The following is a 72,089-nucleotide window of genomic DNA, read 5'->3' on the forward strand; positions in this document are numbered from 1 at the left end:
AGGTAGGTTGCAAGAATGACGCTGGTGGTTATATTTCTGGCTGAGCACTGCTATCCCAGCTCTGGTGAAGAACTAGATGAAGGTGGCATATGAGAGCAGAGCAACATGCACTAAAGGAGGGATGCCCTCATCACTGCAGTCAATCTCTCTATTTGACATTTACTACTGTTCAAAATAATGGGAAGTGGAGGGGATTAGAACAACTTTGCTTGTAGATTAGTCACTTTTTTAAAACGGCGTTTGAAGGACTATCATTTTTAAGGCATACTGGGCCAGATCCTGCATAGGTGTTTTTTTAAAAAAGGAGATGGATGGCTTCATGTCCCACACATTGAAAATGGAGCAAGAGGCAGTCTGTGGCCTGTGTTATGCTGGTGGTCAGAACAGATGATCGCACAGGTCCCTTCTGGCCTTGGAATCTATGAATGAAAGAATCTTTCATTCGGATCCTGGTCACTCCTTGCTGCTTCTGGCAGCATTTCTCTAGTTACGTCTCCCAACAGGAGCAATTTTTTCTTCAACAAAAGGGCTGCTTTGCTTTCCATGGTTTAGCATAAGGAATCCCACCCATGGCCACATACAATTGCCATCCATGGCATGCCTCCTTCCCCACCCCCACCCCTCCATTGCACAACACAGAGCAAACAGGTAGGATGGGGTGGATGTTTGTTCTATGGCATATAAGGGGAAAAAAGAGGTGTGGTGTGGATGGCAAGTTGGGAGGGCCAAATCCTGGATCCTGACCTCAGGTACTCAGCAGCTGTTTGGTTAAAGAAAGAGTTATTCTGGCCCACTAGGGGGAGCAAAGGGGGAAACACTGCCTGAGACGAACAGGACAGGGAGCAGGGCTGTGTGCCCTGCAGAAATTCATGCAGGCTGCAGACTGACAAATCTGCACAGTTATCGCTTAGCTCACCTTTAAACCCCTTCCTCTTCCACACTCTGCAGGGTTCGCCTCATTGCTGGTCTAGTGCCCATTGTGTGTTGCATTTTCTGACTGTTGAACTGGGGCCTTTAACTACTAAAATGCAAAATCTCCAATTCATGTCAGATCTTTAGCTTCTGCTATAACTTTTTTTTGCATCCCTGCTGCAGTATTGTCTCTTCAACAGAAACCACCTGCAGCATCTGTCACTTAATTGACTTCCTGATTTTGCAACATTTAAATAAACTGGAATTATGCAAACCAACCCAAATTTGTGGCTGCTTTCACCCCTGCCCTACCTGTTTGAGTGGAGAAATAGAAAATCTAGCTTGTCTTTAAACATGCATTTGACTTAGCAGAGGTGGTGAAAGGCTTGAAGGGATTTGATCCTGTCTATAGAGTGGAATGCTGGATGTTGCGCATTTCCTAACAGGTTCTTGCTATGGATTTTTCTGTCCATAAATCCAAAATTGTCCTTAAAAAACAGCTGTGTTCTGCCTGGAGCCAGCAGAAGAATGGCATTAGTCACATGCAGTCCGACACGTAGCACAATTGTAAAGTTCACTCTATGAGACTGACAGCAGCTATTCATATCAAATCATTCCACCATCTGCCTGAATGGCAGGCTTCTGGGTAGCAACCACCCCCCTCCTCTCTTGCTCTCTCCCCTCTGCCTCCTAACAGCCTCCGCATTTAGCAAATACTCAGTCTGCCCCTAAGTGCAGCAAACCGGGCAGCTAAATCACAGTGGTGATGCTGGTTTGAGCAACGCCGATTGTGAAATCCAGGTAGAAACGTGTAAAAGCGGCTCCCTGGGTTAGAGCCAGGTTGCTGCTGTCCTGTGTGGAGAGGTGACCACTCTGAAAGCCTGAGAATATCAGGCACTGCAAATTAACCAAACCCTCTCTCTCCCACTGTGCCCCTCTCCCAGTCCTGAATGCTGGGGATACAAAGAAATGGGATTCTGAGCCACACCTGGCTTAGGCTCTCCCCGGCTCAGTGCTCCAGCCCTTCTCCGCCAATCATTCAGGCCCAATAGTTGGGCCTCATTTGTGTGTTCTTTGCACACCTCTAGCACTTGTTGACTTAACTAGGAATTTGGAGTGTGCAAAGAACACATGATCAGGCCCTTAATGTCATGGAGCGAAATCCTTGCTGAAGCCCAAGAAAAAAGCCTGAAGACAGCAGAAATGACACAGTTCTACTACATGGCAGATGGCAGGAATAGGGCATTTGTGCGGGGTGTCCACACCCCGGTACACCTCAAAATACAACATTCTGCAGCTCCCCACAGAATCCCACCACAAAGCCAATGGATCTAAAACTGGATCCTCATTGTCTGCAGAGGCTATCTCCATCCCTAGGTAGTCATCAGGGCCAGGAAGAGGCTCTGTGGCCCAGAGAGTCTTTCCCAGCAGCTCAGGATCTCTCCAGATTGCTCAGGCTGTGAGCTAGCCCCTGTTAGCTTTGGCCCATGTGAGCGTTTAGACAAACATACACAGCTATGAAGTTCAGCTAGGGAATATTTATGAAGTTAGCAATTTCCAACTTTTGAGAGCAGAACTGAGGTGAGGCCATCAGTAAGGAAATGGCCGGGGGGGCTGTGGCTACTGAGGGAGGCAGGTTAAAATGCCAGGCCAGAGTCATACTGCTCTTTTATTAGGAGTTGGGGTGGAGTGGAGGAAAGAAAGCAAAGTAACACCTCAGTGCCTTGCGAACAGAGGTCTGGTTCTGAAAGCCTCAGCTAGACAAGGGCTGCAGACTCTGTTACTGCTTCTGGTGCATTTGACTATCAGGAAGGAAGGAGGAAATATCCTCTCCTTTAATATGCCCCAGAAAGATTTTGGGGAAGCTCATGCTTTTAGCATCCACAAGGTACTTCAGTCAGTAAAACAAATACATGGGAAACCTTTAAAGAAGGGAAGGGACAGGCTATCAGTGCTTTTGCCAGGAGTCAGAATGGACTAACCCTATAGACCAAGATCCATGATCAACAGGATTTTACTCTCCCACCTATGGCAATTTTTTCTGTATCTCACCGAAAGTGGTGAAATGAGATTCTCCCAAGTAACTTACATGAGTTCAGTATCCCTCAGCATTATTTACCTGCTGTACAATCGTATAGGGGCTGAGGGTGTCCATAGACGCTCCAAAGGGGAAAGAAGGGATCTAGCAGGAAAGAGCCAGTCACACTGATTCATATATAAAAATCCAGTGTGCAGGTGTGACCTAAGAACCCCCCAATACCAACTTGCAAAGGGTTCATTGTTCTGTCAGCAACTCCTCTCAGGCCTGACAAACTCACTACAGCTAACATATTGCTATCATAGTATTTATCTATAAAGAATGTTGTGTGAAGTATCAAATGAAAGCCAGTGACTCACTAGTGATTAATATCATTGTGAAATGTATTTATTAAATACTAGGTGAGGCATTATGTATACCTACTTATATTATGCTTTAAAGTCTATAACCAGATAAAAGAAGAAGCAGGTTTCTTCCAGACCAGGGGGAAGGTAATTATCTCTCTGCCATATGTAAATTAAGTATTGTGAGTCAAAAACAATGGGAGATACATTGGCCTATAAAGCCAACAGGAAAAACAGGTTGATGTGGGAATGAGACCTCAGTATGACACCAGCACATTGGAGAACAAAAAGGAATGTATTTCAAAGGCCTATTGGACTATAACAGAGTATAAGGACAACACCCCATTATCTACTTCACTGAGGAACACACGTGGTGGAGAGTGGTGAACAAATGGATCCTAGATTGAGTGACAACCAGTATACGCTCCAGGAAGTCTCTGAGGGTGAGAAACTGCTGCGTGTTAAGCTTGTGTCTCTAGAGAGCATGTTATACTTTTGATTTATTTGTAACCATTTCTGTTTCTATTATTCCTACTCAATACCCACTAGAATCTGTAAATAAGGGTTCTTTGTTAACAAACTTACATTTGATTTACATTTAGCACCATAAATACAGTGCTGTGTTGTTATAAAGGACCTGCTCCTGAGCTGTAACCTTCCAGGTGTATGTACACTGACTCTCTGGGGACAGCTTACCTGGTATTTACTGGGGGTGTCTAGTGATAGAGGTGGATGCTCCAGGGGGATGTTTCTGGGGAGTTCAGGGGTGAGACTGCCAGGGAACTGAAACACAGCTTAGCACCAACAATTGTCTCTTGCTGAGCTGGGGGCGCAGGGGGTAACACAGTGACCTATGGTCCGAACACCCTGAAAAAGTGTCTCAACAGGTTAAAGCAGGGACTGCATTATACTTCAAATGCTGACTTTGGCTCCTCTTGTAGGATAGTAGTTTACTCTGAGACTGTATAATACATGATATACATGTCAGGTAGGTAAGGATTCATAATACCCATTTTATAGATAGGTAAGTTAAGTGATTTACTCAAGGCCACAGAACAAATCAACGTCAAATCCAACACCAAAACTGACACCCATCCTGTGCTTGAGTCACCAGATCCCACTTACTCTCTTTCCACAAGGGCACTTTGTTCATTAACGGATATGCCAATGCAGAGTACACTGTTAGGCTTTCCACACAACACGCTGGGCATGCTGTTACATGCTTAGATTAGGTTTAACGCTGAGCCCAGGCCAACCCTTCCCCCAGAGCCTGACCTCCACAGGCCCCTGGGGACGGGTTGCTAAAGGACTAAGGGGAGGAGGTACTTCTGTGTCCCACACTTCTTCCCCTGGGTTTTCATGCTCCCCATTTATGGAGGGAGAGGGAACGATCTGGGCCTGAGAATATTTAGCAAAGCTAATGAACTTAGCAGCTCTGTGGCCACCTGTTACTTGTAAACTCAAAGGCACCTTCTTCAAGAGACATGGACATCCATGTGTACTGAAACTTTTTTTAAATTTTCCATCTGTAGTTAATAGAGACACAAATGTGATGTTAAGCAGGCAGCCCATAGGGGATCTTTCCTGTTTGTTATGCTCTTGTTATCCTGATTGCAAAAAAACAGACCTTCAGTGTGGCTAAATTAAAGCTGTCAATGTGATGCAGAATGGAATTTTGACCCAAAAGAAAAGAAAATAATGTTGAGATTTTCTATGAAAATGGCCTCCCGTCTTTCAGTCAGCGATAGAATTAGTCAAAAAAGTTACAAATTTTAATATTAACTAAAATTTTTGATTGAAAAACAGGATAAAGTTTCCAGGAAATTTTTAGCCAAAAAAGTCGTTTTTTTGTACAGGGGTATTTAACTAACTGTAGTCATGGCTAATATCTGAAGGAAGCATTTTGATTTTCTTATAGACGTATTGGAGCATAAGCTTTCGTGGGTGAATACCCACTTCGTCGGGTGCAAGTGATGAAGTGGGTATTCACCCACGAAAGCTTATGCTCCAATATGTCTGTTAGTCTATAAGGTGCCACAGGACTATTTGCCACTTTCACAGATCCAGACTAACACGGCTACCCCTCTGATATTTGATTTTCTTGTATCACAACAGCTATGATGTTGCATTACCTTTCAGGTAAAAATCTGTAAGCTCTTTATAAACATTAAATAGCTCACCTTTGTACTACCCACATGACAGGAGGTGATAACAATAGTCATTTTACAGATCGTAACACTCCTGTATATATGCATAGTGCTGCGGCCCAAAGCAGGATCTTGTTTTACAGGATGAAAATGAATGGTGGTTAAAGACAGCTCTGGGCTTCACAACACTGGTTTCCATTCTGTAAATAGGTTACTGGAAGGGAACCAGCAGATTTAGCTCCTGTTCCTACCCACCAAGCCACACCTCACCCTTCAAGCCATGGTGGTGGGGTGGGGGAGACACATCTGAATAAAGTGACTTGCACATCCAGGGAAACTGCTTTTATTGGCACTGAGCCGTTTAAATGACTCAAGGTCCCCATCAGTAAGAAATGTGGTACGACGATTTCAACGGGATACTCACATGGTTAAAGTTAGGCTGGTGTTGAAGAACCATTGCAGTCAAGGCCTCTGTATGTATAGAAGTAGTGGGAGGATTTGCTGTGGACACAGCTAAAGTCTTACATGGTTTAAAATAAATGACACTTTAGAAACGCTTCTCCCGTATTTCCACCTAAGAAAACCCTCTCTTCCCTTCTCTCATTGCTTCAGTTTTGAAGCAAAGGCTGCATGGCTGAGAGCCTGGCTGTAATTTTAAATCTAATGCGTGTATTCTCATGAATAACTTAACCTTGCATCCCGAAAATTCCCAGGAAGAGAGCTGTCGAGGGTGACATGTCAGATATGAAGTGGCTCTCCAGCTGGTCCCTGTCTGCATGCTGGGCAGGCATGTGGAGGCATTTTTTCAGTTGCTGTACTAGTGTGACACTTTCACAGTGGAAAATGATGTATCATTCTTAAGCCGTTGCTGGGTGGACACTTCAAAGTGCATTGGAAACTCAGAGAGAAGTGCCCTATTGTTAATTGTTCCTTTCACACGTACATTGGGATGAACATGGCTGGAGCAGAGAGGAACAAAAGGGCTCCCGAGGCCTCTTAGAGAAAACCCTATGCGGCTCAACCTGAGTCTGACCTTGAAAGGGTTTTCAAAATAAAAATCCTGCTCTCCAGTCTATCCCCCTTAGGATTCCTATTGTTACCCAGCTGCAGGGGAACAGGGGTACCAGAGCAGCGGACAAAGCCTCGTCATCGTGAATTACCTTCTGCAGCAGCACAGTAGCTGCAGAGGAAAGTGTTAGTGGACAGAGATCTTTGATTCTAAAACCAGCTGCATTAGGAAGGGCCAGACACAATGGAGCAAATAAAGGGCTAGAATGGAACGTGGGCCCTGTCTACACTACAAAGTTAAGTCGACTTAAGTTACGTTGATGATGATCCATCACTGCAATTAAATTGCTTTTGCATGTCCACACAACGCTTCTTGTGACAGTGGAGCACGTCCACTGTTGCTACTCTTGCATCGACAGAGAGAGCAGTGCTCCCAGAGTAGCTATCCCAATGTGCAACTCACCACCCGCCGGTGGCACTGGAATGCTTTTTATAGTGGGGGTGCTGAAAGCCAGCAAAACTATCCCCAAATCTTTTACCTCGTGCTCCCCACCCACCAACTGAGGCTGGGAGCAGGGCTGTGTCTCCAAGGAGGGGGGGCACGGACAGGGGTAAGGGGGCTGAGACTGGGGGCAGGTGTGGGACCAGTAGCGGAGCCCCACATGTGGGGCCAGCAGCCCAGACCCTGCGTGTGCGGCCAGACCCAGGGCTGGCAACCGGGACCCTGCATGTGTGGCCGGGCACGGGGCTGGCAGCTGGGACCCCACAGAAAACCTGGGGTTGCTGCAGCATCCCCCCCACACACATACTTCTCATGCCTATGGCGCCACCTGCTGTTGGGTATTCTAGGAAGGGTTCACAGTGCTTCATGGTGGCGGGCTCTCCGTCCCATCATTCCATGGGCTTCTGATTACGTTTTCTTCCTCTTTTCAACAGCCCCTGTAAACTGTGTGCCCACCATCTCTGTCTCAAAGCATGGATCCTACACTTCTCTCTAGTATTGTGATAAGTATGAATACAACACGGCTGATCCTGCAGTATTTCAGGAGCCGTGAATCTGCTAATGACTCCGTGGTGTCTGCTCTTCTGGCTGCTGTGGAAAGAAACAATTCTAGATTGCCTTTGGCATTCATGGAATAGCTGCACACAGTGGACTGTCAGTTCGGGGCATGAGAAACAAGCCCTGAGCGGTGGAATCGCATCGTGATGCCGGTATGGGATGATAAACAGTGGCTGCAGAACTTTTGGATGTGAAAAGCCAACTTCCTGGAACTGTCTGCGGAGTTCGCCCCAGCCCTCAAGCACAGGGACACCAGAATGAGAGCTGCCCTAATGGTGGAGAAGTGAGTAGAGATCGCTTTGTGGAAGCTGGCAACTCCAGACTACTACTGATCAGTCATGTTGGATTTGGGAAGTCCACCATGGGGGTTGTAGTGATGCAAGTGTGCATCACCTCCTGCTACAAAGGACTGTGACTCTGGGCAATGTGCAGGTACTAGTGGATGGCTTTGTGGCAATGGGATTCCTGAACCGCAGTGGGGCGACAGATGACATGCATATCCCCATTTTGGCCCTAGATCACCTTGCAACAGCACATCAACAGAAAGGGCTACTTGTCTATGATTTTGCAAGCTCTGGTGGATCACTGGGGTCATTTCACCAACATCAACGCGGGGTGGTTAGGGAAAGTGCAGGATGCATTCATCTTCAAGTAACACTGGCCTGTACAGAAAGCTGCAAGCAGAGACTTTTTTTCCAGATCAAAAGATTCCAGTGGGGATGTGGAAATGCCCATGGTGATCGTTGGAGACCCAACCTACCCCTTGCTTCTGTGGCTCATGAAGCCTTACACCAGAAACCTTGACTGCAGCAAGGGGCACTTCAACAGTAAGCTCAGCAGGTGCAGACCGACCTTTGAATGTGCCTTTGGACAATTAAAGGCTCGCTGGTGCTGCCTTTTTGTCAGGTTAGACCTCAGTGAGGAAAATACTCCCATGGTCATAGCAGCCTGCTGTGTTCTGCATAACATTTGTGAAGCTAAGGGGGAACATTTTCTGCAGGGGTGGAGCATTGAGGTGGATTGGCTGGCTGCCGATTTTGAGCAGCCAAATACCAGGGCTGTTAGAGGGCCTCAATGGGGGACTACTCAAATCAGGGAGGCTTTGAAGGAGCGTTTGACAATGAGCCCCAGTAATGTTTCTGTCTATAATGCGTTTAGCCGGACACTGTTTTCTTGCACTGTAGTATGAACCTTGTTATGATTGCTGTGTGTGCATTAATTTTATAATGCAAATGCACCAATTGCCACTGTGTATGAATTTCAGCAGCAGCAACCACCATTTGTAGGACACAAGCAAAGATTCCTTATCTTTCTATAAATACATTTTTATTCAACAGTGGTACAAACATTATTATGTTGTGCCAGGGACTTGAAAACAAAGGACATATTTTCAAATGAGGCTCTCACAGTTGGGTATATGTCCAGCTGTAATTATGATACATGTCCCCCTAGGTGGAGTGTATGGGGTACTGAAATGGCCTGGGAATAAGCGACGAATGTGGGGGTGGAGAGTGGGGAGGGCATGGAAGGCAGTTCTGTATGGGCTGCAGGGGGAGGTGAGAATGGATGTGTTCTGTCTGCAGTTCAGTCAGGGTCCTCAGCATGTCTGTTTGGCCCTGTAGCAGCTGTGTCATCTGCTCCTGCTCTTGTTTCTTCTCCCGGCTACCCATACATAGTTTCTCATTGATAGCCTCTCTCCGTGCTCTCTGCTCACAATCTGAAGCATCAGAGGATTGCAGCACCTCCCAGAACATGTATTCCTTACTCCTGATTCATCCTCCTTATCTGGAGCCACTCAGCCAGTGTGCAGGAGGAGACAGTCAAGGGCAGAACTGCAGAAGCTAAAGAAACGACAGAGGCACTATTGTGAGTGCACTCACAACCTTGATGCAGACAAGTTAGAAACACAACTTGTTTCAGAGGGGAGTTTCAGAGGGGTATCACTATGAGCGCCTACGGCCACTATTCTGAATATTGGCACCATTTTCCACAGGTGCAGGTGATAGCAGCTGATATCTCATTCCTGCGGGTAACCAAAGATTCTAGTGTGCAGTTCCTGCTTGCATGTGGCTGCCAGTCAGGTCCATATGCTGCTCACATGTATGCTGCTTTGTTGCCTGCAGAAGTAATTGCCAATTGGTGTGGTAAAGTTTCCTACAGCAGGGGAAGAAGCAAGACAGCCTCCCAAGAAAGCTTCAGCAGAGGACTGCAGAGTACCTTCAAGGGAGTTTCCTAGAAATCTCAATGGAGGATTCCTATGACATCCTGTGGTGCATCAACAAACTTTTCCGCAGGGCCCCCATGCCTAGCTACGTAGGGGAATGAAACCAGATACAAATGGTGCTTGTGTTGGTTATGTCAATCCCTCTTCTATCCTGATTAAAAAAAGGAGACCTCTACATCATGCCTCCCTGCAGTATCAAAGCACAATGAATACTTACCAGAGCTCCCCTCTTCTGCATCAGGCTTGCCAGAGCCAGAATGCTGGGACTGGCTAGACCCTTCCAGAGTTAAGAAGAGGTCCTGGCTCACCAGGCCACCAGACATTCCTGATGCCCGTCCTCCAACTCTTTCCTCGTCTACCATGTCATCCTCAGGCTTCACTCTGCTGGCCACTGTCTCCAGCACCCCCCCCATCCCACACCCCGAATTATCCACAGGGCTCTTAGCAGTGGTGGTGGGGTTGCTGCAGAGGATGGTGCGCAGCTCTTTGTAGAAGTGGCATGTCTTTGATGATGCACCAGACCGACGATTGGCCTCCCTTGCCTTCTGGTATGCCTGCCTCAGCTCCTTGATCTTAGCACAGCACTGCTGCATGTCTCTATCATGCCCCTTCTCCTCCATGCCATGAGCAATCTGCCCAGAGGTATCAAAGTTCCTGCAGCTGGAGCAGAGCTGTAATTGCACAGCTTCCTCTCCCCACAGACCCAGCAGATCCAACCGCTCCAGTGTACTTCAGGCAGGAGTGAGTTTGCTGCAGGGAGCCGGCATGGTCAGCTGGGCAGATGCAATGTGAGCTCTCCAGGCTGAGCAAACAGGAAGAGGCATTTCAAAAATTCCTGGGTCTTTAAAAAGGGAGGGGCCCATGCCTGAGTACCTGGCTGCAGGGCAGCGGAGTTCAAACTGGTGATCAGAGCGGTCACAATGGGCATTGTGGGACACCTCCTGGAGGCCACTTAGGGTCACATAAGCAACTCAGTGTCTACAGTGACACTGTATTGCTCTACGTACGTCACCATAAGCGCTATGCCTCTCTTCAAGGTGGTTTTATTATGTCGACTTAGCAGGAGAGTTAAATTGGCGGGAGGAGCATTGCAGTGCGTCTACCTCCACAGTTAGGTTGACTTATGTCAACTTAACAGTGTAGTGTAGACATGGCCTTAGACTCCACACCTGCCCAAGGGAATAGCAAGGGGTAAAAAGCCCACGAAAGGGTTACAGGGGGTAACTGGCCCTTGGGCCCAGGCCTGTGGGAGTAAGCTGGGCTAGGCACCTCACTGGAGCCAGTGGGTGAGGAGTAGGCAGGGAATGCATAGCCTTAGCTCCACAAACTCACCCCACTTGCTGGCCAGAGTAGCTAAGGTTGAGGGAAGCAGTAAATTAGAAGGAAGTGGGGGAGGAACTGATACTCAGAGGGGTGTCTTTGACCCTCCCAGGTGTTGCATCTCTCCTTGCTCAGAGCTCATATAACGAATGAGCTGACACCATCCTAGGGTAACTCCATCCACATCATTAGAGTGAGGCCAGGGTGAACTTGGTGCACTTAGCCCCAGCAATCATTTCACAGAGGAGACTTGAGGGGGCTCACACGCTGCCCAGGTAGAGGTGGCTCTGTTCCATGTGCCAGTGGAGGCTCTGTGTAGTACCTTTCACTATGTTACATGAGTTTCCCAAGCCTCGGCAGATACAGCTCATTAACATTCTGTGACAGCCCAGAGCAGTCCAAAACCTTCTTCCATCTGTTTGTTACACTCTCTTCCCAAAATCTGGGGCAGCCATTAAGCTCTTTAGGAGGGGATTACATTACTCAAGGGTTTACACAGTTTATCCAGCCTGGTTCATATGTTAAGTACACACAAGATATAATTTTGTTACCTGGAAATAAGCAAAGAGATGAGCCCTTGGAAGGGTACCTGTTTACATTGGGTGGACGAAAACACTGTTCATCTAACCTGTGCAGAATAAAAAATTTATCCTGGACCTGGCAAGCAAAATGATCACTGTGTGAACTGGGACTGGAAGACTAGTCTCTGATTAATATATCAAGAGACGGTTGCTTGTCATTCCCAAGCAGTGTGTGTGTGTAGGGGACTGAAATTATAAGAGTGCAGAGAGATTTCTAGCATGGAATAACACAGGACTAAGGTCTCAAGAGAGTTTCTTTCAAGGCTCCTGAGGCAGGGTTGTCTACACTAGCGCTCCCACTGGTGGAACGCCCCTGTAATTGGAATGGTGGGAAAGGTTACGCAAGGCAGCCTACTGTAGTTACAGCCCCATCTGGACGATCATGCTGTGCTTATATAGCACTTTGCATCAGTAGATCTCAACTTCTTGTCTGCTGAAATTTTATATTGGCTCTTCAAGCATGTTTACCCTCTTCTGCCTCAGTTAGTTGGAAACAGAGGGACAGATGCTTGGGTGCCGTTGGGAGGCTAGTGCAATGGAAACTGTTGCAGATCACCCGTGCTGGGGATGGATCTGTGCCAGCCCAGATTCCAGTATAGTTTGGAGCAGCCACTGCAGTGGTGTAACCAACAGCTGGGGCCATTTTGGCAGCTGGTGATTGCCAGAGGACAGGAGTGTTCCAACCATGCCTCTTACCACTGGCCTCACCTGCCCCACCAGAAGCAGGGTAGCCTAGGGATTGTGCCTCTGCTGGCTGGACGTACCAGCTTCAGTGATCCTTTGTGCTGATGAGACCGGTACAAAGGGGCTGTAGTACATCGGGGATCTGGCCCAGCATGTAAATCCAGTCTTTAAGAAAAAGCCTTAAGGCTTGATTTCAATCTCACACTGTGTTAAACCAGGGGTAAAACAATGCATTTAGTGCAGTCAATGGCGCTATGCTGATTTACACCTTCTGAGGATCTGGCCCTGAGTTTTTACATAGCCCTTACAGGTGCAGAACTCCTGATGACATCACAAGTGGCTGGGGAAAGGATGAGCAAAAAAGGGAATAAGGTCTTCAAGCTCTTGTGCCAAGTGAGACATTTAATTTAAAGTGCGTCATCAACCCCACATGGCATAAACAAGCACTTTTCTTTCCTGTACGGAAAGTAAAATTAATAGAAATGGGCACAAGCTGTAAAATATGGATGTTGGCTGGATTTTAAAGTTCAGGTCTTTGCAACTGACCCTTGAAAGAGTGATTTTTGTTTGCAAAAGTTGGATCTGGGTTTGGATTTTCAGACAGCCCCAAAGCATGGATGTGTTTGGAGCCAGAGATTATATTTGGGCCCTCTTAATAATAATAAGTAATAATGTTTAGCCTTTATATTGCATTTCCATCTCAAAGGCATGATAATCTTTATTAGTCTTCCAACTGAACACTGCAGTTCAGCTGATGGCTGCTCAAGCCTGAGGCGATGGCTGTTTGGATGGGAGTGCAAACTGCCTTGAGTTCTGAATGGCTGGCATTTCTGAAATTCACCAGAGGCAGGTTTTTCTGCTCTCCTATTCTCACAGATCTCCAAGGGGATAATGTGCATCATGGGACTCCGGGTTTTACTGTGCTATTAAGTTATTGTGCCACCCCTTGGGACAGTCCTGCAAGGAGGAGGAGGACTCGCATAACTCTGGATCAGTAAAGGAAGCAGCTCAATTAGCATTTCACACGCTTTTCTTCGCTCTCTTCTTCCCTTCCCTGCAGTGGGCATGCTTTCCCCTTAAAGGATTGTCCTGTTTCTGCTCCTTGCCAGCGTTGGCAGGGTGACAGTAGTCGAGTGTGCAAACTTGTGCTATTGTCCCCAGGCCAGGGGGAGTCATGGAGACCCATTAATATGACACAGGAAAATGTTTGCTGATGGCAATTCTATGGGCTTTGTCTAACTCTTTCTCCATCATGACGACTCGATTTAAGTCTCTAACTGTTTGACTACAGATGCAAGAGTACTATCCAACTCCATCCTTTTGTCCGGGCAGTTTGAATGGGTAATTCAGCTTTTGTGTGGCTCAATTGAGGGGGCAAACATAAAGACAAGATTCTTGAGCGCTCAAGCTCCCTTTCCATGGATATCTGCACATCTCTTTAGAGATTTGTTCCTTTCCTACCTTTTTTCCTGACATCATCCTCCCTTAAAAAAAAAAAAAAGCCCTGATCAAGAACAGTTAAAAGCAGGCTAGCCTGGTCTCCCAAACTAGCATTGTCCTGTGTCATTGAAGCATGGTTACTGCCAGCCTCCAGACAGCTTTGGGGTAGTTTAGAGAAAAGGGTGTCTAAACTTTCTTTACTCATCAGCAGCATATCATGTTGGATTGTGTTGTTGTTGGGTGGGGGGAAGCAAAGGGAAGGCCCTCACAGGGGTGGAGGAGGAAAAAAGGGGTGGAGGAAAGAGTGGAGAATGGTAGAAATCACAGGGAAATGGTCGTATTTATTAGCTGTCTTTCTGTGGCTGTCCCCATGGTGACAATTTGTGATGACAAAGAATGTGAGAATGGGGGAGCCTAATGCCTGATTGGGATGCTTTGTATTTGGCAAAGTGGCTTCTGATTGGTCTGAGAAAGCCCCCTAACTAGAAGGAGTTGATATTCATTCAGCTTACTCAAGTGCTGCTAAACTGCTTCTAAACACTCAGAGGCTCCGGTTGCTTCTTTAAAGGTTGGTAGTGTATAACCTGTATAACAAGATTAGCCGGGGAACTGGGTTCTTCTCAGCAGTGATACAGTAACAATCAATATTAGAGAGACAATCTACTCAGTGTGTGTGTTTTGGTTACAGAGGCATGGAAGTGCTGCTGAGCTTTCTGCTTACGCTTTAAACGTTACCTGTCTAACAAGATTAACCATTTGGTTCTCAGCAGTAACAAGCTGTCCTGGGTGTGTGTGTGTGTGCATGCAGAGGTTTTGTGATTGCAAGGATGTGGATGTGCGGCAGATGTTTCAAACTTGGCTAGCATGACAAGCTGACACCTTGCTTGGTCAGCTGAGAAGTTTGATTTGTTCTTGTTTTTCTCATCTACTTGATGCTTTCAATTTTTGTCCTGCTGCAGGGGAGCATTTGGGTTTGAAGTCATGAATATGTCCCTCCTGCTTTCACAGGTTTGCCCAGGTGTGTGGAGTGGGATTATAAACTTTTGATGGAAATCTCCAGGAAGGTCCCTCTTTGAAATGGCATCAGACAGTGAGGTGAAAACGTTACTGAATTTTGTGAACCTGGCCTCTAGTGACATCAAAGCCGCTCTGGACAAGTCTGCTCCCTGCCGCCGCTCAGTTGACCACAGAAAATACTTGCAGAAGCAGCTCAAACGTTTTTCTCAAAAATATTCCAGGATCCCAAGATGCCACCCCAGCAAATCCATGGAATCCAGCTCCAAAAAGGGGGCAGAGGATAGAAATCGCAGTTCAGACCCAGATGGCACGGATCCAAATCACTGCACAGTTTCCAGTGAAAAGGCCCTGAGGCTATCAGAGGTGGAGGAGAACTTCAGTGGGGAACAGGTTTTGCAGGAGCAAAGCCCAGAGTCTGTAAGGCCAGATCAGGTGCCCATGAGGAAAAGACAGCTGCCTGCTTCCTTCTGGGAAGAGCCCAGACCAACTCAGAGTCTGCTGGTCGGGAGCTTTCCTGCCGGATTGGATGGGCTCCCAAACTCCAGGGACCTTCCTCCTTACGAGGGCAAGAAAAGCAAAAAGGGTCCCGATACCACAGAGCCAGGCAGCCCCCCTCTGCCTGCCCAACCCAGTGGGGAGAAGGAGCCTATCAAAGTGCCCGGGACATCCTTATCTGGCCGGATGAATGCCTGGAGCTGCTGTCCATTTCAGTACCATGGACAACCTGTTTACCAAACCCATGGAGCCCTACCTCAGTCACCGTTTCCAGGCCTCGGGCTATGGAGAAAAAGCACAGCACCCACAGGGGAGATCCAACACTTCTGCAAGGAGGTGGGCAGTATGGGGCAGAAACTATACAGACCAGTGGTTTTGAAACCCATCCCTACCAAGCCGGCTGGGCCACCTCCTATTTTCAATGTGTTTGGATACATTTAGCCTGAGGGAGGGGAGGGGATTTTGTGCTGTGTACGGTAGCTCTTTCAAATGAAATTCAAATGTAACTTCAGACATTGGCCCATCAGCTAGTCACACTGTGGAGCAATTCTTCGGGGAAGAATATGCTGTCGTTTCCTTCTGTCTATAGATGGGCAGCCATTACCGGCTGCTCCTTTAATCGGAAAGGCACAAGCTGGCTGACTTAAATAGTGGTTGTGAATACATTTGGGTGTCAGTCTCCCCTCACTGCACTGGTATAATTCAGGAATAACTCTTACGGAAGCCAGTGCAGTTAAATGACAGGCGAACTGGGCCTCTTGTATTTAAGATAATTGTTTGAGCCAGGATGTGTCAGGCTAAGAACCATTTGGAATCTGCACTTGTAACACCTACGAGACCTTTTCCATATGGGACTGTCTTTAGGGGGACACTTTGTACCACCAGCACCAATGCCGTGATTAAACTGATAACGTCTCTTGTACTTTAAAGTCATTCTAAAGAAATCAGTTAAGGTTTTCAGGTCACTTTCTTTTACCAATAGGGCAGTATTTCATGCAGAAGATAAGTTTGTAAATCGATTTCAGCTCTTCTCTTGTGTAAATATCAAGAGAGTTTTTAAAAGAATAAAGCAGGTAATTTTATTTGTCTCCACATCTCAAGTATGTTCAGACTGCATGTTTATTTTCCTCCCAAGGAGTAGGTTCAGGTTCAGTTTGTAAAGGCGTTGTCATTCAGAAACGGGGGCCTGATTCTCCCATCATTCACAGTGGTGTAAGTCAGGAGTAGCTCCACGGGAGGCTATGAAATTAGCCAGTTTAAAACTGGTGTGAATGAGAGCAGACCTCCCCTGTGACAACTAGGCGAATAGACTGGAAATGGTTTAGCATTTGAACACGTAAGTGCAAAACTAGTGAGATAAGAGAGAAGATCGGCGCGTGAACACATTGGCACTAAAGCCTCCGGGTCTGTCTGCTACAGTGACACAGCTGCTCTGCTGCAGCACTGTAGGGCAGACACTTCACTACAGGCTCTGAAGGGCTTCTCCCAGGGCTGTCATAAATCCCCCTCCCCAAGAAGCAGCAGCCAGGTTGACAGAAGAATTCTTCCGTTGACCTAAAGGTGTCTACAAAGGGGGCTTAGTTTGGCTTAACTATGTATCTCGGGGGGAGGGTTAATTTTTCACACTCCTTAGCGACATAACTAGGTCAACCTATGTTTTAGGTGTAAACCAAGCCTCAGTTGATCAGGGCAATGAGCTTCCCAGGGACAATTCTCTACTCTGCCTGAGGACTGGTCTACACTAGGAGCTTACATTGGCATGACTACACTGCTCGGGGGTGATCCACAGTCCCGAGTGATGTAGCCATGCTGACCTAACCCCCGGTGTAACCAGCACAAGGTGGACAGAAGAATTCCACTGCAGCTGTCCCTTTGTAGCGGTTTAAGTGTAGCCATGCCCTGACTCTAAGATGGAAAGCTGCAGATAAATAAGTACTCTAGTAGTTTGCAAGTTATTCACTTGCAAAGCTGGTCATGTGTGATGAAATCACTTCTGAAAGGTTAAAAGGAGTGTTTTGTTAAACTTCTCTAAAGCCTACAAAGAAGTGATGTTAAATAGGACAGGAGACCTACGATTAAATATTATGGACCTGATTCTCCAGTCACTTAGTGGTGTAAATCACTGAGGTCAATAGAGATACACTAGTATAAAAGGGACAGGAGAATCAGGCCATGTGCATCCGGGGCCTAATCCAGCTCCCACTGGAGACAATGGGAACCTTTCCATAATTTTAGTGGTAGATGGGCTAGGTCCCTTTACTGTTACTGTGGTGCTTTACACTGGTGTAGTGCCATTGACTTTAGTGGAGTTACTCCTGATTCTCACCTGTGTGAGAGGAGAATCAGGTTCAACACCTTTTGAGGGCCTAACTATCGTAAAGAAAACGATCAGCTAAACAACCCTGAGGAATGGATCCTCAGCTCTTCAGCTGGTATAAACGGGCATGGCACTTCATGCATTCACACCAGCTGAGGATCTGGTCTTGTATACTGCCTGAAACTTTTATTAAGGGCATGCAGATAATTCTCTGGCCTGTGGGCCCATTTTTTCGCAGCCATCCCAATGATAACCCTGAGAGTAGCTTATGCAGAAGTGAAGCCAGAGTGGATTAGTCCTGCAGTCTAAAAGTAACAGCATGAAAGATGAACCAGGCTTGAGTCCTAACTTCCTTCTCCTTGTAAGTCATTTACACCTGTGCAAAGAAGGCATTATACAACACAATTCTCTGATTTGGTAGCATTTTACCAGCTTTGCATGGTTGTAAATAATAGCATAAGGTCCAGAAGAATCAGGTTCATAAAGTCTTGGGGGCCAGCATGGAAGTGTGGGTCTGGCTCCTCTCTCACACTTCAATACCTCCTCCTTGCTTCAGAAAAGACTCCATGAAGAGGCAGTGTCCTTGATCCTGCATCCATTGAAGTGAAATTCAAAATTCCCTCTTAGAAGGAGAAATGGGCCCAAGAGAGGCAAGCTGCAGAGCTACAGACAAGGGGTTCCTGTAGCTCTTTCTCACATCAGTGACCCTTTCTCACACTTGTAGTCGGACTGAAACCAATGGGCCAGATGCTGAACAGTCAACAACTGTGTGAACCCAGCGTAGCTTCACTGGTGTTATGCCAGGCTGCCAGCAGGCAGGATGACTGGGATCAGCACCTGGCTCTCTGGAACCACTTCAGAAGGTATGGTTCCATCAAAATGGAAACACTTCATGAAACTGGGTCAATGTCATTTCAGAGGAAGGTGGGGAGGGGAAGGGAGAGTTCTGACGTCAAACCACTTCTGTTTTTTTTTTTATTTTAAGTGACTTTCCATTTAGAACTTTTTATTTTGTAGGATCATGGCTAACACTATAATACGATAACTCTGGAACATCAGAATTGGAACAAAATGTCAAAATGAAACTTATCACCCTAAAACTATTTTTTTTTAATTTTCCTTTGCAAGTTTGAACAACGCCAAATTTCAAAATCCGTCACGAAACGGAAAGCCCAACCTCTGGATGGTTCTAGTTCCAGGGCTGGGACCTTTCATGGAGTTCTGGTGTATCCTAAGAAGTGAAGCAGCAGTGCTCCAGAACGCGAATGACATCATTATATGTAGCTGAAGTAACTGACGAGGTTTCATAGAATCATAGAATATCAGGGTTGGAAGGGACCTCAGGAGGTCATCAAAGCAGGACGAATCCCCAGCGAAATCAAATGTTTGTGTGAGACATTCTTCTTAAGCCTTCTGGGAAGCTACAGTCTCTCCTCCAGCAATACAAGTCTCCTCTTCCTGTGATTACTGTTTATAGATTATAACTTATTACTGCTTTGATTAGTTCAAACTTTCCCCAGATACCTCTTTGTCTAGGTCCTCAGAGCAGCAGGTAACATTTTAGAATGTTAGTTTATTTGCCTTTTGTTTAGAAGCTGAAAAACATAACATTGGAAAGCCACCATTTGCTCAAATGTAATGCAAATGTAAAATATTAAACCCACACTATATTTTATAAATAATGGCAAAAAATAATAAAACAATTGAAAAAGCTTTTATACAAAAAAGTGCACAAGAACATAAAGTGAATTGCACATGTTGCAATAAAAAAGTACAGTAATCTGGCCATTTAATATTCCTGGAACAGCTGAAACAATTCTCATCACTGAAGATGTCTGTCCTGATGTATAAAAATATACCATTTTATTGCATATTGGAACTACTGAACTGGTTCCAAAGCCTTGGCTCCAAAGTATTTTTTCCGTTTCACAGCTGTATTCATTTTTATAAATGAAAGGAGAATTTGTACAGATTCAGGACATCGGGTATGAGAGAGGTAGCCTACCCTGTTTTAGTGCAAATAAATGTAAACCAACTGTGGAAAGACTGGCAGTGAGGGTCAAGCAGAAAGGATAAAGTAATATTGTGATTGCCAGGTCAAATCTTCAATGGAGTGATCTCTCCTCAGTTTATGTGCACAGTACGGGCCTGATTCTGCTCTCGCTTGCACTAATTTTACACCAGGGTAGCTCTATTGATTTCAGTGGCGGTATTATCCTGACCGATACAAATATGATAGAGGAATCAGGCCTGTAGGTATCCAGTTAAGGAGTAATACGTCTTTTGCTCAACCCATACCCAGTTTCAGTTTTTCCAGGTTCAACAAAACAGAACAATCCTGCATCCCATGATCATTTTGCATATGTAAAGGTTTCCTCTCCATAGTATTCCACAGCTTTGGATTGCTTATGAAATCCCAGCACTACTGCATGTACACGGTTTGTGATTGCAGATAATTCTACCAAAAAGGTGGCCTCGGATAATCTGATTATACAACAAATAGGTATTTAGGTAAACCATCTCCACCATGCCAGGTTTCAGTATCAATATCTGTTTGCAACTCAGTCTGATTCTAGCCTGTGACACTGGTTTAATTTCAGGGGAGTTGCTCCTGATTTATAGTAGTGGAAGTAAGCAAGAACCAGGCCCTCCAGGCTCAACCCACACAGGTGTGAGCTATGCCAGCTAAACAGGTGATTTTTTATATATCAAAAGCTACTTAGTTCACACAGTACTGTTAGGACTACTTGAGCTGGCCTGTGGAATCCTTTCACATGTGGGTGTGCACTTTACTCGCAGGCATAAGTCTCTTCAATGAAGTAAGTGTTCACCAGCATAAGTAAGGGCTGTATGGCCAGGCCATGCATCTGTTCACCTAGGATGTTCATGCTAAATATTCAAAAGCAAGGTTGTGTCTGAGCAGCTCTACGGCTTCCTTTCAGGAAGGCGGTAATGTGCCTGGCCTCACAAGTAGGGCTCCCAGGGTGAGTCTTTTTCTGATTCTTTATTGTATGTTTCTTGGCAAATTATGGTTCATTATTGACAGGGGGAAATGTGGTGAGTTTTAAGTGGTGTCAAAAATTGTTTTCTTAGAATTATGTAAAAATTCTCTGAAGCGCCATGCTGCTGGGATGAGTTACCAGGCAGCAGGGGTGATTTTCAGAGCTCCCTGCAGCAGACTGTTTGCAAACACCAAAGGCTGGATCCTTGCTGGTATAAATGGGTGTTACGCCACTGGAGTAACGGGTGCTGTGCCCATTTACACTAACTGCGGAGCGGGCGCCTATTCTGAATTATTTTCTCTCTGAGGTTTCTATATCGAGCTGCTCAGCATCTTGCAGGATCTGGCCCATCATTGTTTTTGGAGTGGGAAATAGCCTGGTGTTTGGCATCTCTTCTGTCCTTCATCTCCCTTTCTACCCTGACAGTGTGTCTGGAGTGCAGGAGATACCCACCGGAGGAGGGAAAATGGTCAGCATCATTGTTAGACCTGAGAATGAGGGGCCAGCACATCAGCGGGAGTAAAGGAAGACAACGGGTGGAGCTGTCTCCATTTTCACTAGCTGCGGAGCTGGCCAGGCACTAATCACTTTCTTCAAAGCTCTGCTAGAGGAGCACAGCTCCATCTGAATGGAAAGGGCATTGGGTTCTCAACTGCCACTGCATTTTGGAAGGGGACAGTCAACACACCCAGGTGCAATTAGCTGCAGTTGTTGCTACTGTTGCGTACATTCCCTTCCGCAAGTGCTGGAAGGTATTTCACCCCAAACGTTGGGCAAAAACAGACATGCATGTGTGCAATACACTTAATAGTTTTGTGTTAAGGTGTACAAGTCTACAAAAAGAAACCTTTGTGCAATGCAGCCCTGTTTGTCAGGAATAACTGTAATTCCCCTGCTTTGCTTAGATTTCTATCTGAATCAGTATCTGGTGGGCAAGTCAACACACAAAATCATACCTAATGTATGTATGGTTGGACGTGCAGATAATCTCTGGTATGAATCCAAATCAGATTGGAGCCCAAAACTCCTTTTGTGTTTACAATAAGAGGATGAAGAGCCTATGTATTTCTAGGCCAAGTTTTGCAAAGGTAGGGGTCTAATGTAAATCCTTATATAGGTGCCAAATAAGTTATCTGATTTTCAAAGGGGCTGAAATCTAGCAGCTTCCATTGATGTCAGTGGGAGCTTCTGGGTACTCAGCACTTTGAAATTCAGGCCATTTAGGGCCAATTTATGATAATGTAATGTTCCTTGAGTAGCACCTTACTGCACAAGTCCCCCACTGACTTCAGTGGAATTACTTGTGGCATAAGTAAATGTTTAATGTAAGTGTATCATAATCTGGCACTATTTTAAATGCATAAATAAGGACATAGGAGCCTAATTTTGAGCACCCATTTTTGAAAATCTTAGTGCCAGTGTTTATAATTTTGAAATAATCTCACTCTTCTACAAGTAACAGTAGCTCAGTGTCTTGGCTTCACTTAAATCTGTCACCTGAACTTCAGGGCCTGATTCTGCTCTCACAGCAATTTTATGGTGGAGAAAATCCATTGATTTCTGTGGTGCTATTTCGGATTTATACCAGTTAAAAGGAGTTCAGAATTGCTTTTGGATCTTCACTGTAGAAATTCACTTACACCAGAACCCTGTCTACTTCTTATACACTTTTAATATACCACAAGCAGTATTTACTGTGAGCTAAATCCTTCAGTCCTTAGATTTTTACTCAAATAAAATGTCCACTGACTTAAACAGGAGTTTAGGATGAGTCAAGTCTTCTTGGTTTGCACCAATATTTACAAAATGTCTTTGCTGGGGGGGGGGGGGGGGATCTCAAAAGTTCTGAGTTTTTAACGCTTGGAAATCAAGTGAACTGTTCATAAAGAAAGGCCAAAAGAAACAAAAAATAAATAGGTGAGAGAGACAATGTCAAGGTACCAGAGAATTAGCAACCAGCAAACAGCTCAGTCTAACATGACAGAAAACAAAATAACACTCAGGGAAATGTGATTGTTTCCCCACATATGCAGATTCTTGACAATTACTGACTCCTGAGCATTGAAGAACTCTAACCTTGGAAAGACCCTCAGGTCTTTTTTGAATCCCACAATGTCACTTGGCTTTGGCTCTGCTAGTTTTTCAGTGCCGGCTTTCCTGTCCCCTTCCCTACAGAGCTTTCAGGTGTGTAACATTGCAAAGCACTTGTTTTCTTTTGGGAAAAAAAAATCAAAGGGTAGTCTGTCCTGTTTGTGTCACCCTGTGTCTTTCACCCTCCCTTTCTTCTCTCTCCCTTTCCAGCATTGTAATGCACATAGATTAGCTATGGGGTGATCCTTCCCATCATGCAGTCCATTCAACATGATCATGTGAATACTCTCCTCTCTAATGAATTGGGTTGTTGCACCAGGAAGCTGCTGATCACCAGGTTTGCACGAGGTCACTGTGAATAATCATACTGTAGGTATCGAATCAGTCTGCCCGGCAGAGGCAAAGTGTCAATCAGTTTAATGCGGTTTCTCCCAATCACGTTTCGAACCTTGATCCGGCAAAGGTGAGCGAGAGGCCTGGGGGGCTCTGGAAAAGAGACAGGACCTAAATGTTAGTCGGGCATTTTCAGATCAGTTGAGTTATTAAGCTAGGTCAGTGCCTCACATGCTGAGCCATGACATTTATTAGGGGCTGTGGAGGAAGGACCCCCAGCAGTGGAGTCAGTGCAGTCAAAGGGGATGAACTGTGAGGTGAGCCACTTATGGTGTGTACATCCTCTGCACAGCACTCAGCTCAGCTCCCTGACAGGTCCAGGTGTGCTGCAAGTGGGGGTGGGGCAGATCAGATAGCGGGGGCATGGGGGAGCAGCTGTGGCTGTGGAGTGTCTCTGCTGTCTGGGATGGGGGGTGAGATTCCTTCCCTCTCTTCTCCCTCATCCCAGCTCATCTTCTCAGTGCCTGACACACCTGCTGAAGTATGCTACTGGTGGATGAGCATTTGCACCTTAATACATGCCCCGCACTAACCACAGCCTGCTTCCAGTCTGTCCGACATTGCAGCCCGGCCAAGTTCTAGATTCAGACCTGCCGGGGGAGGACAGCTGGCTCCATGTGCTAACACATCACACTGCCACATGGGGCTGGGAGCTATGCCCCTGGTTCGCAGGCTGGCGGGAACTGAGACACAATGTGAGGAAGAAGAGAGGAAATACTTCAGATAGCTCTGTGGCAACCCCTCTGGCTCAGCCAGGAACCATGCTCAGCCCTCCTTGGCCAGAACAATGGTAGGCACAATATGAGGCCTTGAAAGTAGCTGGGGAAATGGTTTAGGGATCCCCAGGATTCTGAAGAGGGCCGAAAGAATCCCCTGGAAAAAAGGAGATTTGTAAGTGTGGAGGGGGAATAGGGTGAACCCTTGTGCCAATGAGCCAGGTCACCAAGTAATCCCCTGCATTACAAAATGCGAGCCATGAGGATCTGCCAGCTCAGCTGTCATTAGAATCATAGAATATCAGGGTTGGAAGGGACCTCAGGAGGTCATCTAGCCCAACCCCCTGTTCAAAGCAGGATCAGTCCCCAACTGAGCTGAACCCTAATGCAAACACTGTTTAGCAAAAAGGTGGAGATGCAAATATAAACCAGATAAAAGCTAGAGGGATTAACACAAAAGAGTCTCTAGAACAGCGAAGTCTCACTGAGATCAGTGGCTGCCCAGGCACTTAGGTGTAGTGCTGAAAGAGGGGACTAGAGTTTAGGACTCCTGAAGTCCATCTCAGAGTCTGCTACTGTCTTGCTGAGCGGCTTTTGGGACAGAACAGGAATGGAGTCTTAGAACTTTTAGTAAGTAATCTAGCTAGGTATGTGTTAGATTATGATTTCTTTAAATGGCTGAGAAAAGAACTGTGCTGAATAGAATGACTATCCCTGTCTTAACTATACTCAGTCTCCCACTATTAAACCCTCCCACTAATAACCTGACAGAATTTAATAAGCATGACACCAAATACAGTTCAGTAGAAATTGCACTAAAGAGCTACCCTACCTTTCCACAAGGGATCCAATGATAGAGCGTCCTACCTGTGAAGGAAGGTGGTTTCTGACTGCTGAAGCTTTTTATGACCATCAGGCTGTCCCCCCGCAATGTGACTTCCCTGGTACCGATTCTGGCCTGTGTAATGTAATTCAGCCCAGTGTCATACCTGCTTTCTCTTTCACGACTGCCCAGTCCTCGTAGCTGTCTATGTGCTCCTTTAGCCGGGCACAGAGCTGCACATTGCCCACATAATCCAGGAGAACATCGATAATAGGCCCAGCCCAGCGATTCATCTCCGGAGCAGACACCATATCACAAAACTGAAACAAAAACCATAGCTACTGCAGTAAGTGTGAGATTGATAAGTTCCTCAGGGGGAGACACTGTCAGGACATCATGTTGGTTATGCCTTCATACCATGGATAAAGACAGTTCTTAATTTTCCCTCTGAAAACTTCTACGAAAAACCCCTTATTGCTGCTGAGGGCAAAATCATCCCCTCTCCCACTGTGCGTGAAAGAAACAAAATCCCAGTGGATTCCTGGCTCTGGAGCATGGAAGAGGTATCAACCACCTATAGGGCACAGTATCCTCTGTCACCCAAAAAGGCGTCCTCAGGGTAGTCAAGGATCCATGAGTGGCTGGGTGCTTGGATGAGAGCCCACAGCTTTCCATGGATACCAGCAGAGCATCTGCTTTAAAGTCAGAACAACCTTAGGCTCTATCACCCTTAGCATGTTCCCTTTCTTTTCTTTGGGATCCTAGTCTGGGGAAAGTCTGAGGTAGCAGTTGGCAGGGTAGGCAGTGCAGGGGCACAGGACTTCAACGAGGAAAGATGACGCCTCCAGTAGATTCCCTGACATCTTCAGGTTTGTGGGGCAGCTGAACTCCTGGCTAAGGAACAGTCTGGTGGAGATGCTACAAGATAAACCACATGGAGCTTTTGCTTCACTATGTAGGTTATTCTGTGTCAAAAAACAAACTGGGCCTAATATGGGGCCTAAAGCCTGCCGTCCCCCTTACTTTCTCCTGAAGCAGGAAAAACTCATTGTCAATGGAAGCTGGTGGGCGCTCAGCACCTTTGAATATCAGGCCACTCATTTAGGTGTCTAAATACAATCTTAGAAGCCTGACTTTCAGCACCCATTTAAAAAATATGGCCTATCTTTCTACATAAATCCAACCCCATCCTTCTGTTTCTTTTAGGGGGCCATGTCATGATCATCACCAAAGTATCTGACTGTTTTCCAAGTGTCATAAATATAAAGGGAAGGGTAAACCCCTTTTAAAATCCCTTCTGGCCAGAGGAAAAATCCTCTCACCTGTAAAGAGTTAAGAAGCTAAAGGTAACCTCGCTGGCACCTGACCAAAATGACCAACGAGGAGACAAGATACTTTCAAAAGCTGGGAGGAGGGAGAGAAACAAAGGGTCTGGGTCTGTCTGGATGCTGCTTTTGCCAGGGACAGAACAGGAATGGAGTCTTAGAACTTTTAGTAAGTAATCTAGCTAGGTATGTGTTAGATTATGATTTCTTTAAATGGCTGAGAAAAGAACTGTGATGAATAGAATGACTATCCCTGTCTGTGTGTCTTTTTTGTAACTTAAGGTTTTGCCTAGAGGGATTCTCTATGTTTTGAATCTAATTACCCTGTAAGGTATCTACCATCCTGATTTTACAGAGGTGATTCCTTTACTTCTATTAAAAGTTTTCTTGTAAGAAAACTGAATGCTTTTTCATTGCCCTAAGATCCAAGGGTTTGGGTCTGTGGTCACCTATGCAAATTGGTGAGGATTTTTACCAAACCTTCCCCAGGAAGTGGGGTGCAAGGGTTGAGAGGATTTTGGGGGGAAAGACATGTCCAAACTACATTTCCCAGTAAACCCAGTTAAAGTTTGGTGGTGGCAGTGGAAATTCCAAGGGCAAAGGGTAAAATTAATTTGTACCTTGGGGAAGTTTTAACCTAAGCTGGTAAAAGTAAGCTTAGGAGGTTTTAATGCAGGTCCCCACATCTGTACCCTAGAGTTCAGAGTGGGGAAGGAACCTTGACAAGTAAATTAGATCTGTGTTGCAAGGTCCCCAGTAGACTTCAGTGGGTCTCCTGCTCTTCCGGTTATAAGAAGTTCTGTTTGGGCTATATGGGCCTGATTTTCCTACTCCTTACCCGTGGTATTGGCATTCACACCTGCCTAAAGGGAGCACAAAGTGAGTGTAAAGTGCTACCACATCCAAATGGCAGCACTTTATACCCACTTTGTCCAGGTTTAAATGATGACACACAGTGCAAGACAATGCAGAAGCAGATCCTGTGTCTAATGGTATTCTTCTTCTTTTCTCTGGCAGCCACCCTCTCTGCATATACACAGACTACATTCAAACACTCATCAAATAAACTAACAGAAAATGTTCGGGGGGGGAACCACAGAGTGCAACCCTAGGAAATGTGAGTGTTACAGAAACAAAATTACACTGGGGCTGGTATAGCTCTGGACTTTTCTACTCCATTCTTGTCACTCAGGTTCCTTAATTTGGCAGAGAGCAAAGCTACACTGAGTTGATTAAACTCAAACCTAATTTGATGGTGTCCAGTTTGCAAATTAATCCTAGTTCTGCAGTTTCTTGTTGGAGTCTGTTTTTGAAGGTTTTTTGTTCAAGAATTACCACTTTTAAGTCTGTTATTGAGTGTCCAGAGAGACTGAAGTGTTCACCTACTGGTTTTTGAATGTTACAATTCTTGATGTCTGATTTGTGTCCATGTACATTGGTCAAACCGGACAGTCTCTATGCAAAAGAATAAATGAATAATTTGCAAACTGGACACCATCAAAATAGGCCTGAATAAAGACTGGGGGTGGATGGGTCACTACAAAAAGTAATTTTCCCTCCGTTGATACTTACACCTTCTTGTCAACTGTTGGAAATGGGCGACGTCCACCACGATTGTATTGGCCTCGTTAGCACTTCAAAAGTAATTTTCCCTCCCTTGGTATTCACCCCTTCTCATCAACTGTTGAGAATAGGCCACTTCCATCTTAATTAAATTGGCTCGTTAGCTGACCCCCCCACTTGGTAAGGCAACTCCCATCTTTTCATGTGCTATAATATATATTCTGCTTGACTGTTTTTTTCACTCCATGCATCTGATGAAGTTGGTTGTAGCCCACGAAAGCTTATGCCCAAATAAATTTGTTAGTCTCTAAGGTGCCACAAGGACTCCTCGTTGTTTCTCCCTAATCCAGTCTCCCAAGAGATGAGGCCTTGCCATGTCCAATTATGCATGTCAAGCCAGGCCTACAAAAGGTCCTCTTGTGGCATTACAGTAAATTACTCTTCATCTTCATATTTCCAACATTCTAATTCTCAATACGTGAATTGAGAAGAAACCAATTGTTTCCTTTTTACATAGGTAAATGGAAGATTTTATGGAATCATGAGCTAATATATTTGTAGACTGATCTCCCTATCCTAATGTTCATAGAAGTCTTAAGTACTGTAGACTGGAACAATAAACTTTAGCAACAATAGTAATAGTATGAAGTGATAAGAAAAGGAGTACTTGTGGCACCTTAGAGACTAACCAATTTATTTGAGCATGAGCTTTCGTGAGCTACAGCTCACTTCAAGTGATGTACTTTTCAATTCATCTTCCGATATCTAGTTATCTTTTCTGGCTAAAGATTAATAATTCAGATCTATTATCAGCTGTTGGTCTGTAAACAGTTATTGGTGAAAAGTCTGGGATGTCTGTAATTTCAGGTAATCTCATATGATTGAAATAATGAGTCCATATATTTTATGAGGAGAAGTTTAATGGTGAAGGTCCCAAATGATCTCCTGGACTTTATTTCAAAGTATAAAGGTATTCAAAAATATTAACAAGCTAAACCATATATACCCATCTTCTATTAAGCAATCCCCTAGTGCCAAGAAGCAAATTTTATAACAAAAAGAGGAAAATGCCTCCTATGCTCAGTTAGAATTAGTTTGACAATGATTTCTCTTTTACTTTAGGCACAGATAGGATTTTACATGACTTTAACTAGCTTTGTCATGTCAAGTTTAAACTGAACAATCTTCAGGGCAGAGGCTTAGTTTTGTGGGACACTATGCACAATTTTAGGCACTATAATAATTATAATATTAGTTGAGACCCAGAATGGGAAATGAGCTATTTACATGGGAACAGTGTCAGCTGGTTCTGAGTGGCTTGGAAATCGTAGATGGGTATAAACGAAAACCTTCTTCTGTCCTTAGAATTCTAACCACTACACTTTATGTTGAGTTTCATCCGTGTCTTCTGTACTTGATGGGCCCTGTTTTGTTATTTTCTTGAAGAAAACCATGACACACAAGTGATGCCTGCCTCAGTACATCCACTGACAGGCACATGCTTAGTTTGGGACCAGTGTATTGCTATTATGGGTGTACCTTTCCTACATTCTTCAGCAAGGTTTTTCACTCTAGATTTGTCTTGAAGAAAAGATCTTTTTCCAGGAGGAGCTGTGGGGTCCTGCAAGTGCCTTTTGACTCCTGGGGATCCCCTACATGCTTTCCTTTACTATTTTCATCCTCAAAGGCCATTGTTCAGTGACCATACTTCTGGGCACAGAGGGCTGGATGGATTCTCTTCTGACCCCCCTATAAGCTGATACTAAACCAGACAGAATGTGCCCTACAGATCAAGGGGAGCCACTTCTCCCTTGTGACTTTGTGGGGGAAGGGCTGTCACGGGATATCTTATAGGGATGCATGTTGCATTGCAAATTTGGGTGGGGACATTAGCAGATGGCTGAGTGCAAGATAAGAGGATCCTCCCCAACTTCCTTGCCACATATGCACACATTGTGATGCATGGAAATACTGGGGGAGGGGGTTCCCCAGTTGTTCCTACAACAATAGCAACATCTCTCACACTCTCAGAAACTTCACTATCCCTAAAACCCCATTCTTTCTTCAAATGCAATTTACCATTAAAAATAAAAATAATAAAAAATGAATCTGTGCAGGGGAGAAGAAAAAGGAAAGGGATAAAAATCCCTGATTTCAGAATCCTTTGTGGCATTTCTGCCCCAAAGAAGCAAGCAAATAAACAACCCCCCAAACTCCAAAATACATAATTGCTAACTGCTTGACACTGCTTGTTCCATATATGGCCAAAAAAAGCTTTCCATTCAGTGCATATCATTTTGATCATTTTACTTATTAAAATATATTAAAATGTATAATCAGACTTCTCAAAGCAGTCTAGGGGAATCTTTCATTAATGATAGTGGAAGATATGGCTATATCAGAAATATGGCTAATTTACACAACTGGGCATCTAAATCCCTTCAGTGGATTTGCAAATATCAGCCTATGTGTCTAACTCCCCTACACGGCTTTGAGAACCTCAACTATAATTTACATATATGTGTTGCAAATATTGTGACTCGCACTTTCTCTAATGCTATACATTCAGTAAACCAGATTACTGCAGTTATGAACATTCACTAGGTTACTCTCCCAGCTAGAAGGGCTAGAAACCAAATTTGATTTTAATCAAAAGGGTAGAGTCAAAACATCCACCCTGCTCCAGAAAAGAGCAGCATGGCCCCTCTTGACATAGGCTGGCCTGAGAACCACTGGCACAGACCACTAAAAGAGCACACTCTTTTGGCACACAGTGGAACATTAGAACAATAGACCACACATCATCCAATGGACTATTGGGGGATGAGCCCAATAGAGCACGCAATGGATCTTCAAAGTTTACCAGTAAATTTTTAATTGAAAAAGTCTAAAATAGAAAATGTTTCAAGGCAGATCTCTTCTGCCCAAATCCCAGACGAAACAGGGAGTGCTACCTAGCAAGGTAATTTAATTCATGATGGCTCAAATACCAAGGCAAAGAGAGTGGTATCAATGCCTACGTAGGAAGGCTGGTTCTGTGGTTAGAGCACTAGCTGATGATCTGGTTTCAATTCCCAGCTCCACCACAGACTTCCTGTGTGACCTTCAGCAAGTCACTTAGCTTCTCTGTGACACAGTTCTCCATCTGTCAAATGGGGAGAAGAGCCCTGCCCCACTTCATAGGGGTGTTGGGAGGATAATTACATTAAAGAGTGTGAGGGGCTCAGAGACTATGTTAATGGTGGCCATATAAATATCATAGATCAATTAGATTCGTTGGACTTACCTGTACTATGTTTGGCTGTTTGTTCACTGGGGTATCATCCAATCTGTCCCTTCTATGATCCAGCACAGGATGTGGGCCATTTCCATACTGACACTTAAAACAGGAGTCGGCGTCACACCCCATATCCATTAGAAATTTGAGCAGACTGAGGTACTTCATTGAAAACATGATGGTGGCTGGGAAACTAGTGGGATGGCTAGAAATGTACGCATCAATATTTGCCCCGTGGTCTAGAAGCAGCTTCATGGTTTTCAGGCAGCCGTGGCGAATGGAGATTAGCAGGGGGTTGATAAGATCGACGTTGGGGTTGGCGCCAGCTTGCAACAGCAGCTCTGTGGCGTAGATATTATTGTTAATGACGGCGAAGTAGAGGACAGTGCTGCGCCTGTCCTCGTAGAGCCGGGCTCTCTCATAGGAGAGGGTGGTGTTCACATCATAGCCGGCCTCAATTAGCTCTTCCAAGATGTCGTTGTTGTTGCGCTCTGCCGCAAGATGGAGCGGGCTGATGCCACTGCGCTTGACCCGAGTGCGGCTGGTCACGGGGAGCAGCATTTTGACTATCCTGCAAGTAGGGGATTCAGTGGATAGCTGTTAGCCTTAGACAATCTACAGCAAATAATAGTGAGACACAGGAGTGAGCCAGCTGCTCATGAAAGTGAAGGATTGATAACACAGGCATGAGCCGTGTTATCCTCCACAACTCAGCCAGTGCATTTTCATCCTGACAGGGTGGGGTTAGGAGCAGAGGAACTGCCAGACTGGGTCAGACACAATGTCCATGTGGTCCAAGGGGCCTCTGACAATGGCCAACATCAGATGCTTCAGAGGAAGGAGTAAGAACCCAGCAGATGTAGGATAATCTGCCCCCACATTAGGTCTCACCCTAGTCCTTAAAAATTAGGATTAGTTTTGGCCCTGAAGCATTTCTATGCATTGAGTTTTCACAATGCTTCAAACGAGAGGGAGAGAGCAAAGCCAGAAGCTCAGTTCTGAGCTCATCTCGGGAGTATATTCAGGTCCAGGATCGAAGCCAGCGTTACACTTCAGGTACCAAATCCAACTCCTTGCACTGGGCACCACTCTGGAGCCCTTCACTCTGTGGGTATGGGGAGGGGCAACTCCATGGGGCTATCGGAGTCAACCCAAGCTGGTCTGGTTGTGATGAGCCAAAAGGACAATTAGGAATTAAAATAAAACAAAGAACCAAAGCCGTTTTCCAGGCAGATTGCCAAGCATTAGCCCAGAGGAAAAAAAATGTACAGCAAAATTATAAACCTCAGTAAACAGGAATTTCTATTGGAAACAACGGTGCTTCCTTAACAACTCAAATAGAGCTGCCATCATCCTACAGCCTTAACAATAAAAGTGTGATGAGTATTAAACATATAATAACAAATCCATGGTTGCTTTTAGGTCTTCATAGTTGTTACTATGGGCACGCAATTTGCAATGAACATTTTATTCAGTGAGTTTAGCCCTTCTTCCTGCTTATAAATCATCTGCAAACAGACAGGAAGGTGGGATTTTTGGTCATGGCGCTAGGCTGAGGCCTCAAGAAATCTGTGCAAGCCACTTAATCTCAGTGCCTCAGTATTGTCCTCTCTAAAATGAGGATAATTAATACTTTCCTCCCACCTCACAGAGTCTGGGTGCGAGCCTGAGCCCGGATTTCTACACAGCAATGAAACAGGCCCACAGCCTGAGCCCTGAGAGCCCGAGCTGGCTTGCATGGGCCAGTCGCGGGTGTCTAGTTGCTGCGTACACTTACCCTGTGAGTCTAAATTCATTGAAGTCTGTGAGGCATTTGGTTACTAATAGTGATGAGCACCACAGAAGAGAAAATCAATAGCAGACTGGGTTTTTTATTAATGTATTCACGCTTCAAACCTGACGTACGTTTTCTGTGAGCATTCTTCAACCTATGGGTTGCTGGACGCAGCAAGTATTCCCTTGTGCGTTCACTATTTCTAACTCCTTACCTGAGCTCAATCACAGGACACAGTTTCTCTTCTCTGAACTAGACAACCCAACTGTTATAACTTACTGTTGTCCAACAAAGATTTAGTTCATTTGTGAAACAAATTTTGGGATTAAAGTAATCTCCTCATGGGCCTCAAATGTATCTTCCACAAACAGGTCTATGAATACATGAAGGTTTGTAAAGAGTGAATGAAAAGACATTGAATATGATGCAAAAGTCTCCTTAGAAGGGGGTCTAAAGGTGCAAATAATTTTTCACCCAGCTCTAGCAGTCCCCATGCTGCATTGTAGCTATCTGGAATTTTCCAATGGGGGAGGGGAGCAGAATTTAGATTATCCTGTGCCAAAAGCAAAAGCATAAGCCTGTGCCACTTGAGCTAATGAAAAATCTCTGTTAAGTGATAGCAGCATGTGGTCTTTGACACACAGATAAGCAGTGTTGATTCCAGTTCATAGAAGGCACTGCTATATGTACCCGAGAAGCTAGCTAGTTCTTCAGAATGTCTCTGAAAAGTGTGCAAGCTTGTTCGGAGATATGGACAACTAACACACTATATCAGATGGCATTAAACTTTAGTTCATTTAATCTTTTTTCTCTTATTTGAACTAGGATAGTTAGGGATGTAAACACTGATTTGGATAAAAACAAGTAATAATAAATAATGGTCATACTGTGGGCAGGATAATTAATAATACTTAGCACTAGAGAAGTTCCTGAGCTAAAGCCGTACGTCAGAACACCCCAGCTTTTGTGTGGTTCAGAATCTGAACCTGCTTCAAATTTCCTATCTGGCCCCCTTCTCTAACAAATCAAGCCAAAATTCCTGATCAAAACACATCTAGCTCTAAACAGATCTAAAACACTGGTCAAAACTTTTTATTTGAGAAACAAATTTTTTTAATTGAAAAAATGCTTTTTTCTGTCAAAATGGTCATCTTCATGGGAAATGTCTGTTTGTGATGACAAAAAAAAAAGATAGTGAGGGTCTGCTGAAAACTCCCAAAATGAAAATTTTTAGCAACACAACCAGAGAAAAATCAGCAAATCAATTGAAAGTCTTCAGTAAAACTGAATTTTTTTTGCCTGACTGGCCAAAATTTTTCTGGTCTCAACAACCAAATGCCAACATTAAAAAAAAAACAAAAACAAAAAACAAAAAAACCCCCACCACTTTTGGGTCTGGGGCTTTTGACAAAAACCTGAAAAATTTCAGTATAACCATGTATAGTGAAATTTTTTGCTGGGAAATAAAGATTTCCTGACTAGCTCTGCTAAATACCCCCAGAATTTGTGTGTGTTTTGAGAAAATCTAGATCTGAATCTTGTTGCCTGGGTCCATCCCTGCGCAGCAATTATACAGCAGGTGGTGAATAAGTACTAATTAACAACTAACCCATTCCTTCACTCAGCTCTTGAGCCTCCTAAGCCATCATAACTAACAAATAAACAACAAACATTTAAACCCCCTTAGGGTCCATTTAAACCCATTTAGGGCCCAATCCTGCAAGACGTTGGGTGCCTTCTACAAGGTACTGGCCATCTTTAGCTTGACTGCAATGGCAGCTGCTCAGCATATCCCATGATCAGAATATTTACAGGATAAATCCAACTTAATAGTAATTATTATAACTTTTAAAGCATCTGATGATGCCATGTGCTTAGCTGCTCCTGAATGGTGCTAAGCTTCCTCTACTCGGACTAAAATGAGAGTTGGAGACATGCAGAACCTTATATGCCTATTTACATGTTGGACTATGATGTCTCCCATGGCAAGTTTATAGCTACACCATTATTTATATACCTGAAGAAGTTTTGTCTTTATTTAAGGAAAAGATCCAAAGCCTACAGAGGAAATTTCCACCCAGAGCCTTTCTCAAAGCAGAGACTGACCTCATGTAACAAAGATGCTCACCAGAATCCAGGCGATTTGGGTGCTGCTTAGATGGCTATCATCCATCACCAACAAATGCTTCATAATAGCCATAAAAGCAAAAAAAGCACATGCAGCACTGCGATTACACCATGCCAAGTGCCAGCATTAGTCATCCCGTGATTTACTGGGTCTTGTTAAGATTTAAGGGTTGCTTTTGTTCTCTTGCTCAAGAAGTGAATGTGCTCAGCCCAGCTCTCTGTATCTGATTGAGAGGGGCCTGAAGAATCCTGAACTCCGAGGGTATTTGAAATCTGTACTTGGCTCTGGATCTGAATTTTGCAAATGTCCCCTCTCTTGCTAAAGTGACAAACCCAAAGCCCAGATCCAAAGCCCCCTGCATGTATTTTAGGATTGGGGATGGGGAACACTAAAATGGGTATCAGGAACCTAATTTTGCAGCTGGAGCCCATCTCTCTTTCTGACCCCAAGGGCTCTGTTCAGCATGACCGTGCCTCCAAGGCTGCAGACTGTACTTCCTATTCAAAGGTGGGGGGTTCTTCCCAGTGAGAGACATCCAAGCAAAGCCAATTACTGCTTTACATGGCCACCCAAGGCCACCTCCTTCACAGGGCCACCCAAGTGCCATACTCACACTGGAAGTGATGCTAGATTCCCCATGGTCCCTACCACCTGACCCTTTCTGCCACCTGAGACCAGGGATGCCTGAACTAGGGACACAGGGAGTGCAGCAGCGCCCCCGGCTTGAAATGGTTTTCATCATATACAGGGTTTTCAGTTTTGTTCAATGGCTTCCAGCACCCCACTATACAAATTGTTCCAATGCCACTGCTGGCTGCATTGCCTCCCAGCTGCTGTAGATAATAGGATACCAATAAAAATGCACCTAGTGATTGACTGCCATCTTTAAAAAATCAAAATAAATCACAAACAAATTCTGCCCTTCTCCACCACCACTCCTGAGCACTGGGAAGAAAGGGGTTAAGTGACCTCTTGCTATGATCATGACACCGATGATACACAATTATGAATTCCATGCCAACAAAATTCATTTTACATTAATATTGACAAGGCATCATTTAAAATAAACAAACACCAAGCAATAAGAGTTGAATGTTGAGCCCTGGGACCACATTCTTGGCTTTTTGACGTTATGAAGCCTCCGTGTTCTGGCAGCAAGTCTGAATGTGGAATTCCTGGAGAATTACATATTAAATCCGCAGGAATATAAAGAGAGGTCACCATGAAGGGTGTTATTATACTGAATACCAAAGGAATTAAGAACGACTGGCCACTTGGGGTAAAGCTTTGTCATCTGGATAAATATTTGATTTTGGCCGCTAAAGAAAGGATACTTTTGTTTCACTTCAGTTCACAGCAGTTATAAACCAAAAAATGTGTTCAACCTTTTAAGTGTGAAGGAACTAAGACTTCTGACTTAATTCTGAACTCATTTGCACTGATGGGAATCAGCAATGACTGGTGAGAGATTTGGATCAGGCCCCTTATTTTGAAAGTGGGGTTGGACTCAAGTTGGAGAGCTTTGGAACTGAAGTTAAACTTGTCCAGGTTTTGGGGGTGTTCAAACTGAGAGGTCTTGTTCAGGTTTAGTATAGGCATTCAGATTCAGAGCCACTTTTCCAGAGTTTAGGAAAGGAGGACTGGAACGGGTTTTTGCTCTGACCCTTTTCTAGTTTAAAATACGTTTGTTTTTAAGAAAATCTCTTTTTAACTTAAACCCCAGAGAGAATTCTGAGTCATGCCAGCAAAAGGCTGTAATAGCTACTCCTACTCACATGATAGCAATATATACATCAGTTACATAAATTCACTCCGGGATGCCTCCTAGCACATACAGCCTCCACAACGGTACAGTTACAGAAAATAATAATCCTTATATACATCACAGTAATATGGAGAAGTTTAGTTAATGTCTGCAAAGTGCACGGAGATCTTTGGATAAAAGGCATGGTGTTGTCAAAAAGGTTTGGTTCTTCATGCACTATGAAATGGGAAAAATCCATACACACATTTTGCAGCTGTATTTAGTTTCTGATTCTACTATTTATTTGGGGATTTTCTGGAAAAATTAATAGATCCATAGAATTTAAGGCCAGAGGGAATGATTAGGATCACCTAGTCTGATCTCCTGCATAACTGCATAGATTTCACCAAGTGGTTTCTACAACAAGAGCATATTTTTTAGAATGATATCCAACCTTGATTTAAACACTTCAAGTGCATTGGTTTTTGGCATTATTTGACTAGCTCTAGTCATTACATGGTTTAATGTGCACATCAGCAAGAATAAACCATGCTAAAATATTGTTGGGCCACACACATCCATCACATCCTATGGTAAGTTGTTCCAATAGTTAATTACTCTCATTATTAAAAATGTGTTTTGTCGAGCTTCAGCTTTCAGCCACTGGAACTTGTTATGCCTGTCTGCTAAATTAAAGAGCCATCTATCAGAAGTCTTTTCCCCACTTACAGAAGGTGATCAAATCAATTCTTAACCTTCTCTTGTTTAAACAAAACAGATTGATCTTATTTAGACTGTTACTATAATTTATAGCATATTCTGCAGACCTCAGATCATTCTTGTAGCTCTTTTCTGAACTCTTTCCAACTTCTGAACATCCGTTTCGAAGTGCGGACACCAGAACTGGACACAGTATTCCAGCTGTGGTCTCTCTAATGCCATAGAGATTCATTTATCCACTCCTCGCCTGTCATTTATCCACTCCTCGCCTGTCAGCCTTTGAGTTATTGTTCTCTAAAAATGGTGATAAAATCTGAACACACTGAAGAGTTGGGCAGCATGTTCTGCTTCTGAAGGCCCACCACTAATAAGTAATATCTCAGCTGAGGTAGCAGGATCCATCCCTGGTGTGGAAGGGAAGGCCCTATGACTGGCTTATACCATCCCAGCAAACACACCCTTGAGTTTAGTATTTGAAACCCAAACTCTGTGAATATAGGGCCAGATTCCTAGGTGGTATAAATAAGTGTTGTTCTATTGACTTTAATGGAGATATACTGACATAAATATGTGAGTATCTGGGCCATTAATTTAATAAAATATCTGAATTCCTTTCTACAGGGTGAAATGATACAATAAAGTGATTAAAAACACACCAAAAACTTACTCATAGTTGCCTTTTTTGGATGCTATATGAAGAGGTAATAACCCATCCTTATTGGCTTTGTTAGCATCGGCACCTTGGGACAAGAGAAACTCCACCACCTTTTCATGTCCATTTTTACAGGCTTCATAAAGAGCAGAGGCACTATCGCTGGCTTGGGTGTTGATATCAGCTCCTAAGAGCACAAAAAACATTGAAGAGCTAAATGGCTAGAATCAGATGTAACATATTTTGGATCAACAGCCCAAGTCTCCATGACTTACCTAAGGTTTCAACTACAAAACTGTCAGTAAGGTCAAGTGATTGCTCATATTTTCCTAGCACTATTTGCTGGGGTGGGGTGAGAATGTGGTCAAGGCAATAAAAGAACAGCTTATGTCTTCTTCACTGTGTTTCTGCTATGAGGTAAATGTTTTCCCCAGTGCTGAGGGACTGAGTGTAACAGGGTATTCCCTGGGGCCAGCCAATCCACCAAGGACAAACCATTGCATATAAGTGGTAATACACTACACAGGAAGAGAGATTAAACAGCAGTACCCACAGGATAATACCCACAAAGGGTGTCTACAGTTAGATTCTGGTCATGAGCCCAGCCCCACCCTCCCCAGCTTCTTTACTATGGTTAAATATGGTTGAGGAGAAATCATGTTATAACATGGCCTTTTCTTGCCTGCATGGACAGAGAAAGTCCCATGTTATATAACCCTGTGTTGAAGAACCATGTTTTAATCCTTGTGCATATATCCAGGCTAAAAGATGATTCTGTAACATGGTAGGGATTTTGCATTTTATTTTATTTTTTGTATTGACTAGCTCTAGTCATTACATGGTTTAATATGCACACCAGCAAGAATAAACCCTGATAAAATATTGTTGGGCCACAACCACGTTGAAATGTAGCTATTTTTGTGGCACAGTTTTAGGACCTGAAAACCTGTGTCAATTTCCAAACTGGGGCTTCGATTGTAATACACAGTGCCACTCTGCCTTCAGGCTGCCTGATCTATGGGTATCTTAAAAGAGAATTACAATCCATTGTTTTTCTGCTTCCCAAACTCTGATAAGAAACAAACAAAAAAAAAGTACAGCCAATCAGTCTTTTGTTTGGCCGTGAAAACTCCCCGCCAAAGAGAACATTTCCCCCCTAGCTGAAACATCTGTGTTTTGTTTGGCAATTTAAAGATACTGTAGCTTGAAACACCAGGAGAATTTCAATGACAAAACACAAAACAGAGCTACTTTCTTAATGAGAAATAAATGAAATCTTTCTTTTTTATTTATGGCAAACATTGCTTATTGTAAAAATACAATTATATTATTACTGAGATTCTCAGCGGGTCTTTTATGGCTGGGAAATATTGGGCACTTTTATTGGACTTTCCTCAAAACTGAACTTTAAGGGAATACTAACATGTAATTGAGTTGAACCACAAATTATATTCAAATCAGTGTTTTAAATCACGATGGAATAACTGGTTAGTTTTCAATGTCGCATAAAGCTGACTTGTGAAAAAAGTGAACTGGAAAGCCAGCAATATCTTTTGTTCTCTATCAGCCATAACTGCAATCTGTATTTTTACAGCCACATATCTTTCTTTAGAGATTTTTCTTATCTTCATTGCAGTTTAGTTCTTATTTCATCAATATATTTCATAGAATCATAGAATATCAGGGTTGGAAGGGACCCCAGAAGGTCATCTAGTCCAACCCCCTGCTCGAAGCAGGACCAATTCCCAGTTAAATCATCCCAGCCAGGGCTTTGTCAAGCCTGACCTTAAAAACCTCTAAGGAAGGAGATTCTACCACCTCCCTAGGTAACGCATTCCAGTGTTTCACCACCCTCTTAGTGAAAAAGTTTTTCCTAATATCCAATCTAAACCTCCCCCACTGCAACTTGAGACCATTACTCCTCGTTCCGTCATCTGCTACCATTGAGAACAGTCTAGAGCCATCCTCTTTGGAACCCCTTTTCAGGTAGTTGAAAGCAGCTATCAAATCCCCCCTCATTCTTCTCTTCTGCAGGCTAAACAATCCCAGCTCCCTCAGCCTCTCCTCATAAGTCATGTGTTCCAGACCCCTAATCATTTTTGTTGCCCTTCGCTGGACTCTATATGCAACATTTCTATATGCTGGGTCTGATTCTCCTTTACTCTAAGGAGGCTGCGCTGCTCTGGCAGTGTAAAGGAGACAGATTAAATTATATTCAGTATAATTATATTTGCATCCACTTTTAAGGTCCTTTTACATGACTAGAGTGGTGTAAGTGGCCTTAGTGTAAATGAGAATCAGGCCCACTCTATCTATCTATACAAACACACTGACACACCACATATTGGCTGATTCCCAGCTGGTGTAAATCAGTGTAGCTCCATTAACTTAAATGCTGCCTCACCAATTTATACCAGCTGAGAATCTTTATTATTTGATAAACTACATAAAATTTGTTGTTTGCACTGGACATTAACGACAGGCTTAAGCATGGTCTCCTTGTATTTGCTGGCCTGTTCACAGCTGAAAGGGGCCGATGTATCATTTCTTTGTAAGGGATGGTGAAGCCAAAGGGTTGGTTTTACATGCATCATGAAGTGCCAGGAATCTGCTCTGGTGCATGTGTAAGAGAGATTTTAAGGTTATGAACCCACCTGAGAAGAAGTGAGCACAAAGACTCATGGGACTACAGGAGAGAGCTGGATTCTAAAAGGCCTTTCTGGGGGGGAAGTAATATGAGATGTGACTTCTTGACTCATTATGAGAATCAAAATATTCTTATTCTTCCTCCGACTGACTAAGAAATATATTCTTCCTGGGCCATATCTTGCTTGTCTTACTCACAACAATAGACATGGTAACTTCAAAGGGACTAACTCCTCACATGAGTAATGAGAGCAGGATTTGGCCTTACCTAGGGACTTTAAAATCCTCCCCCCTCCCTAACACTAATAAATGTATTTAGTGCTTTTCAACTGCAAAGTGATTTGCAAACACCTCCTCATTAATCCTCCTGGCACCCCTATGAGGTGGGAATGGTGAGTATGGTATCGCCTTCTGTAAAATGGGGATAACGAGGTGACCAGCCCCAGCGCAGGTGTACAAGTGTGGAAGGTACCAGAAGTCTTCTCCCCTCTTGCCCCTTGCTAAAGGGTCGGACAAAAATCACATAGATTTCAAAGACTGATCCTTGCCTTCTGGAGCACAAGCCACTTGAAAAGGGATAGGGAGGGAAGGAACCAAGCTAAGGTCCCTCCTACCACCTTGTCAGCCAACAGAGCTGGCTGTCCAAGAAAGGGAGTGTACGCTGCACCCTCCTACAGATGAACAATGCTGCACTTTCTCTGCATGATGTGGAGCTCTAGGAGGCTTTGTGCCCCTCATTGCTCCCACTGGAGACCTGTGGCTCCAAAACTCCTACTCAGGGCTATGGCTGAAAGCTACAATAGAGCCTCAGTGAACTACCCTATGCCACAAGAGGGAGTCCCTTGACCATGGGAAAAAAATATCTTCCCTGTGACCTTCTGAGAGACAAGGTGGATGAGGTAATATCTATTTATTTCACTTCAGAAGTTGGTCCAATAAAAGATATTCCCTCACTGACATTGTCTCTGTAATATCCTGACATAGGTACAACAGCATTGCATACTGTGAACCTTCAACATTATGGAAAACAGGACAAAGTGATATAATATTTGAGGAGAACTAGCTTTGCTCAAGTCATATCTTACCGAATGTTCATGAGCAGACCGTGCTTGGCTAACATTTAACTCTGATCTTATTCTTATCTTTCCCTGTCTGTGACCTATTCTTCTGTCCCTGAATTTTTATGATACACATGTACAGTGAGAGTCACAAAAATTTTTGTGTTATCATTGCCGCACAAAGTAAGGGCACCAAATTGCTTCTAAACCGAGTGTCCATTGATACTGAAGAAACACAATCATTGTGCACCTGTATTCTAACCAGCAGCACCCCCTTCTCACCCATGTGGACTGTTCTTGCTAGAAGCTTCCATGGGAGCAACAGGTGTTCACCACCTCTGAAAACTAGGTCTCATCTCCAGTTGGCTACTGAAAAACTGAGCCAACCAAAATTAGTGGATACTTTTGAATATTTAGGCCATAATATATAAAGCAAATGAACAGCACCACTGTACTCACCACACTTGGCAAGGTATCTCAAAGCATCTAACTGCCCACCCTCGGCAGCCACAAATAAAGAGGTGATCCCATAGGTGTTCTTGCTTTCAATCTTGGCTCCCCCTTTGATCAGGATATCAATTATTTCTATGTCATTCCGGGAGACAGCCTCATGGAGAGCAGTCCATCCCCGATTGCATCGGTGGTTTGCATCAGCATTGTACTGCACCAGCATCCTTACAGCTTCGACGTTTTTGCGTTCACAGGCTGTTTCAACAAAAAGCAGGTCATTTAGGCCAAACTTTTCAAGAGGCCACTAACTCTGGGTGCCACAGTTCTGGGTGCCCCATTACAACATGCTAGAACCTGAGGTACCTAGAATCACAGGCACAGGTGCCGGCTTCTTCTTTGCCCCGGGAATACTCAACCCCTGCTCTGTCCCTGATCCCACTCCCACCCCTGATCCCACCCCTTCCCTCAAGCCCCCATCCCCACCCTGCCTCTTCCTGCCCCTGCTCCACCCCTGCCCTGCTTCTTCCCACTCAGTTCCACCCCCAACTTTCCTTTTGTAAAAAGCTTTAATCAAGCGTGTCCCATTCCCGCTCTTCCCCCTCCCTCCCAGCACCTCCTGCATGCTGTGGAACAGCTGATCCATGGTGGGTAGAGGCACTGGGAGGGAGGGGGAGGAGTTGATCGGTGGGGCTGCCGGCAGCCAGGAGGTGCTGGGGGGGAGGAGGAGCTGGCTGGGGGGAGGGGGAGAGGTCTTGGGGTAAGACTGAGTCTTGCTGAGAAGATATGACTGTCTCTTTAAGGCACCAGGAGCCTTGTAATGAAGGGTGGGGCAATGCTCCTTTCTCTCCCAATCAAGCCTCCAACCAGTCAAAATAAAACCCTTGGAGAAGGGCATCACATAAGGCATCACATAAGGAAAGATTGTTCTGCTAGTAAGCCTTCAACCCTTACTCACAGAAGGAGCAGGAGTGACCTGGGTTCTCCTTGTGAGGCCTTGGAAGAGAAGTGAGAAATGCCTCCAGCCAGGAGGAGCACTGGGAAGAAATCTGTTGGTTATCAAAGTTTGAGTTTAAGATCATTTTGACTTTGAAAGACTTTGGCAGCCATGCCCAGTGGAGCTGGTGATAAGAAAGTTAAAGGGACCCACCAAGAAATAGGTAATATGCTGCCTGGGTAATACACTGCCACCTGTGAGCAAGCAGATTTTGTGCTGAGACTAGTAAATTTTCGTAACAGTTTTCTAAGGCTGGGTGTGCTTCCATATGCTATGTTTTGTCCCATCTTTTATATTTACTGAAAAGTGAAACAGTCCCTTAAATCTGGTAGCCTATTTTGGGCCAGATTTTCAAAATCCAGTGTCAAGCTGGGTCTCCATAAATCCAGGCACTCAAAGAGAGTGGCCACTTTGTAAAATCTGGGCCTATACGTTTAAGACTAGGCTAGTCAGAGCACTAGAGTGAGTCCCATGGGCACTAGACAGAGCACTACAAAATGTACCATGGGGAACCATCCATTCACAAGGAGATGGACCTGATGACCTAAGAGAACTTCTCCTTCTCCAAACTCTGATTCCATGGATTTTGTGTGGCTTTGCTGAATAAAGTGTGCTCAACACAAAGCAACAATGTAGCGTACCCAGGATACCTTATAGCATTTTTTCATATTAGCATACATCTGTTGTAGTAAATACTGTACATTTGTGCCTGTGCCCACACTATAAGTGAACGACTGACGTGTTCTCAATTATTTTTGTTCTGATATCTAATAGGTGCTTTGAATTTTGAATTTAAAAAACACATACATACTCATATAGAAACAACATGGGCTTGATCTTTGGAGGTGCTGAACACCTGCCACTTCAGCTGAAATCTAGGGGGCTCAGCACCTCTGAAAATCAGGCCATTTACCTTTATAGAGTGGAGTCTCCCTGGACTTGTTTGTAATATCAGGTTCAGCCCCGGCTTGCAGCAAAGAAAGTAGACAGTCCAGGTTTCCCCTGCTTGTTGCTATGTACAGCGGTGTCTCTTCCTGAAGCGTACGCTGATCAATGGTTCCAGGGTATGCTAATGAGATGTCATTGTTCCATAGTTAGTAAGGCATATAGCATATGTTGTCTAACTGAAACGAAGAACTCTGTTGCTAAACATTTTGGGGCAGGGATGAGCTAAGTATACTTGGTCCTGTCTCAGTGTGGGGAGGATGGACTAGGTGACTTGAGGCCCTTCCAGCTCTACATTCCTATGATGATTTCAAACATGACACACCAAATGCTAAGAAATTACCCAAGAGATGGCTTTGCCATGCCATCCAGACCAGATTCCACTATTCTCTGCAACACCACCCAAAACTCTCTGATAAGAAAGATTCTTTAAAAGAGGAAAATAAAATCACGACATTACATATCACTCCATATATTAACGCTGCAGTAAATATGGCATTAGAAATCAATGCTGCGCTAAAAAAATGCATGAATGAGTTTGCTGACACATTAAAGTGCTTTCATCTATACAGCTGGCCTGGATTTAGACAGTCATAACAATACATGCTGGCTAACACTCAGCCTTAGAGGTGATGCATTTTCTGGTTATCAGTAAGAGGCACCTTATCTCACTGATGGAGAAATTAACCAGCATGTTAGCAACGGATCTGAAGCAGAACACAACAGCCAAGCCCCTCGAAGTGCAGATCAAGTACAGATGAGGATTCAAAGTTGAGGACTCGGGGCTGGGCCTGCCTGTATCATGGGATAAAGTGAAACACCAAATCTGAACAATCCTGAGCTTTGGGGGAAGTTTGGCTATGAAGCCAAATCTGGATGTAAATTCAGGCCCCTCTCTAGACCATCATCTCTGGTGGGGTAATCCAGGACCCAAAGGGGTGGAAAATTTACCATGTTACTGCACAGAGTGTCTGCAGTCCAGCTTCTCTCACTGAGGGGCTCATAACCAATCAGCACAAGCGGCAAAGGTGACTGGCACGGGATAGGAGCAAGATGTGGCCAACGTATTCCCTGAGAACAGGATGACTCAGTGCGGCCCTTGGGCATACTCTGCTGGTGAGGCTCCAGTGAAGTCCGAGCCACAATGTAAAGCTGCCATGCCCCAGTGGAAAGCCTGGGGAAGGGTGATGATGCTGTCTTCAGCGGGAGGGGAGGCAGAGGATGGGAGTCTGCATGAGGATCAGAAAGGTGCAACTTGTATCTGCCAGTGCTGGCGGTGCCATTTATTGGATGAAATAGAAATAAACCGGAAGGGTTAGAGCATAAGCCAGTGCACCCCAGAGCAGTGCTCCTACTGACCATCGGTATGTAGCATGCCCTTTGACTTGACATCTTGGAGCATAGTGTTTAGATCCATGTGTTGTGATACCCAAAATCTGTGCTCTGCATTTTCTTTTTCGAGGCACTTTAACCCTTCAAAATCCTTCAGGGTCCCTCCCCTCACCCCAAATAAACAAAGTCAAAGTAGGTTGAGAACATCCTGTAGATTGACTATAAAATAGGTTAGAGAATAATAGGTCGGACACTAAATTAGGTTAAAATGTTAGAAATGTAGGTTGACTATAGCAACTGGTGATTCAAAAAGCAATTGAGCAACTGTTCTCCAATGGGAACTTGAAACCAAAAGTAAACCAGTAGCCCCATTATTAACTATTAGCAAACAGAGGCCAGGCCAGATCTTGAGCTGGAGTATATTGGTGTAGTTCCTCTGACTTCTCTGGAATTACATTGATTTACACCAGCTCAGGATCTAGACCACTATTTTATACCCTAAGAAACCAGATAATATGGGGCAAGCCTACATCAACCCAGAATAGCGACAGATATCAATCAGCACTTAAGATCTTAACTGTTGTTTATTATGTACAGACTGCAAGCTGCTTATTCAAATAGGTGAAATTCATACACATGTACAAAGCTTGAGTAAAGGGTCTTTTAGCTAGGAACTGAACAAAGGTTGGTGCGATGTATTAAAACTCTGTTAAAATTGTAGCTTGTCACTTTAAATTTCAGGATTTTTCCTGATCCTGCTTGCAGTCTGTAGGAAAGTGTGTGATCTGGGCCTAGCAGCACTCAGTCTGCAGCCAGCTAGCCTACAGTCAGGTGGAGTGAGCTGTGCCTCTCTGTTTCAGGGAGCAGCCTGCTTTGTCCCCCTGTGGTTTTAGGTTCTTGTGTGTTATCTAAGAAATAAAGTAGTGTTACAAGTACAACCTTTCAGCAAGAGTATTAATCTGTCTCTGTGTGTATGCCGTGAACAGAACATGGGAGTGGTTATATTTTCTTCTTTTTGGCTGATATTTTTAGTTTTTCTTCCATTTGTAATCAGCTGTTTTTATTTTACTAACCTCTTTGCAACACTTTCAGGCAGCCTGCTTGGCCATAGTAGGCAGCTTCGTGCAGTGGTAGCCAACCATCCTTGTTAGGTTCGGAAAGGTTCTTCCCTGATTTCATCATATTGAGCAAGGCACTTTCATCTCCTTCCTTGATTGCTTCCACTACAGGATCCAGCTCTCTTTAAAACAATGTTGAAAACCAATGACATTTTGCAGCATTACAGTAAAGCTTTTTTTTTTTTTTTTAAACCAAGACGGTTTAAAGCCTAGAGCCCACATATGCAAACTAAAATGGCAAGATTTTGGTGGCTCTGGGGTGCACTGGCTGCAATGGACACTAGCTCTATAGTACTATGTGATTGTACTCCCATGTACTGCTTTCCTCTAAAAGGTAACTCGGGATGGTCAAACCTGTCCAGAAACCTCTTCCCAATGCTTTGCTCCAAACTCACACCTAACCTGCACCAAACTTTCTGAGGTTTGCACAAGTTTGCTTAATTGTGTAAAAGAAATGAGCCCAGAAGTAGAAACGCTGAAATACCATGAGGGATTGTTCTTGTGGAAAGCAGAAAGTGCTGGGAACCTCACAAGAGAGCCTCTTCTGAGAAGACAGCTGGTCCAGTTTCTAAGAAGTCAGCAATGTAGTTCAGATCAATACCTGAACCTTTGTGTAAAGATCTGAAATCACGTCCATTGAGTTAAGGAGGGGAAGAGAAAAGCTGTCCACCCCAATGAAACTCCAAACACAACACAGTAAGGACTAGGTATTAAAAAATGCTCAGTTTCCACTTAGGCACCAAAATAAGTGGCCAGATTTTCCGAATGTTGAGTTCCTTTGAAAATCTGTCTGTAGGAATCACAATGGGAGCTGCTGAATGCAGAACAGTTGTGAAAAACCGGTCCTTTTTAAAATATTTATATGGTATCTGAGCTCTTGAAAATCTGCCCCTTAGCTCTTTAGAAAATCCCTAAAGGCACCTTCCTGAAAACCCCTCACCCAGGTGAGTAGTCTTCATTCCCATGAGTTGTTCTTTGAATAAAAACTACTGGTGTCAGTAAGGGGTTTGCTGGACCAGGCCCTAGATGCACTAGCCAAGCAGACTCCACTGCAGCACAGAAAGTTTAATGAGTGTCTCATTGGAGCCCTTGTGTGATTGCCTGCAGCACAGCTGGTCAGTATAAAAGAATAGGTTTCAGAGTAGCAGCCATGTTAGTCTGTATTCGCAAAAAGAAAAGGAGTACTTGTGGCACCTTAGAGACTAACCAATTTATTTGAGCATAAGCTTTCGTGAGCTACAGCTCACTTCATCGGATGCATACTGTGGAAAGTACAGAAGATGTTTTTATAGACCATGAAAAAATGGGTGTTTATCACTACAAAAGGTTTTCTCTTCCTCCCACCCCCAGACATTCTTGTTAAACCCTGGATTTGTGCTGGAAATGGCCCACCTTGATTATCATACACATTGTAAGGAGAGTGATCACTTTTGATAAGCTATTACCAGCAGGAGAGTGGGGTGTGGGGGGAAAGAAAACCTTTTGTAGTGATAAACACCCATTTTTTCATGGTCTGTGTGTATAAAAACATCTTCTGTACTTTCCACAGTATGCATCCGAAGAAGTGAGCTGTAGCTCACGAAAGCTTATGCTCAGATAAATTGCTTAGTCTCTAAGGTGCCACAAGTACTCCTTTTCTTTTTATAAAAGAATAAACACTCTGCTGCTTGGTTTCTGTCAGAAACAGGACAACTTCTGCAGCAGGAGCAGGAAGGAAGCGGGCAGTTTTAAAAAAAACCCTGAATCTTGTGAACTGCTCAGACTAGTTACTGCATCTCTAAGGCAGGTAGCAGGCGGCTGAATTCCAACTGCAAGAGCGATTCGGGATGGGGTCTATTCTGAGTAGTCCAGAGCAGGTGGGCTGGAGCACAAATGGTACAGGAACCATCTTCTCTTCCCAGCACCCCATTCAGGCCCCAGGCAGAATGATGCTACTGGCTCTCCCTGAGCATATGGGGGTTCGTAAGGGCATGGCCAGATTAACTGGGGGTGTGATCAAGGCTCCCACACATACACATACCCAGTCACATTCCTGCTAGCACCCACAAGCAGGTAGGCAGGGTAATTTAGGTTGCCTCTTTCTGCAGTGAGTGCTCAGTGCACTCTCCTCAACACATCCTCACAGGCATTGTGACATGCAAACACCATGCAGGTGGTCTCACTCCCCCCAGCACTTTCACGGGAGTATGGGCACAGTTTGGTCCCCTCCCCCTGCTACATCTTCCCTGTCTGATCTCTCTATCTAACCTATCCAGCAGTTTTCCCCAACAGTACCTGTACTCAGCCAAGCACGATTACTCTCTTTCACAAGGAAGAAGTCCAGCCTGCAATGGCAGCTTCCCCCTTAGGGTCAGAGCCACAGCCCGCGAGGAGGAACACCACGGCCCCTCTTGAGAGCATGGGAGAGGACATGTACCCTTGCACATAGGAGCCCTGTACAGTGAACAGATGAGGCTCAAGCTGTCCTGAACACATTGACCAAGCGCATTGATAAGGATCAGGCTTCTTCACTCAGATTTGATGCCCTTTGACATGTTTATGTTCCTGTTTCCCAGGCTCGAACTCTGAACTTCATGATGCAGTTAAAAATAACACCCGCCTGATTCCGTTGTGATTGCGACATGGAAGCCAGTGTGTATAAATAAACCACAACACACACATCCCTTTTCCTCTCTCCCCTGTCATCTCACAGATGTCTAGGGACCCACAGAAGCCTGCACAGTAGAGTGCGGGGAGCCGTAGGGCTGAATAGCCCAGGAGTGACTGAGTGTGTGTAGAGGGCTCGGGAGCGGGCAGGAGAGGGCAGGTAGGGTGGACAAGGGAGGAAATGAATACGATTCCCTCAGGCAGTACTATGCATTCCTCCCAACACACATAACGCCACAACCCCCGCCACCCAAAAGCCTCCAGCTGGCGAGTGAGGGCAGACAGACAACAAGGCTAATTTGGAGCAAGACACAGCGAGACGGAGACACTTACACAGGCTGGGGGGTGATGAACAGGCTGCCGTTGTACCTTCGTCTGACCCCCCAAGATGACCCTGGAGCTTGGCCTCCGGACTGGGCTGCCAACCTGGAGTAGCGATGGCACGAATGAAATAAAGAGAAATACTCTGCATATGAGAAGCAGGTCATTTTCAGGCCCCTTAATAAAGGCAGGAGCCAAAAGAGACACACAGAGAGAAGGAGCCTGCCGCCGGGGCTTTGAATGAAAGCAGATGGCCACGGCTTGCTCTGTGCAGAACTCAGCTGCTCTCTCAGCTCTGAATTATTTTTGGCCCACTGAGGAAGTGTCAGGGGATTTGAATGACCATATAAGACAACAATGAGGTTAACCCCCCCACACTACACAGGAGGAAGATACAGAGCTAGATGACATTCTTCACCTCAAGGAAAGGAGGATCTGAGAGCACAGTCAGATGAGGAAGCCTGGTGAGGGGCTGAAATAGGGTCATTAGCACTGTGCATTCAGCAACGGGCCTCATGCTGGACCTTACCCTACCAAGGTCCAAGGCCAGCTAAAGACCTGGGGCCACAAACCTTCATGCAGGCTCCCATACCTGCCTAGTAATAGGGTGGGCAGGCTGTGCCCTTGCAGAGCATAGGAGCTCTAAACTGCTGAGCTCAGGCAGAGGTGGGAGAGCATCAGTCAGTGTGCAAAGCAGCAGATGGTGTCCTGTGCTAAAATCAGCAGGAGGCAAGGGACCCTTCGGAGTGCAGGGCCAAAGCTGACAGATCTGCCCTGAAGCTGCCCCATATCAGATCCCCACTTCAGACACTAAGCAACATGACCAAGCCACACAACAGGTCTTATATCAGGCGCCGTACAGAAGTACCTCCACCAGATCGTGTAACACTACAACAATCACAGTGGGTACAATCCTGGCCCCATTTAAATGAATGGAAATTTTGCCAGGATTTCACTCTGTGTATATAAAACACCCATGACACCCATCACATTGTTTGGGGGCCTGTAATAAATGTGGCGTCATAAGATTACAATTACAGCTGTCAAAAATACACAAAATATATACAAATTGTTGTTCTTTTGCAGGGTTTGAAACACACCTTTTATTTTTTGATTATTTGGATTTTTTTAATGACCTTTTCCATCTTTTTTGAGAATTTTTCATTTTTAAAAATGAAAATCACAAATGTTTGCTTTTTAAAACAGCAGGTTCCTGTAACCCAGTGGGCTGCTTAGGCATTGGCCCCGAGTGCGACATTGTGTGGTAAGAGGGGTCTGCCTAGACGTGGAGTTACTCGGGTGCACCTGGGGGTACATGAGCTCAGAATTTGTGCCGAAGTAAACAAAAGCAATACGTTTGTGACATCTCAGTCGTGTTTACAGCCGTGTGTTTTATATACGTAGTTTGGTTCTTTTGTGTGTGTGTGGGGGGGGAAATCAGAACCATTCCACATTTTTTCATAAAAATTTTGCAAGCCTCACCTGACTAGAACTAACTCAGGAAAGCACTCTGCTCCCTGCGGCGTGATGAGGCTGCCACCTGAGTGAGGTCTCTTTAGGTAAGAAAAGGTTGCAGGACTGGTCCAGTGTTTTGCAAAGATCCACAACTTTTAGCCGACATTCGGGCCCGAGTTCTAATCTAATTGACAATGGTGTCAGGCCAGAGTAATGCCACTGACTCCAGTGGACCTACCCCAGTGGCAATGAGATCAGAAGTTGACCACTGTAAATTAATTACAAACTGGTCTGTTAAACGCGTTTCCGTGCTGGTCTATAAACCTGTTTAGAAAGCCATTTTCCACTGTGGGCTTTGTGACAGCTCCAGCCACTCACACACTCACCTGTGCCAAGGATAAATCTGGTTTGGTGGGTTATGAGAGCAAGGACGAGTCAACGTAGGTGGCTCTCCGGGGGCTGTCATGACCGATTTCTGATGACTCTGGGCAGCTGACTGACCTGAGGGATCTTCTGTCAAGCTCTGTTCTATGGCCAGCTGAATAAGCTCGTCTTCACTCATGCTACTGTACAGACTGTACTCTTCATGACCTATTGTTTTTCTCTGGGTGTTTGTTGTGGCCGTGATCTTTGTAGCCATCCTCTGCTTGCCTAGTACCAGGGGATAAGAAGAAACTGTAAAAATCAAAATCTTGAAAATGTGCAAGTGACGTTCAACCATTTTGTGTCCAGGGTCAGATCTGCCCCTTGACTTATACTGACCAGAGTCCTTAGCATATTTTCAGTCGAGGAGAAAACACATTTTAATGAATCCACTAGAAGCAACATTTAAATTTAATGGGCTTGATTTCTTTTTTTCTCTTTTAGCCCTCTTATAATAATTGCACCTCGCGGACCCAGCTAATTTATCTCTTGCTAAATGGGAGAAGTTACAAATGAGTAAAGCAGACTTTCTTCTGCTTCCTTCAGGTGAGGGCACCTCTGGGCAATAAGATGTAGTGGAAATGCCCCAAGGGATTAAGAAAACACTGTCAGTTTAAAAATGAATCAAAGAAAACATTCACATGTCCCCCCTCTGTGTTACTCTTACTTGTCTTTGATTATTGAAGATGAAAGTTGCTGGGCCAGATCCCCAGATGGTGTAAAGCAAGATAACTGTTGATTTCCATGGAGTTAATCCCATTTACACTAGCTGAGGAGCTGGCCTGCCATGCCCTTTTCACCCTTTAGGCTATTAGGTTACTTTCTGTAGTGCACTCAGCTTGAACAACAAAAAAAGATACTGGTCAGTTTCACTTCTGCACATCTGCTCCCTCTCCTGACAGCAGCACTTCTGCAGGCCCATGTTCCCATTGATCATCCACCCCTAGCCTGTGCTAAATCCCTGGCTTTTCAGGGCCGTGCAGACACAAGGGCTGATTCTCTGCTGCCCCCACACTTTGTGCACTCATTTACACGTGTGCAAAGAGGGTGTAAAATGCTACCCAATTTGAATGGCAGTGATTGATGCCTGCTTTGCATTCACTCTCTGCAGGTACGGTATATGAGACTATACAAGGCGCTGACTGGTGGACAATTGGGCTCAAAGAGCTCCAGTTCATTTCACATATCCACTTGGATGGGAGCATGCTGTACAGTGTGTCTTCCACCCTGTCTCCTTCCTTCCTCAAATGTACACTAAGCCCCAACATTAAAACCACCCGTGTGTCTCCCATAGGATTTGGGGGAGGGGGAAGAAAGGAGCATGCAGCGGGGACAGCATTCCTCCTTCTGGCACTAGCAGAGGAGTGAATATGACTCCTAGATAATCACCTGTTTGGGAGAAATAAGGAGAGGTTGCATTTAAAGAAAGAAAAAAATCTGATGGGCTTGCAGAAGTGCCCTGTTGGTTAATCCTTAAAGGCAGGTCGCTACCCTCCCAAGATGCTTAAAAGCAGCTTACTGGGAGTGGGAGAGACCCAGGAAGGGGCTCCTTAGAGGAAGTAATGCACAAGGCTGAAAAAGCAAACAGCTGGTTAATGCTGCTACTCTAGTGGAAATGACTTCGCTAGCAATGGGGTTTCTAATAGCGAAACAAGAGCCAGGTGCAACTGTGCCAAAAGAGAACTTCTGATATGGGGTGACCAGACAGCAAGTGTGAAAAATCGGGACAGCAATGGGGGGTAATAGGCGCCTATATAAGAAAAAGCCCTAATATCAGGACTGTCCCTATAAAATAGGGACATCTGGTCACCCTGTTCTGATATCTGAAAGCTGGTGAGTCCCTTTTCCTTGCACTGAGTCTCATTGGTGCAGATCTCCATCAGCTCTGCAGGATCCATGAGGGCCTCTCATTAGGGCTATTACGTTGCATCCCTTTTTAGGTGCTCTCCTGACTGTTCGATTGCAACCGACTTTTCCCAAGTATTTTGTAGGCCGCCATAAGCAAAATAACGGGCTCGCTCAAAATTGGGGTGAGGAGTCACATTTGTAAAGCTAAGGAGGACTTGAGGCACCTTAGAGACTAACAAATTTATCTGCGCATAAGCTTTCGTGAGCTACAGCTCACTTCATCGGATGCATTCCACTGAACGGAATGTCCCTATTCCACTGAATGCATCCGATGAAGTGAGCTGTAGCTCACGAAAGCTTATGCTCAAATAAATTGGTTAGTCTCTAAGGTGCCACAAGTCCTCCTTTTCTTTTTGCGTATACAGACTAACACGGCTGCTACTTTGTAAAGCTGTGTGCAAGGTCTAACAGAAGAGAAAAGCCTGGGTTCTTGGGAGAGATGTCAGGCACTGACAGGCCTGTAGCATTTGTACTGCTCTAAGCACACTGGTAAATGCCCACCCCTCTTGCCCCAGAGTCTCTCTCTCACGCACATACTGTAGGGAGCCATATAACCTTTTGTTGCTCTAGACCACCATTCATTCCCAATCACTCTAGGTGTCTGTACCAGTTTACTAGGCCAAGAACTCTGCTCTGCCAGCCCCCTGTGTAACTGTGCACTCTCCATTTCGATCTCTGGATCACTAGACTGCAGCTAGAGGAGAACATAACCCTCTGGTAGGGGTTATGGCAAGTACAGATGCATAGAATGTGAGCAGCAGTGGTGCATCAGAGCCAGGCACACAGGCATATCACTATGGTCCCATGAACTTAAAGTATTTCATGTTCCAGCTACAATATGTTACCACTGCTCTAAGCAACCTTTATAGACTTTGTCTGTAGGGCAGAGGAGACAGCCCTGATGCTCGATTTTACAGTGGCGGAGGGATATGTCAAAATCGGTGAAGACGGTCTCTATTCATATTTCCATTGAGACGTGGGATGTTTTCTCTGATTACCATTAAATTTAAGAGCCTGAGTAAAACCTACAAAAGCAAGGAAATGTGGATTTAAGGACTCACCTTTATTCTCATTTATAATGGCTGTGCAAAGTGCCACAGGGTATATAACACATGTGATTACTGCCTGCATTGATCTCAGCCTCCAAGCACCACAAAAGCAAAAGAGGGAAAGTTAAGGGCGGAGAGTTACCCTTGATTTTGTACGTATTCAATCATGCTGGGAGTGGTAATCTGACTATTAAGGAGTACAATATGCAAACTGTACCCCACAACAGTTGTCTAAGTAAAAGGTTGGAGGCTTGAAGTTCTTCAACCCTGTTTTATGCCAGATCTCACAAGGCTGATATTTGATTATTGTCTTCAGTGATAGCTGGCACACAGGCAGTGACAGCCTCAGGCCAGTGCTATGACCCCTGTGCATCCAAGGGATCTGTGCCAAGCCACCAAACAGCTGACAGCTGCAGGAACAGAGCCACAGTGGCCCTACCTCCCTTCTCAGCCACTCTGTTACCTATCCATGCTTTGACATTAGTGCCACAGACAAGTCAAGTACCATGACACAGACCTTCCCCCAATGGCTCTCTTTGCCCCGGGCTAGTTGAACTCCTGACATGTTGCTCTGCTGTTTTACACTCCATCATCCACTGTACTTGCTTGGCGGCTGGTGTCTGTGTGCTGTGGATGTATGGAGACCGCATTGTCTGACTGTACATGGCAAAGTAGCTGGATGGCATTTTGTATGATAGAAAGCCTCATACAACCTAGACATGAAGGTAATTTCTTAGTGTCCTTCTCCCCCTTTTTCTTTTGGTTCATCACCTGCAGAGTGTGTAATGGGGGGTATATGGGATCATGAATTTTGGGACGGCTCTTATTTTCTCTCTTGCGTCTTCTGTATGGGTTAAGCAATCCCACCCACTTGCAAAAAAATCCATATTGATGCTCTCCGCTTATCTAAATATTATGACAAGAGTCCCAGCGAGTGCAGAAACAACAGCGTTGGCAGCGGCTCCAACCACTGACTCATCCTGCAGAGAGAAATGGTATGGGGCCCAAAATAGAGAAAGTTTTTTTACTAGTAAGTCATGTTTCTCTCATCGAACTCGCAGGACCAAGGATGAGGGAGCCAAAGCCAAATTCCTGACTTCTAGGAATTTTCAGACAGGCTCGAAGTAACAGAAAGCTGAGGACATTCTGATTCCTTACTGACGAGAGTCCAGATTTGATTCTCACTCATTCTCTGCTAATAGGTCTCTCTTTTCATGCACATCCAGGGCTCTGACAGCAAGGTCACATTTTTACCGGACAACTGTACTCTAAAGCAGAGGTGTCATCATAACCAAACAAATAGGCGCTTTCGATCCTGCATCACAAGTTATATTGTCCTTGCTAAACAAATAAATAACAATAAATAATCCCAAATCACCATGGCCCAGAGCTAAGTAACGTGACTAGATGCTGGGGCCCTTCAGAGCGGGAGGTGGAAGGAATCCTTTTTTTCCATTCAACTTCAGCAAAAGGGTTGGAATAGGCTCCATATCATGCCTCTTTTGCGAGAATCATCATAGCATTGGATGTTCCAACCCCAGCCAGCCCCAAATGCTGCCTGTCACCATCCTGCCCCCAGAGAGTTAGCTCTGGCACAAACAGTGTGCATGATCTGCTGTGTAGACATGCTGCTCTACTCATGTAGAGGAATCATGCCAATTCAGCTGTGTCAGGGGCCCTCTGCACCCACAGCATATGGGTAGTATATGGGTAGGGTTTGGGCCCAGAAGGCTCTGCATAACTCCACTCCACATAACTCCATTCCTTCTCTCTTTTGCTCTCTTATCTTCTTCCTCCCCCTCTGACTCCCATTGCTCAGACAGACCCACCCCTTCCATCTGCTGCCCCCTCTGCATCTTTCTCAAGCTCCTGCCTGTGGCCAAGGATTTCAGGCATGGGTGCCTCAAGTTAGGCTACTATTGTCCTTATGTAGGCACCTCAGTGAGTGTCTGGAATTACAAAAGGCATCCCTAGTTTTGAAAATCTTGGCCCACATGCCTGTCCTCATGACGTGCCTTATGTTTAGAACAGTCTCCCTGTTTTGTGCACCAGCAAATGACCACCTTCATCCACATCCTGCCTGGACACACACTTCTCCTGAGGACTAGTTAAGCAAGAATCCACCAAAGATAGAAAACAAAACTGCTCCATTTTAAGACTGGGCAACAGGTGTATCAGAACTAAGTCTGCTGAGGCAAGAAGCAGGCCTTCCTCTCTCTTTCTACAGACTGGAGCCAACCTGCAGTCTACTGCCGCACAAGAGCTGGTAAGTTACTGTTCCCTCTCACAATGCTTTTCTGATATGTAGCTGAGCTGCCTTAATTTAGTGGTGAGCTACCAAAATGACCTTATGAATGCCCCCTATAAACTGAATATTCCACATCCACTGCAAGGGAAATTAGTGCCATCAAAACTTTTTGTGGCTAGGAATGGTTGAACCAGTTTAGTTAAAGTAAGAATCAATTCAAGCCATCTCTTCATATTGAAAATGAATCTTGCTTGTAGGTTTCAAACTACTGGTTTAACTGTTAAAATGACTACATTTTATTTGGATTTGAACTTCTGAATGTCCCCTGAATTCTCAAGCAATACTGAGAATCTCACAAGAGCCTGTGCTCACACAATTATGATGAACCTATTGTGCCTGATAGGAACAGAATCTGAATGTTGAGGCGTTTTGCCCATCACTATTCATTACCAAAACCCTTTGCCTCTATTCTGAATTGCTGCATTACTGATCTCTTCTTTCATTGTACCATTTTGCTGACTGTGCTATAATTTAATATCTCAGTCTAACAAGATCCTCCTGGGTTTTAATTCACAGCCATCTCCACGTAGGGTCTGCTCCTGCACTTTCAGCACAGGCAGAGTTCCCCCTTGCTAAGTATTCTTCTTCTTTTTATTGGATTGATTTCAATGAAAGTTTGTCTAAGTAAGGCATAGAAGATCAGACCCATAATGTACATGGATATGTTACGCGTAAACAGAGACAAAAGTACATGGTAAGGAATGAAGTGCTAACATTGTAGGCCAGGTCATGACTTCCTTCTTTGCATGAATGAGCAGTTATGTATGAGTAGTCCCACTGAAATCAAGGTTGCTACTCATGTGAGTAACTGCTCACCAATGTGAGTAAAGACTCACCATCTGCCTCTGTGGAAAAAACCATGGACATCTGTAGTTATCATTATTATAGGACTGTATGCTCTTTGGAGCAGAGACCTCCTTTTTGTTGTATGTGTGTGTGTGTGTAGTGGCTGGCAAAATGGGGCCCTGATCCCTGAGTGGGTCCTCTAGCCACTACCCAATGCAAATAAATAATATTAGTATAGGGAATAAAAAGTTGGTCATTAACTTCTTGAACCACCGTTCAGTACAATTAGTGACTAAGTATGACAATTTATATGAAACGACAAGTCGCCTCTGAACGCACCTCCCATAAAACATAATGTATCAAGACAGCCAGTCCCTGTTCAAAAGACTCAAGAAAGCAGCATTGCAGCTTACTGTTAGAAAAGGTGATAGTAGGTCAAGGATAATGAAGAGGTCATTAAAGGAGCAGTGGAGGGGATCTTGCCTTAGCACTGATTTCACTCTGCTCAACTTGTAGGTAGATACAGAACTTCAGTTTCTTTGGTTTATGCTTCATTAAATGGCATTGATCATGCTGACAACAACAACAAGATTAAGAGACTCCAAATGAAAGAGTTAAGGAGGATTTCTTGGCTTACTGTTTCTTTTTCTCTTAGTTTTTAAGGCCCCAATTCAGCAAACACTTCCACACATACTTAACTTTACATATGAAGTTAACAGGATTGCTCATATGTGCAAAGTTATGTATGTCCTTCAGTCTTTGCGGGGTCGAGGCCATTACTTGTGCCTTTAGGTCTTCATGCTTTAGGGCCAGATCCTCAGATGGGGTTGAAGTCTATGGAGCTACGCTGATTTACACCAGTTGGGAATCTGGCTTTTTTTTTTTTTTTTTGGGTAAATTGCCAGTCAAACCTCTGCAATTTTCCGAGTAAATTATGGCAGTTTACTGCTAAGGATATCATGGGCTTTTTAAACAATGAAAAGATTTTCCATTTGAAACCATGCAGAATTACCGTGTTTAGAGGGAAAACAAATAATGTAGGGCAGCAGCAGCAGCAGCAGCAGCCAAGTATACTTTTGCAATAACGGTTGATGCAAGCCGGTCAAGTTATAGCACGATGCAGAATAAAGCAACTATAGGCTTCCAGATGGAACTTTCCAGGTAAACAAATCCATTTCAGCCCCAGCTGTCAGAACATGTCTAACTGTTTATGAAGTAAGCTTGGCATATCTCACAATGCCGTCAAACCATGAGTCTGCACAAACTCTTTGATGCAAAGGGTTTATTTCTTACCAAACTGGATCCCAGTACAGAGTTAAGTGCAATAACAACTTCAGAGATATAAGTGAAGGGAACCATTTGCTAATATCATTTTGCTAGTTTACTCTATACCTGGTACACTGCATTCACTTTACAGTACCTTAAATATGTCACAACAACATCAGCAACTATCTTTCCATGTGCCTTAGAAACAAGACATGCAAACATTCCAAGTGCACATTCTGTGTAAAGGAAAAGTAAATAAACTATGCAGCTATGATTCTTTCCAACCATTTCCAAATTAAATTTAACTGATGAGCGTTTTAAAAAAAGTCTTGGTTAGTTTACAAAATATTATAGGAGGAAGTTTTTTCACAACCCATAACACGTCAATAGATTCTGCATAAGATAAGTAAATTTAAAGCATGCACAGTTGCATTACCTGATGGTTTCTGAAACAAAACAATAATGCTGCAAAGAGTTCTCTCCTTGAGTAAGTCTCAGTACAGAAAATCCCCTTTAGTATTCATCTCTTGCCTTTCCCTGGGTGCGCTGATCTACTGCAGGGCAGCTTTGAAATGCTCTCACTGTGAAGCCTGTAGTTTATTTCTGGATCACCCCATGATCAAGGATTACCAGCCAAAATATAAGTTGTTCTGAATCTCAGATTTCCTGCTGGAAGATGCACTGGAGAAACTTTTACCCATCCTAAAGTTCTTCTTTGTTGCTTTAATTTGTAGAACTTCATTTCATCAAGCATCCTGTAGCTAAATGACACAAGGTTGACCTTTCTATTACATCATTCTTTATTGTCCTTGACAAGTAGACCATATATGGATATCTTTCTGAAACTTAAAGGGAAAAAAGAAATTGCAATATATTTTTGATATAAAGTATGCGGTCCTGGAGGGTTTCATTTATTTTTGGTGAAAGGTGCAGGCAGATTTTCTACTGTAGCTGCTTTTGCTGCAGCTGCTGCTGCATAAACAGAATAGGGCAAACATGACAGTGGGTGCTGGCTGAGGTTTTACAGTGGTTAATGTATTTTAAGGCTACTCGAATTCATGGAGCCCGAGTCTTTAGAACTTCCAAGATATCACAGAAGCACTTGTGAAACAATCCCACACATGATTCCATAAACATTTACTACAGAGAAAGAACTGCTCTAAATAGCATGTGAACATGAAGGAAAGTCCCATTCCCTTGACAGCTTAAGGCCAGTGTATGTGCCATGGTGGTCACATACCTCATGGTGGCCTTTAGAGAAGTTGCTCAAGGAGTAGATAATATGGATCCAGGTGGAGTCTAAAAGAAGACCAGGTGGACTGAAAATAACTAGACATGGGTGACCTGCCCCTTTAGGGCCTGGGAAACCTAAGGCCAGTCAGTCTCATTCAGTTAGCCCCACCCTGCCACACCTGGGCAGGATGTGGGCCTTAAAAGGAAGAATGCTGACCAGTAGGAGGCTGACTAGGGAGGAGTGGAGAATGAATGCTCTAACCTGAGGGCTGGCTGAGGAAGAGATCCAGAGGTGAACAGGGAGTCTTGTCACTGGAAGACCTGAGGGAAAACAGGTGTGACTGTTAGGCTTCCCCAGGCCCTTGGCAGAAGAAACCTAAGTGTGAAATCAGCTGATACCAATACTCCTTCTCCCAGCACTTACCATATTGGTGCCATGAGCGAAATGGAGGGCAAGCTCATGGTGGGTGGCCCTTTCCTTCATTTGTCAACACCTTGTTGAGCCTCAGCCTGGTCGCAGAGCATAAATACCCATCACACTAATGCTCAATAAGGTGGCCTTAGATGGAGCCACCCTAGTAATATTCCTTCATCTATTCAGTTACTTTCAGTCTACCTGCTCTTCTTTTAGATGCTTTCTACATCAGAGGTACCCCTTCTTTGTTCCTTCTCCTTGACCAGCTTGCTCTGGTGTGATGCAGATGGCCATCTCATCATGCATCCTCCTTCTAAGCTGCTGTCTGGTGAATGTTCTGTCCTTCACGACAGCGTGATGTTAGAGCAATTCTTATTTTCAGACCACATTTAAGGTATTCCACCACTAATGCTAGCAGTCAAAGAAGCAATTGCTGCAGTGACCTCCTAGGGTGTGAACCTTGCACACCTTTGACAATCATCTCAGCAATCCCTTCTCCACCTTTAAGCATAACCTAAAACCTTCTCTGAGTTAGTTTTAATGATAACCACTGTTCATTTAACATGTAGAGCCTTTCCTCTTCTTTTTCTTTTCCTCTGTAAAACTGCCCTGCTGCTTGTTTCTCAGGTTCTGACCCTGTCATCAGATCTACTTGGCTGTGTGGAGTCCCACTGAGTTGAATGAAACTATTCATGCACTTAGTCAAGCTCGTGCCTAACCGCTTGGCTGAATTGGGGCCGGAGTGCTCAGTACCTTGCAGGATTAAGCATTTAATTAGAAAATGGCATTGGGGCCAGATTCCGGTCCCAAGATCCACAGGAGAAAAGGACTTTCCATGTACCAGTGTCTTCCTCCTGCAGAAACGGGGCAGCACTGCCTCCATGGCACTGTCCTACCTTCCCCCATGCACCTTGTGGAAGATGCACTATGGGTCCTGGGGTCTGTGAGGGGTGAGGCAGTGGGAAAGGGATAGGGGTGGAGCAAGGCAGGTTAGGACATGTATCATCCCCCATCAGAGCTGTGCTGCCTTGGAATGCAGGAAGGATGACCCATAAGGGATACAGAGCTGGTGCAGAGGTACAGGGCCTCTCAACAGCTGGTTGTGGACTGCCACAGATTCCCTTTGATCCATGCAGATCCCAGAGGACCTGTGGAGCTTGTTGGCCAATGGCACTATTGTAAAGAACACTTAGCTTCCTCCCAGGTGGGTTCATGAGGGACAGGACAGTGGACTCATAGATCCATTGCCCAAGAGACGGGCCAAAACTGGCAGCAGTTAGAACTTTCTGAGAGAACCCTCTTGCAGAACAGTGGTAGGAATAATGGCTTTGAAAATGTGTCTACTAGTATGTAAAAATGTATTCACCTTTAGGTTATTTTTTTAATGTAGCATTTATGTCTTCCTGTTAGGCTCCTTTGACCAGCATACATTGAGTAATGCAATTTTTCTGCAGTTTGTCAGCAGTGACCTTTCCTGCTATCACTAGAACCACCCTGTACACAAGTTAGGAGCCCCCATTTTGCATCCTGGATAAATACTCATAAAAGAGAGAACTCTGCAGCCTGTGCAGATATTCACAGTTGTATAAAGGGTATTTGCTTTACTTAAAAGCATCCAGTACAGCTGATTGCTGAGGGCAGGATACTGGAGTATGTGTACCATTTGTTTGATCTGGTATGGTAGTTCCTTAGAGTTTTCCCATAATGAAGCATGATTTTATAACTAAAGCTTAGGACTGGGCATCAGGAGATCTGGGTTCTATTCCCAGATACCACTGACTCTCTTTGAAGCCTTGTGCAGCAACTTAAGTTCTCTGTGCCTCAGTTTCCCCACTTCCAAATGGAAATAATGGCTCTAACTTACCTCATAAGGATGTGTAGGGCTCAGTCCTGACATCTCACTGATGTGAAGCCAATAGGACTATTTACCTGAGGGAAAACTGTTTTTGTATCCTTGGATGGAGCTCCTCTGGAAGTTTGAAGTATTAGTTGCTGAAGTACTAATGTACAGAAATACATTTTATTTATTTTTCAATAAAGCAAAGCTGTAAGTCTGCTACAACACATCCAAAGCATAGTAACAATCATGATTGTAGAAGAAGTGTTTATATTTTTCCCAAAGACGCATTCAGTTGTGCATCTTAATTTAATACTTAATTCCAAGAGATTACAAAATGTCACCAGCAAAAATAAATATAAAATGCGATGTCATTTTCTGGGAATGCTTTCAGACTCGGATGCTGCACATTAATATCTGTTTTCTCTTTACTCTGAAAAACACTATCATAAACCAGCTCACTGTGGCTATGGGAAGTGGATTAGGGTCTCATGAATGGGTCACATAAAGGGAAAACTGAGTTTGAGGAAAGAGGAAGAGAGGAGACCCTGTGAAAACTTGGTAAATAAAAAAAAAGCAGGTTCCTTTTCCTACTTCCTCAAAAGTAGCCAGCAGAAGTTTCTAAATGCCTCTTTAACCTTTGCTTCAGCTTTACATTTGCTTGCAAGCTCACCTTCCCTTTGTTTTAACTAATCAGCTCTTCAGTTCCCTTAGGCCTTGTTTCTCAGCAGGATCCTCTACTGTGGATGCAGCTAAGACTAGTCTAGAAACCAAATTTGTGCATGCAAGCCAGTGAGACTAGAAACTGATTCTACGTTTGGAGTCAGAAAATAGAAACATTTTTGCTGTCTCATGATTAGAAATCTTCATGTGCAAATGAGTATGAACGCATCATGTATGCTATCCTTTCAGTAGTGGAATGGTATTAATGATGCCTAAACTCGAGAGTTTGGATCAGATGAATTCAGACACCATCGAGAAAGCAAGAACATATTGAATAGATGCAACAGACTAACTGTGTCTGATGGATACTGTAATTCCAATAGGCAACCTAACCACTTCATTTCAGCTGGCCATTCAGACATGGTAGTTCTCTAGCAAATGCAGAAAGTGGGCGCTGAAAAGACACATGGAATATGAGATGCAAGAAGATCCAGTTAATGGGATCTCTTACATTATGCATTTGCAGAGCAGCTGTTTAATTAGGTTTTCTGCCTGACCTGAATTTCTTATGGCAGATTTAGTCACAGCATTTACCACAATATCTTCTAAGCTATAGTCCATGGTGATATTCTATTGGTTACCTGGAGCGTGACACTGTTCATGGGTAACATAGAGCTCTTCTAAACTTTGGCTTAGTCTTTAGGTGCAATGCATTATGGGTGTTGTAGTTCATTGAGAAAATGTGCAATGCATGCATTCTCATATTTTACAGTCATCTTTATCAAAATCTGGTGCCAATTCCTGCTTCCATTGATGTCAATGTCACAACTCCCATTGGTTTCGATGGGGAGAGGGATTCCGCTATTAACTGATATTTGGTGTGCCTGCTATATTTCACTACCATCGCACACTCTCAGAGATAACCAGCAAACTCCAGTGCATCTCTCCTACCCCACACTCACCCCCCAATCCTGATCCCTTTCAAAGAAAAAGCAAATGATTTTCAATAGACCCTACATTTTGTTTTAGATGGCTTTTTATTTTATACCATCTGGCAAATACCTGCCTTCTATTTGATTCCTCAGCACTTACACACCCTGTAACCAAATTCTTAATTTAAAAACATTGTTTACACCATACATTTCAATTTTCACATTTAGAGTTATAGTAGCAAAAAATGCCAACCAATAAAATACACTGAAGTGCACTTGTGAAAGAGGAGAAACGCGTACACTCAGTGTTTATGCAGTGCTTTGCATTGACGGACCCTAACAACAGGGAAAGGAGACTATTATTAGCTCAACATTGTAGCTGGGGGAAAGGAAGGCGGAAGGGTGAAGGGCAGAGATGCAGAAGGAGTCAGTGTTAGAGCTAGGACTAGATCTCAGGAGCTCCTAGCTTCAATTTCTGTAGAACAGACCATTCTTCTCTCCACACACACACATGCTGCTACTAAAACTCCATCCAACTAGCAAGGGGACAAGAATTTCAATAGATGAAGGTTTCAATTTCTTCCCATAGCAAGAATGGGCTGAGAAGTGATTGCTTTGGCCATGCTTATATGATGGTGACAATAAGCCAGCAGCACTTTAGTATGTGGGTACTGGGTGATGTTGGTAGCTGTGATATACAGGTCAGACTAAATTATCTGATGGTCCCTTCTGGCCTGAAATTCTATGACACTTCTAATAAAAAAGATGTGAGATATCGAATATGCCAAGGTCTGGGTAATTGCTAAGGTGTGATGTCTACAGAATATATTATTTCTTGGTGGCTCTGCTATCTAAGACCCTGATGCTGCAAAGTCCTTCCAACCCCAATCAACTCAGAATTAGAGCTGGTGATTTTTCAGTTCACTGGGAATTTCAAAAAAATTGAAAAAAATATTCATTTCTGGTTGAATGAAATGTTTTATATTGACAAAACGGAAACGTTTCATTTTGATGTAAACCATTTTTGATTTGTTGCTACATTTTTTTTTAAAAAAACAGTCATTTTGAATGAAAAAACAAATGTTTTATTTCCAAAATGTCAATGAAATGTTTTGATTTTTTTTTTCAGAAATATTTTTCAACAGCGGCAATTTGGTGGAATTGCCATGAATTTGCAAAATGCTTTGGTGTTGCTGAATCTGCTTTCCCCCCCCCCCCCCCCCCAAAAAAAAAAAGTTTCTCAGACTATATTAGTTTTAAGACTCAAGTTTCCTCTCACCTTAATGTGAAATCAGTGTACGTCCTATGATTTGAGTGGAATGGCTTCTGATTTATTTTGGTGTGTTTTAGAGCCCACTGCCTCAGAGATTCAGCATAGTGGCTGAGCGTGCTATATCCACTTTTGCATAGGGACTTCTTTCTGAATCTCAGTTACAGTCCAGAGGGAGTCCTCACTTCTTTGGAGATAGCATATTAGCACCAAGGGGAACAACAAATATATAAGCTCTTCAGCACCATTTTAGCTGCTTGCTGACTCAGGCTGGACCTGACAGCCAATAAACCTTGGAGGAATCTGCAGTTATTACAGTCTCAGCCTCTCTCTGCAAATATCATCAGAAGGTCAAGTACACAGATTCAAAATGAAAAGGGACTAAAGTACAGGAGAATATGTAATCATAATGCACAATGAATAAAACCTCCATGACTATGTAAACAAAGACAGGTTCCTTTTACTTGGGTAAACATCACCTTTCTGCTATTCTTTGTTGGGCAAATATCATTTATATTTTATAATGAGATTTATCAGGAGTTCTAGTGAAAGGTTTGTTCTTTTCCTTGACCTTTCAGAAACAGAAGCTGAAGACCCATTATTAGAGGGAAGGATGAGGGCAAGAATGGCAATATGTTCCACATCATTCTACTACATACAATGAACATAATGGCCAAAGCCACTGTTTCTGAATCACTGCCCTAATGGAGATATCCTACAGAATGTGACAGAAAATGATTTTTTGATCAAATTTTTAAACCAGTCTACAGAAAGCTATAGTAGGAATGTGCTTCTCTATTAAACCCCAATAGGCTGGCTTAAAATTTGACAGAAAGGATATCAGTCTCTACTAAATTTTATAGTTTGTTGAGATATTTATATGGTACCCTGTAGAATTTCTATAGAATTCTGTTGGTTTACTCTCTATTATTTTTTATAGGACGTTTCCCTAAAAGAATAAGGCAGCTGACCCTACAGAGTCAGTTTTCAGAGGTCCTGAGAACCAAAATGTAGGTGTACCTTTGATCTTATAAGGAGATATTTATCCCTAATTGCCTATACTGAGTGGTGGGAATGGGAGCTAACTCTGGCCCTTAGTGGCCCCTATCCATGCTAGTGACTAGCGTGGCTACCTGGAGGCAGGTCAAAAAGTATCCTTTCAGTAGTCTTTTTAACTCAAGCTGTAGAATTTAATAGAGAATCTCACCTGTGGTATATTGAAAACTGTTGGAATTGCAAGCTATCCCTTTAAGAGTGTGGGTGAGTTCTCTGTTGTGAAAGTGAAGTGTGTGATCTGGGGATCTCAGTCAGGAAGGAGCCAATTCAGAAAAAGGTGGGCTGAGCTTTGCCTTTCTGCCTTAAGGAGCAGCCTGCTTTGTCTCTCTATTATTGGTTACTGTGTGTTATTGTTCTGGATTCTAAGAAATGAATTAGTTTTACATTGCAACCTTCCAGCAAGAGTATTTGATGTTATTTAACGTTTCTGTTTATAGGCCATGAGTATAACAATTCCCCTGCTCTAGATTTCTATAGACAAGTTTTAAAAATCCTACAGAAACCTCATTCTTTAGGGCTGTGATTTGGAAGTTCTGTTTTCAACTGTTCCATCCACTGTGTATAGTAGGACTATGTGTGACTTTTTACTGTCAATCTTGCCTTCCCCTTCCTTCAATGACATGAAAATAGGTCTGCTGCATACCAGATCTGCTTTCCTTCAAATTCCTAAGGGTCAGAAAAAATTATTGCTGAAGTCAATAGCAGGGCTGGCCTTACTATGAGGCGAACTGAGGCGCCCGCCTCAGGTGCCAGACTGTGTGTGTGTGGGGGGGAGGGATGCCACTAGGACCCAGAGTTTCAAAGTTTTCTCCCAAGCGAGAGGGTATGGGGGCATCATTTGAGCTCCCCGCCTCAGGTGCCAAAATGTTGTGGGCCAGCCTGGTCAATAGGAGAGACATCCACCTAAAGTCACAATCCAGCAAAGCTGATAAGCATGTCCTTAACCGTAAGCATGTGAGTAGCTTCATGGAATTCAATTGGAACTACTCACATGCTCAGACTAAGCATATGATGAAGGGCTTTTTTGGATTGGGGCCTCATTGAGGGCAGAACTGGGCCCTCTGTATGTATAATATGGGGAGAAAAAGGAGAACCATGCAGGACAGTTGTGTAGTCATGTCACTTAATGCACTTCTAGAAGGCACTCTCATACTATGGTGAAGAGAGCTGTAAAAGGAATAGAACAGCATATGCTGAAGGACAATGCACTGTCATCTCTATTTACTCACTGCTGTACAGCCAAATTGAAATGTGTCTAATTTCATCATTTAAAGTCCAGTCCAAATGAAGTCTAATTACAACCACTGAGAAAGCTTAGACATCCTCCTCCAACTACTTTGTTTATGGATGAGAAGGTAAGAAGGATTTTATTTCTCTTCTAAATGCAAATCATAATGCAACAGGTTTGTTTTGCAGGGCTGACATTTAATTGTTTGCCCTATATCTCTCAAGAGGAGTTAAATTTAGCATAAGTGTCTGGACAGAATGTCATCTGACACTAGTGTATGTCTGTTGCACAACGTGCCATGGAACGAGTAAAATTTAATTTAGTTAAAAATAACTGTATGCTTACCTCGTAATTTGGCAGGCTCCTGGATTTTATCCACTGCAATGATCAACAGACGGTACAATAATGAGACACAAATATGCAAGGGGACAAGATTGATTAATAAACTCAAGAAAACATAACCTCCCCCTTTTCTTTCCTATATTAATTCAGTCTCCCTGTTTAGATAAATACTAAATATCATTCCATAGTCATTTCTTTAGAAGCAGGCGGACTCTTTTAAACATATTTGTATTGTCACAGTGGGGCTTGGCCCCTTTAAGGGGAGATGGGCTTGCTCAAAGAGAATAGGCCCATCTCAGCCACCTCTGAGTAACTACCTTGGTGATTGACTAATGAGTACCTGGACTTGAAAGGCTACCAGAGCTCATTTGAAAAGAGGAGCTCCTAGAGAAGCCTGCCTGCCAGCTGACCTCTCCAAACCTATCTGTGGAATGACTGGGTAGGGAGAAGGGGCAAGCAGGGAGACTGTTTGAGTGCTTGCCTACTCAGGGACATCAAATTCACACCTTTAGTTAATTTGGATTATTTTTTCTTGAAGTGGGTTAGTTAAACTGCATTAAATTCATGTGTGAACACCCTCATACAGAATTCAAGTGGCCTTAATTTGATTTAGTTTAATTCCTATCCCTATTCTGTAAATAGCCAGATTCTTCTGCCCTTGCTCATACTGTATAGCAGATTATTACACATGTGGTTCCCTTAATTTCTGTGTGACTAGCTGTGGAGTAAGGTACTACATGGTCTGACTGAAGGTAGTAGAATCTGCTCACCAAATACATTTACAACTGGCCCCCAGCTTTGTTTTAGTTGTATTTAGAGTCCTCTTAGCCCTCCAGGGAAAACTCAAAAACAGAAAAGATTGTTGCACAAATGGCAAAAGTACCCAAACCATGTTATGGACAAGAGTAAAACAGGCACAAAAACATACACTAATGCTGAAGTATCAACCCTGAAATGTCTTGACTTGTGTCATACTCTTAATATTTTAATAAACTCAGGGTCTTTTTTCCATTTGAGCTGCCAACAGACCACTGTGTCTTGTCCAAACACATGAGGTAAGCAAGATCGGGACTTCATCTGGCCTTGGCTAGACAACAATAGATGCCACAGACAGTAGTACTGGTGACACATTTCTATCATCCACTATCCGTCTATCCATTTGTGGTATTTTTAAGGCACCTACTCCTATCATCTTGGTACTTAAAAATTGTTCCTTCTAAGTCAATATTTAGCCAATGGCCCTGCTTCATGCTGAGGGTCCTTTTGCTCCTACAAGTACTGGGGTAGATCCACAGCGGGTGTAAATTGTCTTGGTTTCATTGAAATTGATACCAGCTGAGGATCTGCCCCACGATCTTTAGAAGAAAGCTGAAATCTCTGGCCGCTTGTTGCCTTTAAGCAGCCTGTGGCCCTTTTGGAGGACTAGAGATAAATAATGTGGATGAATAAATTCTGCTTGCCAACATTCCCTCGGCAGCGTGTGATAAATGCATTTTTCTTCACTAACTAAAACCCAGTTGTGACCTACAGCACGGTTGGTAAAGAATGGCTGCTATGCTCTGTCCCAAAGAAGGCTCCGTTTCAATAGTGTATAAAGTGGTCCTAGTACATCTGTTTACGCCAGGTATTTCCCAGGCACCCATCACAGTGGTATCTATATACGAGTCTAAGCTCAGCATCTAATAGTGCTTCTGGATGGTGTATGCTCGGGACATATTATGGGTATAAGCAGCATGTGAGGTGCTATAAGAACATCAGAGAATGTGGTGATGGAGTGTGTGGAATTTAGTAGCTTCCACGTGGCTGCTGAGAAAGGAAAGGTTTTTGTTTCAAGGGATTAGAAACTGGATATAGGGACTCTCTAGGTTCCCAGGCCAAATCCAGCCTAGCACTGATCAGACGTTGCTGCCATCTGAAAGCTGTACAGTAGCCTATGAGAGATACATTTGGAGGTCCCAATCCAGATAGCAATGGATAGATGCTCACATCACAAAAACCGTCACAACTGCACGAATTGGACCCTTTTGGGTGAGCTCAGCAGAAAGGCCTGCCTCATATGTAGAGTGGATCCTTCAAGGTCAGAGCTGAAGTTACCAAGTCACTGCTAGGATGTTTATATTGTCCATGCTGTGCCTGTTTTATAGATACTAGAAGACTTTGCTTTTTGGGGCTGTGAGGACAGCACATTTCATGAGCACTTAAATCATGCAAAAATGGCTTTTGTTTTTGTTATAACTTAAGTACTCTAGTCATGTTCGCACTGCGTGTGCGTGTGTGTATAGATAGATATTAATCTCTTGCCTAGTTTAATTACCTGTTTTTCAGTTACATAGGAATTGCCAGATTGGATCAAACCCAAGGTCCATCTAGTCTGGTATCCTGTCTCTGACACTGGCCAACACCAGATGCTTCAGAGGAAGGTGCAAGAAACCACACATTAGGCAGATGTGGGATAAATCTGATCCCCCTGCCCCAGGAATGTCTCCTCTTTAACCTAATATTTTGAGCAGGGGTTGGCAACCTTTGGTACGCTGCCCATTAGGGTAATCTGAAGGCAGGCTGCGAGACATTTTGTTTACGTTGACCATCTGCAGGCAGTCCCCCCCCCGCCCCGCCCTCCCATAGCTCCCAGTGGCTGCTGTTCACCGTTGCCGGCCAATGAATACCCTAACAATATCTCAGAAAGGCAGCCTGGACAGAGACCCACTAATGTTACAGCAGCACCTCCTTATCCATGTTTTTCATTTTGCAGTGTATAATCAGAACCAAAGCTCTTACGTTATAAAAAGAAAATCTCTAGATATTTTAAATCAGGATAAAAACATGTCTGTGGTTATTGGTTCAGTGTTTAGGTGAGCTGGAGTGTTTCATAATCATGTCTATTTGCTTTTGATTTAAAAGAAAAAAACAAGCAACCAAAAAGATGTAACAGAAACCACTGGAGCCTTTGGAGGATACGGAACCTGGCATGTGACATGAGCATTGCCTTTTGTAACCTTAACCCATCCCACATGCTTGGTGTCAGTACTAAAGATCAGTCCAGTGCTGCTGGGTTTCACTCTTGTGTTACAGGCCATTAGGGCCAAATTTTGCTTTCCGTTACATTAGGGCAGATCCTGTGAAATTAGTGGGGTTGCACTAGAGTAACTGAGAACAACATTTGGTCTACAGATTGCATAGAAGATCAATGGAAACACAAATACAGTCCCCTTTTGATTAACTAGAAGCTACATACATAAATACTCAAAATAAGAATAGTCCCCTAACCGCTGACAGTTTTTCCTGGCTATGTGACAAAAGTGATGAAGGAAATAGGTGTATTCTACTTTTAGATCTCCCTTCCCCCCACAGATTCGTGGAACAGATTCTTCACCGCACCTGAGTTCTGCTTGGATGCAGTGGAGGATGTTGGTTCCATGATCCTGAGCTGCCCAGCACAAGTTAAAGTGGCAGAAGAGTAGTAACATTGGGATGGCAACTGGCCCAGGAGCCACCTCTGCCAGCTTTCTGTTGGTGAAGAATTCCCCTGCCCAGGTAGAATTTGTCACTATCTATTTCCAGATGCTTTTAGTCAATTTTGCACTATGTGCACTTACATGGTGTAAAGTGTATGGAGTGGACCAGAGAATGTGTCCCTTTATCATGAGAAGTGTTTGTCAGAATTATTGGGCCAGTTCCAATGTTGATTTAAAAGAGCTCATCTCCATTCATTTCAATTCAACTATTCCCATTTACCCCAGCTGAAGATCTAGCCCAGTGTCTTTGGACCCAGAAAGTATTTGAGAGAGTCTCAAGGGTTCTTTCAAAGGGCTTTGGAAACTATATTTTAAATCTTAAATAACATAACATACAAATGACATACACTGACTAGTCATGTGATGTTCTAGTGACATTTTCTGTACTTTTTTTTTTAAAAAAATCTGGATTACAAACTCTATCTAGTTAAAGAAAAACCACAGAAGATTCCAGGCTACTCGTTATTTTAAAAAGAATTGTGCAGGGGGTCAAGGGAATAGGAGAAGGAGCCTTTAACCACAGAGGTTGACGGTTTGAATTCAACAAAGGTTGATTGATATTGTGCAAAATATATGATCTTAAGGCTGTGTGTGGTCATGATGTCATGAGTTGGTGGGTCACAGTCTAGTGTGAATTGTACAGGTGTCCTCTTGACAAAAATCATCATCCAGATGAGAACCACTGTAAGCATCTCAGAAAGATCCCCGCCTGCTGCCTCAAAAAAAAAAAATCATGTTGACTGAACCTCCTTACCCCTAGATGGGGTCCCAGTGTGTGGGGGCAGGAGCCAGGGTGGTTCCCAAACTTGCATAGCCACAACCTGCTCTGCAGAAAGGGAACCTCAGTGCCCAAGTCTCTTAGTCCACTATCAACTCATTAGAAGTTTGAGAGGTTTTAAAAAGGGATATGCTGCAAAAAGATTGGGAACTGTGGGGAAAGGACAGAATTAGGCAAGCCAAACAGCTTCCGAAAGCTCAAACAAATCTTACCCCAAACTGCCATTTTTAATGTTTGTATTCTTAAAGTATTCAGGATTTGCTTTTATTTTTCCTTTATTTCAGTGCATCTGGACCGGGCTCTTTTACTGCAGATGTCAG

At 44.0% G+C, this 72,089-nt stretch overlaps 2 protein-coding genes across 2 annotated transcripts; one reads left to right on the top strand and one right to left on the bottom strand.

Annotated features, from left to right (window-relative positions):
• The first annotated feature begins 14,281 nt into the window (after positions 1–14,281).
• FAM181A (family with sequence similarity 181 member A) lies at positions 14,282–16,339 on the top strand. Its single transcript, XM_073350706.1, has 2 exons — positions 14,282–14,326; positions 14,767–16,339. The coding sequence occupies exon 2, from the start codon at positions 14,836–14,838 to the stop codon at positions 15,709–15,711; it is 876 nt and encodes a 291-aa protein (XP_073206807.1). The 5' UTR covers positions 14,282–14,326; positions 14,767–14,835; the 3' UTR covers positions 15,712–16,339.
• A 2,968-nt stretch (positions 16,340–19,307) lies between these two features.
• ASB2 (ankyrin repeat and SOCS box containing 2) lies at positions 19,308–59,018 on the bottom strand. Its single transcript, XM_073350707.1, has 10 exons — positions 58,937–59,018; positions 51,147–51,411; positions 49,318–49,410; positions 46,294–46,460; positions 43,857–44,012; positions 41,959–42,204; positions 37,811–37,982; positions 30,787–31,348; positions 24,779–24,932; positions 19,308–23,166 (listed from the first exon to the last, which is right to left on the bottom strand). Exons 2-10 carry the CDS (start codon positions 51,398–51,400, stop codon positions 23,030–23,032), a joined length of 1,941 nt encoding a protein of 646 aa, XP_073206808.1. The 5' UTR covers positions 51,401–51,411; positions 58,937–59,018; the 3' UTR covers positions 19,308–23,029.
• Positions 59,019–72,089: the final 13,071 nt, after the last annotated feature.

This window comes from Lepidochelys kempii, chromosome 6 (assembly GCF_965140265.1).
Source record: "Lepidochelys kempii isolate rLepKem1 chromosome 6, rLepKem1.hap2, whole genome shotgun sequence".
In the NCBI taxonomy this organism is placed as follows: Eukaryota; Metazoa; Chordata; order Testudines; family Cheloniidae; genus Lepidochelys; species Lepidochelys kempii.

What these genes read in the sequence shown, in the direction of transcription:
- ASB2 (XM_073350707.1), bottom strand. Translation starts at nt 51,400, where the DNA reads ATGGCTACAAAGATCACGGCCACAACAAACACCCAGAGAAAAACAATA. An exon ending in TTCATCACCCCCCAGCCTGT is followed by an intron (nt 46,461 to 49,317) that starts GTAAGTGTCTCC and finishes ATTGTTTTAAAG; the next exon opens with AGAGCTGGATCCTGTAGTGG. An exon ending in AGTCGTGAAAGAGAAAGCAG is followed by an intron (nt 23,167 to 24,778) that starts GTATGACACTGG and finishes TCTCTTTTCCAG; the next exon opens with AGCCCCCCAGGCCTCTCGCT.
- FAM181A (XM_073350706.1), top strand. Translation starts at nt 14,836, where the DNA reads ATGGCATCAGACAGTGAGGTGAAAACGTTACTGAATTTTGTGAACCTG.